Raw genomic sequence first — 60948 nt, 5'->3', positions numbered from 1 at the left:
AGATCCAAAGTGTAATATCCTTTTGTATATTTTTCTTCAATTTTTAAATAAATATTTCTTTACACAAACACAAACAAAATGGCTTCTTGACAGCAACAGTTTTACAATTACAAAACAAAACCCCTACCCACTTACCTCTGTTTTTGGTACCCTTATATCTGTTTTTCTGTTTTTGGTAATATGGTACTCATACGACCTGTATAACCCCATTTGCGCGCCGTGAAAAAATCGGGTTTTCACCACGCGTCAATGCATCAAATGCACCAAAATGCACCAAAAAAGTGGTGAATGGTACCAAAAATCCATCCACCAAATGCACCAAAAATAGCGTAGTAAGTGGGTAGGGGTTATTATGCATTATTCGTCATTTTTTACGATCCCCAAAATCCAAAATTTTTGCCAGAATAAAATAATTAACATTAAAAAAACATTAACATTAACATATTTTCAACAGAAAAAATCAAAACTTCAAAACATAAACAGTCAATATTGTCAAATTTATTTTTCTCAGTTCAGTTGATATTGAGATTTTCATAAGAACAGTTGTGTTGAACGGAGCGATTTGAATTTGTTCTCGAAGAAAATAATTACAAAAAAAAACCTGACGCAAATAATAAATAAACAAAAAATATTTTCTTACTGAATATTGTGGAATATTTATATATTCGTAATACAATTGTATATATACAATATACAACAAAATCAGCGGATACCAAAATAATTGCCGAAAAAGTGAGTGCAAAAAATTTCTTACAAAAACACACAAAAAAAATCATAACTGGGATTGCATTATCGCAAGGCAATATGTCCTTCCTTTTAAATGGTAAACTTTTACGATCTTCACTATCGAAGACAGTTTTAAACTGGACCGGACTTGGAGCTACGCGTGAAAAGCACGTGATGCCCAAGCATTTGGAAAAAATCAATAAAGACAAAGACCCACCATTTGCACACATGGTTGAGTATTATTATCACTCGGCCGCTCAGCTAATGGAGCCGATGATGATAAAGGAGCTGGAAAAGTATCCTTACATGAAGAAGGAACAGCGTGAACAACGTGTTTCCGCCATGCTTAAATTGATGGGCTGCACTACAAATCTATTGGAAGTTACCTTCCCTATAATAAGAAGTGATGGCAATTACGAGCTAATCACCGGCTATCGCGCACACCACACTAGACACAGATTACCACTCAAAGGCGGTGGGTTCAATTATATTATTGGCTATTATTTTTCTAGAAAAGCTGGTATATTCAAAAAATTTCTCAACGAATTTTCTAGAATATATGCATGTAGTTGTGTGTTTCAAGAAAATGTTCTTCCTTTTCAATGCTTCAACTGCTGATGTCTAGCATGATATATATAACTGACTGATCATATCCGTTCCTCTTTTGTAGGCATACGTTTTGCCATGGACGTCGACGCCGATGAGATACGCGCTTTGGCTTATCTGATGGCGTTTAAGACGGCTTGCGTGAATGTACCGTTTGGTGGTTCCAAGGGTGGCATACGTATCGACCCGAAGAAGTATACTGCACAAGAATTGCAAACAATTACGCGTCGCTATACAATGGAGCTATTACGTCGCAATATGATAGGTCCGGGTATAGATGTACCGGCACCAGATGTGAATACCAGCCAACGCGAGATGAGTTGGTTGGTGGATCAATATATTAAAACTTTTGGTAATTTTTTTTTATGAAATATTAGAAAACGTCTTGATAGACAAATAAATTGTTCTTCTAGGCTATAACGATGTAGATGCATTGGCCATCACGACTGGTAAGCCAGTAGAAATAGGCGGTATAAATGGTCGCACCGCCGCCACGGGACGTGGTCTATTTAAGGCGGCTGAATGTTTTATTATGGATAAAGATTGGATGGATTTATTAGGCTGGAAGACTGGTTGGAAAGATAAAACCGTGATCGTACAAGGGTTTGGCAATGTCGGTTCCCATGCATCCGTTTTTGTAGTGGAAGCCGGTGCCAAACTGATCGGTGTTCAAGAATTTGACGTGTCTCTAGTAAATGAGAATGGCATTGATCCAAAGGTATGTGGCGTATTGAAAATAAATATCTCCATGATAATATTTTTTTAATTTTCTTCATATACTTAGGACTTAATGGAGTATTATGCAAAAAATAATAAATCAATCAAGGGCTATACCAAAGCCACCGAAAAAGTGGGCAGTTTGTTGGGTGAAAAATGCGATATACTAATGCCTTGCTCTACGCAAAAGGTTCTCACTGTCGAAAATGCTAACAGTGTACAAGCCAAGATGATTTTAGAAGGCGCTAATGGTCCTTCGACGCCAGCTGCCGATGAAATATTACGTGAAAAGAATGTACTCATTATACCGGATTTGTTTTGCAATGCTGGCGGTGTAACGGTATCCTACTTTGAGTACTTAAAGAATATCAATCATGTATCTTATGGCAAAATGAATGTTAAACGCGAGAAAGCCATAATCAACGAGATCTTTAACTCCATGAATGAGTGCGAGGTAAGTGAACTTTGACCACCGTGCAAATAAGTTAATTTGTTAATATGAATTTTTTTAATTTATTTATTTAGGATAAGTTCAAGCCAAACAAAAAGTTAAAGCTCATAAGAGACTGTACGAAGGAGGCGGATATTGTAGACGCAGGACTACAAACAGTTATGGAAACTGCGGGGGCAGGCATTAAGATTGTGGCCAATGAATTCGGTCTCTGCAATGATTTACGCACCGCTGCCTTTATTTACTCGATTTCTAAGATTTTCCGAGCCTTAGAAATGGAGGGCATTTCTCAACAATAATTACAGAATGCGTCTGAAGTCGCTTGGCGATTATTTATTTTTACAAATTTTACATTTATATATTTATAAGATCCAAAGTGTAATATCCTTTTGTATATTTTTCTTCAATTTTTAAATAAATATTTCTTTACACAAACACAAACAAAATGGCTTCTTGACAGCAACAGTTTTACAATTAAAAAACAAAACCCCTACCCACTTACCTCTGTTTTTGGTACCCTTATATCTGTTTTTCTGTTTTTGGTAATATGGTACTCATACGACCTGTATAACCCCATTTGCGCGCCGTGAAAAAATCGGGTTTTCACCACGCGTCAATGCATCAAATGCACCAAAATGCACCAAAAAAGTGGTGAATGGTACCAAAAATCCATCCACCAAATGCACCAAAAATAGCGTAGTAAGTGGGTAGGGGTTATTATGCATTATTCGTCATTTTTTACGATCCCCAAAATCCAAAATTTTTGCCAGAATAAAATAATTAACATTAAAAAAACATTAACATTAACATATTTTCAACAGAAAAAATCAAAACTTCAAAACATAAACAGTCAATATTGTCAAATTTATTTTTCTCAGTTCAGTTGATATTGAGATTTTCATAAGAACAGTTGTGTTGAACGGAGCGATTTGAATTTGTTCTCGAAGAAAATAATTACAAAAAAAAACCTGACGCAAATAATAAATAAACAAAAAATATTTTCTTACTGAATATTGTGGAATATTTATATATTCGTAATACAATTGTATATATACAATATACAACAAAATCAGCGGATACCAAAATAATTGCCGAAAAAGTGAGTGCAAAAAATTTCTTACAAAAACACACAAAAAAAAAATCATAACTGGGATTGCATTATCGCAAGGCAATATGTCCTTCCTTTTAAATGGTAAACTTTTACGATCTTCACTATCGAAGACAGTTTTAAACTGGACCGGACTTGGGGCTACGCGTGAAAAGCACGTGATGCCCAAGCATTTGGAAAAAATCAATAAAGACAAAGACCCACCATTTGCACACATGGTTGAGTATTATTATCACTCGGCCGCTCAGCTAATGGAGCCGATGATGATAAAGGAGCTGGAAAAGTATCCTTACATGAAGAAGGAACAGCGTGAACAACGTGTTTCCGCCATGCTTAAATTGATGGGCTGCACTACAAATCTATTGGAAGTTACCTTCCCTATAATAAGAAGTGATGGCAATTACGAGCTAATCACCGGCTATCGCGCACACCACACTAGACACAGATTACCACTCAAAGGCGGTGGGTTCAATTATATTATTGGCTATTATTTTTCTAGAAAAGCTGGTATATTCAAAAAATTTCTCAACGAATTTTCTAGAATATATGCATGTAGTTGTGTGTTTCAAGAAAATGTTCTTCCTTTTCAATGCTTCAACTGCTGATGTCTAGCATGATATATATAACTGACTGATCATATCCGTTCCTCTTTTGTAGGCATACGTTTTGCCATGGACGTCGACGCCGATGAGATACGCGCTTTGGCTTATCTGATGGCGTTTAAGACGGCTTGCGTGAATGTACCGTTTGGTGGTTCCAAGGGTGGCATACGTATCGACCCGAAGAAGTATACTGCACAAGAATTGCAAACAATTACGCGTCGCTATACAATGGAGCTATTACGTCGCAATATGATAGGTCCGGGTATAGATGTACCGGCACCAGATGTGAATACCAGCCAACGCGAGATGAGTTGGTTGGTGGATCAATATATTAAAACTTTTGGTAATTTTTTTTTATGAAATATTAGAAAACGTCTTGATAGACAAATAAATTGTTCTTCTAGGCTATAACGATGTAGATGCATTGGCCATCACGACTGGTAAGCCAGTAGAAATAGGCGGTATAAATGGTCGCACCGCCGCCACGGGACGTGGTCTATTTAAGGCGGCTGAATGTTTTATTATGGATAAAGATTGGATGGATTTATTAGGCTGGAAGACTGGTTGGAAAGATAAAACCGTGATCGTACAAGGGTTTGGCAATGTCGGTTCCCATGCATCCGTTTTTGTAGTGGAAGCCGGTGCCAAACTGATCGGTGTTCAAGAATTTGACGTGTCTCTAGTAAATGAGAATGGCATTGATCCAAAGGTATGTGGCGTATTGAAAATAAATATCTCCATGATAATATTTTTTTAATTTTCTTCATATACTTAGGACTTAATGGAGTATTATGCAAAAAATAATAAATCAATCAAGGGCTATACCAAAGCCACCGAAAAAGTGGGCAGTTTGTTGGGTGAAAAATGCGATATACTAATGCCTTGCTCTACGCAAAAGGTTCTCACTGTCGAAAATGCTAACAGTGTACAAGCCAAGATGATTTTAGAAGGCGCTAATGGTCCTTCGACGCCAGCTGCCGATGAAATATTACGTGAAAAGAATGTACTCATTATACCGGATTTGTTTTGCAATGCTGGCGGTGTAACGGTATCCTACTTTGAGTACTTAAAGAATATCAATCATGTATCTTATGGCAAAATGAATGTTAAACGCGAGAAAGCCATAATCAACGAGATCTTTAACTCCATGAATGAGTGCGAGGTAAGTGAACTTTGACCACCGTGCAAATAAGTTAATTTGTTAATATGAATTTTTTTAATTTATTTATTTAGGATAAGTTCAAGCCAAACAAAAAGTTAAAGCTCATAAGAGACTGTACGAAGGAGGCGGATATTGTAGACGCAGGACTACAAACAGTTATGGAAACTGCGGGGGCAGGCATTAAGATTGTGGCCAATGAATTCGGTCTCTGCAATGATTTACGCACCGCTGCCTTTATTTACTCGATTTCTAAGATTTTCCGAGCCTTAGAAATGGAGGGCATTTCTCAACAATAATTACAGAATGCGTCTGAAGTCGCTTGGCGATTATTTATTTTTACAAATTTTACATTTATATATTTATAAGATCCAAAGTGTAATATCCTTTTGTATATTTTTCTTAAATTTTTAAATAAATATTTCTTTACAAAAACACAAACAGAATGGCTTCTTGACAGCAACAGTTTAACAATTAAAAAAAAAACCCCTACCCACTTACTACGCCAATTTTGGTGGCATTCACCACTGCAATGATTTACGCACCGCCGCCTTTATTTACTCGATTTCGAAGATTTTCCGAGCATTAGAATTGGAGGGCATTTCTCAGCAATAATTACAGAATGCGTCTGAAGTCGCTTGGCGATTATTTATTTTTACAAATTTTACATTTATATATTTATAAGATCCAAAGTGTAATATCCTTTTGTATATTTTTCTTCAATTTTTTAAATAAATATTTCTTTACACAAACACAAACAAAATGGCTTCTTGACAGCAACAGTTTTACAATTAAAAAACAAAACCCCTACCCACTTACCTCTGTTTTTGGTACCCTTATATCTGTTTTTCTGTTTTTGGTAATATGGTACTCATACGACCTGTATAATCCCATTTGCGCGCCGTGAAAAAATCGGTTTTTCACCACGCGCCAATGCATCAAATGCACCAAAATGCACCAAAAAAGTGGTGAATGGTACCAAAAATCCATCCACCAAATGCACCAAAAATAGCGTAGTAAGTGGGTAGGGGTTATTATGCATTATTCGTCATTTTTTACGATCCCCAAAATCCAAAATTTTTGCCAGAATAAAATAATTAACATTAAAAAAACATTAACATTAACATATTTTCAACAGAAAAAATCAAAACTTCAAAACATAAACAGTCAATATTGTCAAATTTATTTTTCTCAGTTCAGTTGATATTGAGATTTTCATAAGAACAGTTGTGTTGAACGGAGCGATTTGAATTTGTTCTCGAAGAAAATAATTACAAAAAAAAACCTGACGCAAATAATAAATAAACAAAAAATATTTTCTTACTGAATATTGTGGAATATTTATATATTCGTAATACAATTGTATATATACAATATACAACAAAATCAGCGGATACCAAAATAATTGCCGAAAAAGTGAGTGCAAAAAATTTCTTACAAAAACACACAAAAAAAAATCATAACTGGGATTGCATTATCGCAAGGCAATATGTCCTTCCTTTTAAATGGTAAACTTTTACGATCTTCACTATCGAAGACAGTTTTAAACTGGACCGGACTTGGGGCTACGCGTGAAAAGCACGTGATGCCCAAGCATTTGGAAAAAATCAATAAAGACAAAGACCCACCATTTGCACACATGGTTGAGTATTATTATCACTCGGCCGCTCAGCTAATGGAGCCGATGATGATAAAGGAGCTGGAAAAGTATCCTTACATGAAGAAGGAACAGCGTGAACAACGTGTTTCCGCCATGCTTAAATTGATGGGCTGCACTACAAATCTATTGGAAGTTACCTTCCCTATAATAAGAAGTGATGGCAATTACGAGCTAATCACCGGCTATCGCGCACACCACACTAGACACAGATTACCACTCAAAGGCGGTGGGTTCAATTATATTATTGGCTATTATTTTTCTAGAAAAGCTGGTATATTCAAAAAATTTCTCAACGAATTTTCTAGAATATATGCATGTAGTTGTGTGTTTCAAGAAAATGTTCTTCCTTTTCAATGCTTCAACTGCTGATGTCTAGCATGATATATATAACTGACTGATCATATCCGTTCCTCTTTTGTAGGCATACGTTTTGCCATGGACGTCGACGCCGATGAGATACGCGCTTTGGCTTATCTGATGGCGTTTAAGACGGCTTGCGTGAATGTACCGTTTGGTGGTTCCAAGGGTGGCATACGTATCGACCCGAAGAAGTATACTGCACAAGAATTGCAAACAATTACGCGTCGCTATACAATGGAGCTATTACGTCGCAATATGATAGGTCCGGGTATAGATGTACCGGCACCAGATGTGAATACTAGCCAACGCGAGATGAGTTGGTTGGTGGATCAATATATTAAAACTTTTGGTAATTTTTTTTTATGAAATATTAGAAAACGTCTTGATAGACAAATAAATTGTTCTTCTAGGCTATAACGATGTAGATGCATTGGCCATCACGACTGGTAAGCCAGTAGAAATAGGCGGTATAAATGGTCGCACCGCCGCCACGGGACGTGGTCTATTTAAGGCGGCTGAATGTTTTATTATGGATAAAGATTGGATGGATTTATTAGGCTGGAAGACTGGTTGGAAAGATAAAACCGTGATCGTACAAGGGTTTGGCAATGTCGGTTCCCATGCATCCGTTTTTGTAGTGGAAGCCGGTGCCAAACTGATCGGTGTTCAAGAATTTGACGTGTCTCTAGTAAATGAGAATGGCATTGATCCAAAGGTATGTGGCGTATTGAAAATAAATATCTCCATGATAATATTTTTTTAATTTTCTTCATATACTTAGGACTTAATGGAGTATTATGCAAAAAATAATAAATCAATCAAGGGCTATACCAAAGCCACCGAAAAAGAGGGCAGTTTGTTGGGTGAAAAATGCGATATACTAATGCCTTGCTCTACGCAAAAGGTTCTCACTGTCGAAAATGCTAACAGTGTACAAGCCAAGATGATTTTAGAAGGCGCTAATGGTCCTTCGACGCCAGCTGCCGATGAAATATTACGTGAAAAGAATGTACTCATTATACCGGATTTGTTTTGCAATGCTGGCGGTGTAACGGTATCCTACTTTGAGTACTTAAAGAATATCAATCATGTATCTTATGGCAAAATGAATGTTAAACGCGAGAAAGCCATAATCAACGAGATCTTTAACTCCATTAATGAGTGCGAGGTAAGTGAACTTTGACCACCGTGCAAATAAGTTAATTTGTTAATATGAATTTTTTTAATTTATTTATTTAGGATAAGTTCAAGCCAAACAAAAAGTTAAAGCTCATAAGAGACTGTACGAAGGAGGCGGATATTGTAGACGCAGGACTACAAACAGTTATGGAAACTGCGGGGGCAGGCATTAAGATTGTGGCCAATGAATTCGGTCTCTGCAATGATTTACGCACCGCTGCCTTTATTTACTCGATTTCTAAGATTTTCCGAGCCTTAGAAATGGAGGGCATTTCTCAACAATAATTACAGAATGCGTCTGAAGTCGCTTGGCGATTATTTATTTTTACAAATTTTACATTTATATATTTATAAGATCCAAAGTGTAATATCCTTTTGTATATTTTTCTTCAATTTTTAAATAAATATTTCTTTACACAAACACAAACAAAATGGCTTCTTGACAGCAACAGTTTTACAATTAAAAAACAAAACCCCTACCCACTTACTACGCCAATTTTGGTGGTATTCACCACTGCAATGATTTACGCACCGCCGCCTTTATTTACTCGATTTCGAAGATTTTCCGAGCATTAGAATTGGAGGGCATTTCTCAGCAATAATTGCAGAATGCGTCTGAAGTCGCTGGCGATTGTTTATTTTTACACATTTTACATTTATATATTTATAAGATCCAAAGTGTAATATCCTTTTGTATATTTTTCTTCAATTTTTAAATAAATATTTCTTTACACAAACACAAACAAAATGGCTTCTTGACAGCAACAGTTTTACAATTAAAAAACAAAACCCCTACCCACTTACCTCTGTTTTTGGTACCCTTATATCTGTTTTTCTGTTTTTGGTAATATGGTACTCATACGACCTGTATAACCCCATTTGCGCGCCGTGAAAAAATCGGTTTTTCACCACGCGCCAATGCATCAAATGCACCAAAATGCACCAAAAAAGTGGTGAATGGTACCAAAAATCCATCCACCAAATGCACCAAAAATAGCGTAGTAAGTGGGTAGGGGTTATTATGCATTATTCGTCATTTTTTACGATCCCCAAAATCCAAAATTTTTGCCAGAATAAAATAATTAACATTAAAAAAACATTAACATTAACATATTTTCAACAGAAAAAATCAAAACTTCAAAACATAAACAGTCAATATTGTCAAATTTATTTTTCTCAGTTCAGTTGATATTGAGATTTTCATAAGAACAGTTGTGTTGAACGGAGCGATTTGAATTTGTTCTCGAAGAAAATAATTACAAAAAAAAACCTGACGCAAATAATAAATAAACAAAAAATATTTTCTTACTGAATATTGTGGAATATTTATATATTCGTAATACAATTGTATATATACAATATACAACAAAATCAGCGGATACCAAAATAATTGCCGAAAAAGTGAGTGCAAAAAATTTCTTACAAAAACACACAAAAAAAAATCATAACTGGGATTGCATTATCGCAAGGCAATATGTCCTTCCTTTTAAATGGTAAACTTTTACGATCTTCACTATCGAAGACAGTTTTAAACTGGACCGGACTTGGGGCTACGCGTGAAAAGCACGTGATGCCCAAGCATTTGGAAAAAATCAATAAAGACAAAGACCCACCATTTGCACACATGGTTGAGTATTATTATCACTCGGCCGCTCAGCTAATGGAGCCGATGATGATAAAGGAGCTGGAAAAGTATCCTTACATGAAGAAGGAACAGCGTGAACAACGTGTTTCCGCCATGCTTAAATTGATGGGCTGCACTACAAATTTATTGGAAGTTACCTTCCCTATAATAAGAAGTGATGGCAATTACGAGCTAATCAACGGCTATCGCGCACACCACACTAGACACAGATTACCACTCAAAGGCGGTGGGTTCAATTATATTATTTGCTATTATTTTTCTAGAAAAGCTGGTATATTCAAAAAATTTCTCAACGAATTTTCTAGAATATATGCATGTAGTTGTGTGTTTCAAGAAAATGTTCTTCCTTTTCAATGCTTCAACTGCTGATGTCTAGCATGATATATATAACTGACTGATCATATCCGTTCCTCTTTTGTAGGCATACGTTTTGCCATGGACGTCGACGCCGATGAGATACGCGCTTTGGCTTATCTGATGGCGTTTAAGACGGCTTGCGTGAATGTACCGTTTGGTGGTTCCAAGGGTGGCATACGTATCGACCCGAAGAAGTATACTGCACAAGAATTGCAAACAATTACGCGTCGCTATACAATGGAGCTATTACGTCGCAATATGATAGGTCCGGGTATAGATGTACCGGCACCAGATGTGAATACTAGCCAACGCGAGATGAGTTGGTTGGTGGATCAATATATTAAAACTTTTGGTAATTTTTTTTTTATGAAATATTAGAAAACGTCTTGATAGACAAATAAATTGTTCTTCTAGGCTATAACGATGTAGATGCATTGGCCATCACGACTGGTAAGCCAGTAGAAATAGGCGGTATAAATGGTCGCACCGCCGCCACGGGACGTGGTCTATTTAAGGCGGCTGAATGTTTTATTATGGATAAAGATTGGATGGATTTATTAGGCTGGAAGACTGGTTGGAAAGATAAAACCGTGATCGTACAAGGGTTTGGCAATGTCGGTTCCCATGCATCCGTTTTTGTAGTGGAAGCCGGTGCCAAACTGATTGGTGTTCAAGAATTTGACGTGTCTCTAGTAAATGAGAATGGCATTGATCCAAAGGTATGTGGCGTATTGAAAATAAATATCTCCATGATAATATTTTTTTAATTTTCTTCATATACTTAGGACTTAATGGAGTATTATGCAAAAAATAATAAATCAATCAAGGGCTATACCAAAGCCACCGAAAAAGTGGGCAGTTTGTTGGGTGAAAAATGCGATATACTAATGCCTTGCTCTACGCAAAAGGTTCTCACTGTCGAAAATGCTAACAGTGTACAAGCCAAGATGATTTTAGAAGGCGCTAATGGTCCTTCGACGCCAGCTGCCGATGAAATATTACGTGAAAAGAATGTACTCATTATACCGGATTTGTTTTGCAATGCTGGCGGTGTAACGGTATCCTACTTTGAGTACTTAAAGAATATCAATCATGTATCTTATGGCAAAATGAATGTTAAACGCGAGAAAGCCATAATCAACGAGATCTTTAACTCCATTAATGAGTGCGAGGTAAGTGAACTTTGACCACCGTGCAAATAAGTTAATTTGTTAATATGAATTTTTTTAATTTATTTATTTAGGATAAGTTCAAGCCAAACAAAAAGTTAAAGCTCATAAGAGACTGTACGAAGGAGGCGGATATTGTAGACGCAGGACTACAAACAGTTATGGAAACTGCGGGGGCAGGCATTAAGATTGTGGCCAATGAATTCGGTCTCTGCAATGATTTACGCACCGCTGCCTTTATTTACTCGATTTCTAAGATTTTCCGAGCCTTAGAAATGGAGGGCATTTCTCAACAATAATTACAGAATGCGTCTGAAGTCGCTTGGCGATTATTTATTTTTACAAATTTTACATTTATATATTTATAAGATCCAAAGTGTAATATCCTTTTGTATATTTTTCTTCAATTTTTAAATAAATATTTCTTTACACAAACACAAACAAAATGGCTTCTTGACAGCAACAGTTTTACAATTAAAAAACAAAACCCCTACCCACTTACTACGCCAATTTTGGTGGTATTCACCACTGCAATGATTTACGCACCGCCGCCTTTATTTACTCGATTTCGAAGATTTTCCGAGCATTAGAATTGGAGGGCATTTCTCAGCAATAATTGCAGAATGCGTCTGAAGTCGCTGGCGATTGTTTATTTTTACACATTTTACATTTATATATTTATAAGATCCAAAGTGTAATATCCTTTTGTATATTTTTCTTCAATTTTTAAATAAATATTTCTTTACACAAACACAAACAAAATGGCTTCTTGACAGCAACAGTTTTACAATTAAAAAACAAAACCCCTACCCACTTACCTCTGTTTTTGGTACCCTTATATCTGTTTTTCTGTTTTTGGTAATATGGTACTCATACGACCTGTATAACCCCATTTGCGCGCCGTGAAAAAATCGGTTTTTCACCACGCGCCAATGCATCAAATGCACCAAAATGCACCAAAAAAGTGGTGAATGGTACCAAAAATCCATCCACCAAATGCACCAAAAATAGCGTAGTAAGTGGGTAGGGGTTATTATGCATTATTCGTCATTTTTTACGATCCCCAAAATCCAAAATTTTTGCCAGAATAAAATAATTAACATTAAAAAAACATTAACATTAACATATTTTCAACAGAAAAAATCAAAACTTCAAAACATAAACAGTCAATATTGTCAAATTTATTTTTCTCAGTTCAGTTGATATTGAGATTTTCATAAGAACAGTTGTGTTGAACGGAGCGATTTGAATTTGTTCTCGAAGAAAATAATTACAAAAAAAAACCTGACGCAAATAATAAATAAACAAAAAATATTTTCTTACTGAATATTGTGGAATATTTATATATTCGTAATACAATTGTATATATACAATATACAACAAAATCAGCGGATACCAAAATAATTGCCGAAAAAGTGAGTGCAAAAAATTTCTTACAAAAACACACAAAAAAAAATCATAACTGGGATTGCATTATCGCAAGGCAATATGTCCTTCCTTTTAAATGGTAAACTTTTACGATCTTCACTATCGAAGACAGTTTTAAACTGGACCGGACTTGGGGCTACGCGTGAAAAGCACGTGATGCCCAAGCATTTGGAAAAAATCAATAAAGACAAAGACCCACCATTTGCACACATGGTTGAGTATTATTATCACTCGGCCGCTCAGCTAATGGAGCCGATGATGATAAAGGAGCTGGAAAAGTATCCTTACATGAAGAAGGAACAGCGTGAACAACGTGTTTCCGCCATGCTTAAATTGATGGGCTGCACTACAAATTTATTGGAAGTTACCTTCCCTATAATAAGAAGTGATGGCAATTACGAGCTAATCAACGGCTATCGCGCACACCACACTAGACACAGATTACCACTCAAAGGCGGTGGGTTCAATTATATTATTTGCTATTATTTTTCTAGAAAAGCTGGTATATTCAAAAAATTTCTCAACGAATTTTCTAGAATATATGCATGTAGTTGTGTGTTTCAAGAAAATGTTCTTCCTTTTCAATGCTTCAACTGCTGATGTCTAGCATGATATATATAACTGACTGATCATATCCGTTCCTCTTTTGTAGGCATACGTTTTGCCATGGACGTCGACGCCGATGAGATACGCGCTTTGGCTTATCTGATGGCGTTTAAGACGGCTTGCGTGAATGTACCGTTTGGTGGTTCCAAGGGTGGCATACGTATCGACCCGAAGAAGTATACTGCACAAGAATTGCAAACAATTACGCGTCGCTATACAATGGAGCTATTACGTCGCAATATGATAGGTCCGGGTATAGATGTACCGGCACCAGATGTGAATACTAGCCAACGCGAGATGAGTTGGTTGGTGGATCAATATATTAAAACTTTTGGTAATTTTTTTTTATGAAATATTAGAAAACGTCTTGATAGACAAATAAATTGTTCTTCTAGGCTATAACGATGTAGATGCATTGGCCATCACGACTGGTAAGCCAGTAGAAATAGGCGGTATAAATGGTCGCACCGCCGCCACGGGACGTGGTCTATTTAAGGCGGCTGAATGTTTTATTATGGATAAAGATTGGATGGATTTATTAGGCTGGAAGACTGGTTGGAAAGATAAAACCGTGATCGTACAAGGGTTTGGCAATGTCGGTTCCCATGCATCCGTTTTTGTAGTGGAAGCCGGTGCCAAACTGATTGGTGTTCAAGAATTTGACGTGTCTCTAGTAAATGAGAATGGCATTGATCCAAAGGTATGTGGCGTATTGAAAATAAATATCTCCATGATAATATTTTTTTAATTTTCTTCATATACTTAGGACTTAATGGAGTATTATGCAAAAAATAATAAATCAATCAAGGGCTATACCAAAGCCACCGAAAAAGTGGGCAGTTTGTTGGGTGAAAAATGCGATATACTAATGCCTTGCTCTACGCAAAAGGTTCTCACTGTCGAAAATGCTAACAGTGTACAAGCCAAGATGATTTTAGAAGGCGCTAATGGTCCTTCGACGCCAGCTGCCGATGAAATATTACGTGAAAAGAATGTACTCATTATACCGGATTTGTTTTGCAATGCTGGCGGTGTAACGGTATCCTACTTTGAGTACTTAAAGAATATCAATCATGTATCTTATGGCAAAATGAATGTTAAACGCGAGAAAGCCATAATCAACGAGATCTTTAACTCCATGAATGAGTGCGAGGTAAGTGAACTTTGACCACCGTGCAAATAAGTTAATTTGTTAATATGAATTTTTTTAATTTATTTATTTAGGATAAGTTCAAGCCAAACAAAAAGTTAAAGCTCATAAGAGACTGTACGAAGGAGGCGGATATTGTAGACGCAGGACTACAAACAGTTATGGAAACTGCGGGGGCAGGCATTAAGATTGTGGCCAATGAATTCGGTCTCTGCAATGATTTACGCACCGCTGCCTTTATTTACTCGATTTATAAGATTTTCCGAGCCTTAGAAATGGAGGGCATTTCTCAGCAATAATTGCAGAATGCGTCTGAAGTCGCTAGGCGATTGTTTATTTTTACACATTTTACATTTATATATTTATAAGATCCAAAGTGTAATATCCTTTTGTATATTTTTCTTCAATTTTTAAATAAATATTTCTTTACACAAACACAAACAAAATGGCTTCTTGACAGCAACAGTTTTACAATTAAAAAACAAAACCCCTACCCACTTACCTCTGTTTTTGGTACCCTTATATCTGTTTTTCTGTTTTTGGTAATATGGTACTCATACGACCTGTATAACCCCCTTTGCGCGCCGTGAAAAAATCGGTTTTTCACCACGTGCCAATGCATCAAATGCACCAAAATGCACCAAAAAAGTGGTGAATGGTACCAAAAATCCATCCACCAAATGCACCAAAAATAGCGTAGTAAGTGGGTAGGGGTTATTATGCATTATTCGTCATTTTTTACGATCCCCAAAATCCAAAATTTTTGCCAGAATAAAATAATAAACATTAAAAAAACATTAACATTAACATATTTTCAACAGAAAAAATCAAAACTTCAAAACATAAACAGTCAATATTGTCAAATTTATTTTTCTCAGTTCAGTTGATATTGAGATTTTCATAAGAACAGTTGTGTTGAACGGAGCGATTTGAATTTGTTCTCGAAGAAAATAATTACAAAAAAAAACCTGACGCAAATAATAAATAAACAAAAAATATTTTCTTACTGAATATTGTGGAATATTTATATATTCGTAATACAATTGTATATATACAATATACAACAAAATCAGCGGATACCAAAATAATTGCCGAAAAAGTGAGTGCAAAAAATTTCTTACAAAAACACACAAAAAAAATCATAACTGGGATTGCATTATCGCAAGGCAATATGTCCTTCCTTTTAAATGGTAAACTTTTACGATCTTCACTATCGAAGACAGTTTTAAACTGGACCGGACTTGGGGCTACGCGTGAAAAGCACGTGATGCCCAAGCATTTGGAAAAAATCAATAAAGACAAAGACCCACCATTTGCACACATGGTTGAGTATTATTATCACTCGGCCGCTCAGCTAATGGAGCCGATGATGATAAAGGAGCTGGAAAAGTATCCTTACATGAAGAAGGAACAGCGTGAACAACGTGTTTCCGCCATGCTTAAATTGATGGGCTGCACTACAAATCTATTGGAAGTTACCTTCCCTATAATAAGAAGTGATGGCAATTACGAGCTAATCAACGGCTATCGCGCACACCACACTAGACACAGATTACCACTCAAAGGCGGTGGGTTCAATTATATTATTGGCTATTATTTTTCTAGAAAAGCTGGTATATTCAAAAAATTTCTCAACGAATTTTCTAGAATATATGCATGTAGTTGTGTGTTTCAAGAAAATGTTCTTCCTTTTCAATGCTTCAACTGCTGATGTCTAGCATGATATATATAACTGACTGATCATATCCGTTCCTCTTTTGTAGGCATACGTTTTGCCATGGACGTCGACGCCGATGAGATACGCGCTTTAGCTTATCTGATGGCGTTTAAGACGGCTTGCGTGAATGTACCGTTCGGTGGTTCCAAGGGTGGCATACGTATCGACCCGAAGAAGTATACTGCACAAGAATTGCAAACAATTACGCGTCGCTATACAATGGAGCTATTACGTCGCAATATGATAGGTCCGGGTATAGATGTACCGGCACCAGATGTGAATACCAGCCAACGCGAGATGAGTTGGTTGGTGGATCAATATATTAAAACTTTTGGTAATTTTTTTTTATGAAATATTAGAAAACGTCTTGATAGACAAATAAATTGTTCTTCTAGGCTATAACGATGTAGATGCATTGGCCATCACGACTGGTAAGCCAGTAGAAATAGGCGGTATAAATGGTCGCACCGCCGCCACGGGACGTGGTCTATTTAAGGCGGCTGAATGTTTTATTATGGATAAAGATTGGATGGATTTATTAGGCTGGAAGACTGGTTGGAAAGATAAAACCGTGATCGTACAAGGGTTTGGCAATGTCGGTTCCCATGCATCCGTTTTTGTAGTGGAAGCCGGTGCCAAACTGATCGGTGTTCAAGAATTTGACGTGTCTCTAGTAAATGAGAATGGCATTGATCCAAAGTATGTGGCGTATTGAAAATAAATATCTCCATGATAATATTTTTTTAATTTTCTTCATATACTTAGGACTTAATGGAGTATTATGCAAAAAATAATAAATCAATCAAGGGCTATACCAAAGCCACCGAAAAAGAGGGCAGTTTGTTGGGTGAAAAATGCGATATACTAATGCCTTGCTCTACGCAAAAGGTTCTCACTGTCGAAAATGCTAACAGTGTACAAGCCAAGATGATTTTAGAAGGCGCTAATGGTCCTTCGACGCCAGCTGCCGATGAAATATTACGTAAAAAGAATGTACTCATTATACCGGATTTGTTTTGCAATGCTGGCGGTGTAACGGTATCCTACTTTGAGTACTTAAAGAATATCAATCATGTATCTTATGGCAAAATGAATGTTAAACGCGAGAAAGCCATAATCAACGAGATCTTTAACTCCATGAATGAGTGCGAGGTAAGTGAACTTTGACCACCGTGCAAATAAGTTAATATGAATTTTTTTAATTTATTTATTTAGGATAAGTTCAAGCCAAACAAAAAGTTAAAGCTCATAAAAGACTGTACGAAGGAGGCGGATATTGTAGACGCAGGACTACAAACAGTTATGGAAACTGCGGGGGCAGGCATTAAGATTGTGGCCAATGAATTCGGTCTCTGCAATGATTTACGCACCGCTGCCTTTATTTACTCGATTTCTAAGATTTTCCGAGCCTTAGAAATGGAGGGCATTTCTCAACAATAATTACAGAATGCGTCTGAAGTCGCTTGGCGATTATTTATTTTTACAAATTTTACATTTATATATTTATAAGATCCAAAGTGTAATATCCTTTTGTATATTTTTCTTAAATTTTTAAATAAATATTTCTTTACAAAAACACAAACAGAATGGCTTCTTGACAGCAACAGTTTAACAATTAAAAAACAAAACCCCTACCCACTTACCTCTGTTTTTGGTACCCTTATATCTGTTTTTCTGTTTTTGGTAATATGGTACTCATACGACCTGTATAACCCCATTTGCGCGCCGTGAAAAAATCGGTTTTTCACCACGCGCCAATGCATCAAATGCACCAAAATGCACCAAAAAAGTGGTGAATGGTACCAAAAATCCATCCACCAAATGCACCAAAAATAGCGTAGTAAGTGGGTAGGGGTTATTATGCATTATTCGTCATTTTTTACGATCCCCAAAATCCAAAATTTTTGCCAGAATAAAATAATAAACATTAAAAAAACATTAACATTAACATATTTTCAACAGAAAAAATCAAAACTTCAAAACATAAACAGTCAATATTGTCAAATTTATTTTTCTCAGTTCAGTTGATATTGAGATTTTCATAAGAACAGTTGTGTTGAACGGAGCGATTTGAATTTGTTCTCGAAGAAAATAATTACAAAAAAAACCTGACGCAAATAATAAATAAACAAAAAATATTTTCTTACTGAATATTGTGGAATATTTATATATTCGTAATACAATTGTATATATACAATATACAACAAAATCAGCGGATACCAAAATAATTGCCGAAAAAGTGAGTGCAAAAAATTTCTTACAAAAACACACAAAAAAAATCATAACTGGGATTGCATTATCGCAAGGCAATATGTCCTTCCTTTTAAATGGTAAACTTTTACGATCTTCACTATCGAAGACAGTTTTAAACTGGACCGGACTTGGAGCTACGCGTGAAAAGCACGTGATGCCCAAGCATTTGGAAAAAATCAATAAAGACAAAGACCCACCATTTGCACACATGGTTGAGTATTATTATCACTCGGCCGCTCAGCTAATGGAGCCGATGATGATAAAGGAGCTGGAAAAGTATCCTTACATGAAGAAGGAACAGCGTGAACAACGTGTTTCCGCCATGCTTACATTGATGGGCTGCACTACAAATCTATTGGAAGTTACCTTCCCTATAATAAGAAGTGATGGCAATTACGAGCTAATCACCGGCTATCGCGCACACCACACTAGACACAGATTACCACTCAAAGGCGGTGGGTTCAATTATATTATTGGCTATTATTTTTCTAGAAAAGCTGGTATATTCAAAAAATTTCTCAACGAATTTTCTAGAATATATGCATGTAGTTGTGTGTTTCAAGAAAATGTTCTTCCTTTTCAATGCTTCAACTGCTGATGTCTAGCATGATATATATAACTGACTGATAATATCCGTTCCTCTTTTGTAGGCATACGTTTTGCCATGGACGTCGACGCCGATGAGATACGCGCTTTGGCTTATCTGATGGCGTTTAAGACGGCTTGCGTGAATGTACCGTTTGGTGGTTCCAAGGGTGGCATACGTATCGACCCGAAGAAGTATACTGCACAAGAATTGCAAACAATTACGCGTCGCTATACAATGGAGCTATTACGTCGCAATATGATAGGTCCGGGTATAGATGTACCGGCACCAGATGTGAATACCAGCCAACGCGAGATGAGTTGGTTGGTGGATCAATATATTAAAACTTTTGGTAATTTTTTTTTATGAAATATTAGAAAACGTCTTGATAGACAAATAAATTGTTCTTCTAGGCTATAACGATGTAGATGCATTGGCCATCACGACTGGTAAGCCAGTAGAAATAGGCGGTATAAATGGTCGCACCGCCGCCACGGGACGTGGTCTATTTAAGGCGGCTGAATGTTTTATTATGGATAAAGATTGGATGGATTTATTAGGCTGGAAGACTGGTTGGAAAGATAAAACCGTGATCGTACAAGGGTTTGGCAATGTCGGTTCCCATGCATCCGTTTTTGTAGTGGAAGCCGGTGCCAAACTGATCGGTGTTCAAGAATTTGACGTGTCTCTAGTAAATGAGAATGGCATTGATCCAAAGGTATGTGGCGTATTGAAAATAAATATCTCCATGATAATATTTTTTTTTTTTTGGCAAAATGAATGTTAAACGCGAGAAAGCCATAATCAACGAGATCTTTAACTCCATGAATGAGTGCGAGGTAAGTGAACTTTGACCACCGTGCAAATAAGTTAATTTGTTAATATGAATTTTTTTAATTTATTTATTTAGGATAAGTTCAAGCCAAACAAAAAGTTAAAGCTCATAAGAGACTGTACGAAGGAGGCGGATATTGTAGACGCAGGACTACAAACAGTTATGGAAACTGCGGGGGCAGGCATTAAGATTGTGGCCAATGAATTCGGTCTCTGCAATGATTTACGCACCGCTGCCTTTATTTACTCGATTTCTAAGATTTTCCGAGCCTTAGAAATGGAGGGCATTTCTCAACAATAATTACAGAATGCGTCTGAAGTCGCTTGGCGATTATTTATTTTTACAAATTTTACATTTATATATTTATAAGATCCAAAGTGTAATATCCTTTTGTATATTTTTCTTAAATTTTTAAATAAATATTTCTTTACAAAAACACAAACAGAATGGCTTCTTGACAGCAACAGTTTAACAATTAAAAAAAAAAACCCCTACCCACTTACTACGCCAATTTTGGTGGCATTCACCACTGCAATGATTTACGCACCGCCGCCTTTATTTACTCGATTTCGAAGATTTTCCGAGCATTAGAATTGGAGGGCATTTCTCAGCAATAATTGCAGAATGCGTCTGAAGTCGCTAGGCGATTGTTTATTTTTACACATGTTACATTTATATATTTATAAGATCGAAAGTGTAATATCCTTTTGTATATTTTTATTCAATTTTTAAATAAATATTTCTTTACACAAACACAAACAAAATGGCTTCTTGACAGCAACAGTTTTACAATTAAAAAACAAAACCCCTACCCACTTACCTCTGTTTTTGGTACCCTTATATCTGTTTTTCTGTTTTTGGTAATATGGTACTCATACGACCTGTATAACCCCATTTGCGCGCCGTGAAAAAATCGGTTTTTCACCACGCGCCAATGCATCAAATGCACCAAAATGCACCAAAAAAGTGGTGAATGGTACCAAAAATCCATCCACCAAATGCACCAAAAATAGCGTAGTAAGTGGGTAGGGGTTATTATGCATTATTCGTCATTTTTTACGATCCCCAAAATCCAAAATTTTTGCCAGAATAAAATAATTAACATTAAAAAAACATTAACATTAACATATTTTCAACAGAAAAAATCAAAACTTCAAAACATAAACAGTCAATATTGTCAAATTTATTTTTCTCAGTTCAGTTGATATTGAGATTTTCATAAGAACAGTTGTGTTGAACGGAGCGATTTGAATTTGTTCTCGAAGAAAATAATTACAAAAAAAAACCTGACGCAAATAATAAATAAACAAAAAATATTTTCTTACTGAATATTGTGGAATATTTATATATTCGTAATACAATTGTATATATACAATATACAACAAAATCAGCGGATACCAAAATAATTGCCGAAAAAGTGAGTGCAAAAAATTTCTTACAAAAACACACAAAAAAAATCATAACTGGGATTGCATTATCGCAAGGCAATATGTCCTTCCTTTTAAATGGTAAACTTTTACGATCTTCACTATCGAAGACAGTTTTAAACTGGACCGGACTTGGAGCTACGCGTGAAAAGCACGTGATGCCCAAGCATTTGGAAAAAATCAATAAAGACAAAGACCCACCATTTGCACACATGGTTGAGTATTATTATCACTCGGCCGCTCAGCTAATGGAGCCGATGATGATAAAGGAGCTGGAAAAGTATCCTTACATGAAGAAGGAACAGCGTGAACAACGTGTTTCCGCCATGCTTAAATTGATGGGCTGCACTACAAATCTATTGGAAGTTACCTTCCCTATAATAAGAAGTGATGACAATTACGAGCTAATCACCGGCTATCGCGCACACCACACTAGACACAGATTACCACTCAAAGGCGGTGGGTTCAATTATATTATTGGCTATTATTTTTCTAGAAAAGCTGGTATATTCAAAAAATTTCTCAACGAATTTTCTAGAATATATGCATGTAGTTGTGTGTTTCAAGAAAATGTTCTTCCTTTTCAATGCTTCAACTGCTGATGTCTAGCATGATATATATAACTGACTGATAATATCCGTTCCTCTTTTGTAGGCATACGTTTTGCCATGGACGTCGACGCCGATGAGATACGCGCTTTGGCTTATCTGATGGCGTTTAAGACGGCTTGCGTGAATGTACCGTTTGGTGGTTCCAAGGGTGGCATACGTATCGACCCGAAGAAGTATACTGCACAAGAATTGCAAACAATTACGCGTCGCTATACAATGGAGCTATTACGTCGCAATATGATAGGTCCGGGTATAGATGTACCGGCACCAGATGTGAATACCAGCCAACGCGAGATGAGTTGGTTGGTGGATCAATATATTAAAACTTTTGGTAATTTTTTTTTATGAAATATTAGAAAACGTCTTGATAGACAAATAAATTGTTCTTCTAGGCTATAACGATGTAGATGCATTGGCCATCACGACTGGTAAGCCAGTAGAAATAGGCGGTATAAATGGTCGCACCGCCGCCACGGGACGTGGTCTATTTAAGGCGGCTGAATGTTTTATTATGGATAAAGATTGGATGGATTTATTAGGCTGGAAGACTGGTTGGAAAGATAAAACCGTGATCGTACAAGGGTTTGGCAATGTCGGTTCCCATGCATCCGTTTTTGTAGTGGAAGCCGGTGCCAAACTGATCGGTGTTCAAGAATTTGACGTGTCTCTAGTAAATGAGAATGGCATTGATCCAAAGGTATGTGGCGTATTGAAAATAAATATCTCCATGATAATATTTTTTTAATTTTCTTCATATACTTAGGACTTAATGGAGTATTATGCAAAAAATAATAAATCAATCAAGGGCTATACCAAAGCCACCGAAAAAGAGGGCAGTTTGTTGGGTGAAAAATGCGATATACTAATGCCTTGCTCTACGCAAAAGGTTCTCACTGTCGAAAATGCTAACAGTGTACAAGCCAAGATGATTTTAGAAGGCGCTAATGGTCCTTCGACGCCAGCTGCCGATGAAATATTACGTAAAAAGAATGTACTCATTATACCGGATTTGTTTTGCAATGCTGGCGGTGTAACGGTATCCTACTTTGAGTACTTAAAGAATATCAATCATGTATCTTATGGCAAAATGAATGTTAAACGCGAGAAAGCCATAATCAACGAGATCTTTAACTCCATGAATGAGTGCGAGGTAAGTGAACTTTGACCACCGTGCAAATAAGTTAATTTGTTAATATGAATTTTTTTAATTTATTTATTTAGGATAAGTTCAAGCCAAACAAAAAGTTAAAGCTCATAAGAGACTGTACGAAGGAGGCGGATATTGTAGACGCAGGACTACAAACAGTTATGGAAACTGCGGGGGCAGGCATTAAGATTGTGGCCAATGAATTCGGTCTCTGCAATGATTTACGCACCGCTGCCTTTATTTACTCGATTTCTAAGATTTTCCGAGCCTTAGAAATGAAGGGCATTTCTCAACAATAATTACAGAATGCGTCTGAAGTCGCTTGGCGATTATTTATTTTTACAAATTTTACATTTATATATTTATAAGATCCAAAGTGTAATATCCTTTTGTATATTTTTCTTAAATTTTTAAATAAATATTTCTTTACAAAAACACAAACAGAATGGCTTCTTGACAGCAACAGTTTAACAATTAAAAAAAAAAAACCCCTACCCACTTACTACGCCAATTTTGGTGGCATTCACCACTGCAATGATTTACGCACCGCCGCCTTTATTTACTCGATTTCGAAGATTTCCCGAGCATTAGAATTGGAGGGCATTTCTCAGCAATAATTGCAGAATGCGTCTGAAGTCGCTAGGCGATTGTTTATTTTTACACATTTTACATTTATATATTTATAAGATCGAAAGTGTAATATCCTTTTGTATATTTTTCTTCAATTTTTAAATAAATATTTCTTTACACAAACACAAACAAAATGGCTTCTTGACAGCAACAGTTTTACAATTAAAAAACAAAACCCCTACCCACTTACCTCTGTTTTTGGTACCCTTATATCTGTTTTTCTGTTTTTGGTAATATGGTACTCATACGACCTGTATAACCCCATTTGCGCGCCGTGAAAAAATCGGTTTTTCACCACGCGCCAATGCATCAAATGCACCAAAATGCACCAAAAAAGTGGTGAATGGTACCAAAAATCCATCCACCAAATGCACCAAAAATAGCGTAGTAAGTGGGTAGGGGTTATTATGCATTATTCGTCATTTTTTACGATCCCCAAAATCCAAAATTTTTGCCAGAATAAAATAATTAACATTAAAAAAACATTAACATTAACATATTTTCAACAGAAAAAATTAAAACTTCAAAACATAAACAGTCAATATTTTCAAATTTATTTTTCTCAGTTCAGTTGATATTGAGATTTTCATAAGAACAGTTGTGTTGAACGGAGCGATTTGAATTTGTTCTCGAAGAAAATAATTACAAAAAAAAACCTGACGCAAATAATAAATAAACAAAAAATATTTTCTTACTGAATATTGTGGAATATTTATATATTCGTAATACAATTGTATATATACAATATACAACAAAATCAGCGGATACCAAAATAATTGCCGAAAAAGTGAGTGCAAAAAATTTCTTACAAAAACACACAAAAAAAAATCATAACTGGGATTGCATTATCGCAAGGCAATATGTCCTTCCTTTTAAATGGTAAACTTTTACGATCTTCACTATCGAAGACAGTTTTAAACTGGACCGGACTTGGGGCTACGCGTGAAAAGCACGTGATGCCCAAGCATTTGGAAAAAATCAATAAAGACAAAGACCCACCATTTGCACACATGGTTGAGTATTATTATCACTCGGCCGCTCAGCTAATGGAGCCGATGATGATAAAGGAGCTGGAAAAGTATCCTTACATGAAGAAGGAACAGCGTGAACAACGTGTTTCCGCCATGCTTAAATTGATGGGCTGCACTACAAATCTATTGGAAGTTACCTTCCCTATAATAAGAAGTGGTGGCAATTACGAGCTAATCACCGGCTATCGCGCACACCACACTAGACACAGATTACCACTCAAAGGCGGTGGGTTCAATTATATTATTGGCTATTATTTTTCTAGAAAAGCTGGTATATTCAAAAAATTTCTCAACGAATTTTCTAGAATATATGCATGTAGTTGTGTGTTTCAAGAAAATGTTCTTCCTTTTCAATGCTTCAACTGCTGATGTCTAGCATGATATATATAACTGACTGATCATATCCGTTCCTCTTTTGTAGGCATACGTTTTGCCATGGACGTCGACGCCGATGAGATACGCGCTTTGGCTTATCTGATGGCGTTTAAGACGGCTTGCGTGAATGTACCGTTTGGTGGTTCCAAGGGTGGCATACGTATCGACCCGAAGAAGTATACTGCACAAGAATTGCAAACAATTACGCGTCGCTATACAATGGAGCTATTACGTCGCAATATGATAGGTCCGGGTATAGATGTACCGGCACCAGATGTGAATACCAGCCAACGCGAGATGAGTTGGTTGGTGGATCAATATATTAAAACTTTTGGTAATTTTTTTTTATGAAATATTAGAAAACGTCTTGATAGACAAATAAATTGTTCTTCTAGGCTATAACGATGTAGATGCATTGGCCATCACGACTGGTAAGCCAGTAGAAATAGGCGGTATAAATGGTCGCACCGCCGCCACGGGACGTGGTCTATTTAAGGCGGCTGAATGTTTTATTATGGATAAAGATTGGATGGATTTATTAGGCTGGAAGACTGGTTGGAAAGATAAAACCGTGATCGTACAAGGGTTTGGCAATGTCGGTTCCCATGCATCCGTTTTTGTAGTGGAAGCCGGTGCCAAACTGATCGGTGTTCAAGAATTTGACGTGTCTCTAGTAAATGAGAATGGCATTGATCCAAAGGTATGTGGCGTATTGAAAATAAATATCTCCATGATAATATTTTTTTAATTTTCTTCATATACTTAGGACTTAATGGAGTATTATGCAAAAAATAATAAATCAATCAAGGGCTATACCAAAGCCACCGAAAAAGAGGGCAGTTTGTTGGGTGAAAAATGCGATATACTAATGCCTTGCTCTACGCAAAAGGTTCTCACTGTCGAAAATGCTAACAGTGTACAAGCCAAGATGATTTTAGAAGGCGCTAATGGTCCTTCGACGCCAGCTGCCGATGAAATATTACGTAAAAAGAATGTACTCATTATACCGGATTTGTTTTGCAATGCTGGCGGTGTAACGGTATCCTACTTTGAGTACTTAAAGAATATCAATCATGTATCTTATGGCAAAATGAATGTTAAACGCGAGAAAGCCATAATCAACGAGATCTTTAACTCCATGAATGAGTGCGAGGTAAGTGAACTTTGACCACCGTGCAAATAAGTTAATTTGTTAATATGAATTTTTTTAATTTATTTATTTAGGATAAGTTCAAGCCAAACAAAAAGTTAAAGCTCATAAGAGACTGTACGAAGGAGGCGGATATTGTAGACGCAGGACTACAAACAGTTATGGAAACTGCGGGGGCAGGCATTAAGATTGTGGCCAATGAATTCGGTCTCTGCAATGATTTACGCACCGCTGCCTTTATTTACTCGATTTCTAAGATTTTCCGAGCCTTAGAAATGGAGGGCATTTCTCAACAATAATTACAGAATGCGTCTGAAGTCGCTTGGCGATTATTTATTTTTACAAATTTTACATTTATATATTTATTAGATCCAAAGTGTAATATCCTTTTGTATATTTTTCTTAAATTTTTAAATAAATATTTCTTTACAAAAACACAAACAGAATGGCTTCTTGACAGCAACAGTTTAACAATTAAAAAAAAAAACCCCTACCCACTTACTACGCCAATTTTGGTGGCATTCACCACTGCAATGATTTACGCACCGCCGCCTTTATTTACTCGATTTCGAAGATTTTCCGAGCATTAGAATTGGAGGGCATTTCTCAGCAATAACTGCAGAATGCGTCTGAAGTCGCTAGGCGATTGTTTATTTTTACACATTTTACATTTATATATTTATAAGATCGAAAGTGTAATATCCTTTTGTATATTTTTCTTCAATTTTTAAATAAATATTTCTTTACACAAACACAAACAGAATGGCTTCTTGACAGCAACAGTTTAACAATTAAAAAAAAAAACCCCTACCCACTTACTACGCCAATTTTGGTGGCGCGAGAAAGCCATAATCAACGAGATCTTTAACTCCATGAATGAGTGCGAGGTAAGTGAACTTTGACCACCGTGCAAATAAGTTAATTTGTTAATATGAATTTTTTTAATTTATTTATTTAGGATAAGTTCAAGCCAAACAAAAAGTTAAAGCTCATAAGAGACTGTACGAAGGAGGCGGATATTGTAGACGCAGGACTACAAACAGTTATGGAAACTGCGGGGGCAGGCATTAAGATTGTGGCCAATGAATTCGGTCTCTGCAATGATTTACGCACCGCCGCCTTTATTTACTCGATTTCGAAGATTTTCCGAGCATTAGAATTGGAGGGCATTTCTCAGCAATAATTGCAGAATGCGTCTGAAGTCGCTAGGCGATTGTTTATTTTTACACATTTTACATTTATATATTTATAAGATCGAAAGTGTAATATCCTTTTGTATATTTTTCTTCAATTTTTAAATAAATATTTCTTTACACAAACACAAACAAAATGGCTTCTTGACAGCAACAGTTTTACAATTAAAAAACAAAACCCCTACCCACTTACCTCTGTTTTTGGTACCCTTATATCTGTTTTTCTGTTTTTGGTAATATGGTACTCATACGACCTGTATAACCCCATTTGCGCGCCGTGAAAAAATCGGTTTTTCACCACGCGCCAATGCATCAAATGCACCAAAATGCACCAAAAAAGTGGTGAATGGTACCAAAAATCCATCCACCAAATGCACCAAAAATAGCGTAGTAAGTGGGTAGGGGTTATTATGCATTATTCGTCATTTTTTACGATCCCCAAAATCCAAAATTTTTGCCAGAATAAAATAATTAACATTAAAAAAACATTAACATTAACATATTTTCAACAGAAAAAATTAAAACTTCAAAACATAAACAGTCAATATTGTCAAATTTATTTTTCTCAGTTCAGTTGATATTGAGATTTTCATAAGAACAGTTGTGTTGAACGGAGCGATTTGAATTTGTTCTCGAAGAAAATAATTACAAAAAAAAACCTGACGCAAATAATAAATAAACAAAAAATATTTTCTTACTGAATATTGTGGAATATTTATATATTCGTAATACAATTGTATATATACAATATACAACAAAATCAGCGGATACCAAAATAATTGCCGAAAAAGTGAGTGCAAAAAATTTCTTACAAAAACACACAAAAAAAATCATAACTGGGATTGCATTATCGCAAGGCAGTATGTCCTTCCTTTTAAATGGTAAACTTTTACGATCTTCACTATCGAAGACAGTTTTAAACTGGACCGGACTTGGAGCTACGCGTGAAAAGCACGTGATGCCCAAGCATTTGGAAAAAATCAATAAAGACAAAGACCCACCATTTGCACACATGGTTGAGTATTATTATCACTCGGCCGCTCAGCTAATGGAGCCGATGATGATAAAGGAGCTGGAAAAGTATCCTTACATGAAGAAGGAACAGCGTGAACAACGTGTTTCCGCCATGCTTAAATTGATGGGCTGCACTACAAATCTATTGGAAGTTACCTTCCCTATAATAAGAAGTGATGGCAATTACGAGCTAATCACCGGCTATCGCGCACACCACACTAGACACAGATTACCACTCAAAGGCGGTGGGTTCAATTATATTATTGGCTATTATTTTTCTAGAAAAGCTGGTATATTCAAAAAATTTCTCAACGAATTTTCTAGAATATATGCATGTAGTTGTGTGTTTCAAGAAAATGTTCTTCCTTTTCAATGCTTCAACTGCTGATGTCTAGCATGATATATATAACTGACTGATAATATCCGTTCCTCTTTTGTAAGCATACGTTTTGCCATGGATGTCGACGCCGATGAGATACGCGCTTTGGCTTATCTGATGGCGTTTAAGACGGCTTGCGTGAATGTACCGTTTGGTGGTTCCAAGGGTGGCATACGTATCGACCCGAAGAAGTATACTGCACAAGAATTGCAAACAATTACGCGTCGCTATACAATGGAGCTATTACGTCGCAATATGATAGGTCCGGGTATAGATGTACCGGCACCAGATGTGAATACCAGCCAACGCGAGATGAGTTGGTTGGTGGATCAATATATTAAAACTTTTGGTAATTTTTTTTTATGAAATATTAGAAAACGTCTTGATAGACAAATAAATTGTTCTTCTAGGCTATAACGATGTAGATGCATTGGCCATCACGACTGGTAAGCCAGTAGAAATAGGCGGTATAAATGGTCGCACCGCCGCCACGGGACGTGGTCTATTTAAGGCGGCTGAATGTTTTATTATGGATAAAGATTGGATGGATTTATTAGGCTGGAAGACTGGTTGGAAAGATAAAACCGTGATCGTACAAGGGTTTGGCAATGTCGGTTCCCATGCATCCGTTTTTGTAGTGGAAGCCGGTGCCAAACTGATCGGTGTTCAAGAATTTGACGTGTCTCTAGTAAATGAGAATGGCATTGATCCAAAGGTATGTGGCGTATTGAAAATAAATATCTCCATGATAATATTTTTTTAATTTTCTTCATATACTTAGGACTTAATGGAGTATTATGCAAAAAATAATAAATCAATCAAGGGCTATACCAAAGCCACCGAAAAAGAGGGCAGTTTGTTGGGTGAAAAATGCGATATACTAATGCCTTGCTCTACGCAAAAGGTTCTCACTGTCGAAAATGCTAACAGTGTACAAGCCAAGATGATTTTAGAAGGCGCTAATGGTCCTTCGACGCCAGCTGCCGATGAAATATTACGTAAAAAGAATGTACTCATTATACCGGATTTGTTTTGCAATGCTGGCGGTGTAACGGTATCCTACTTTGAGTACTTAAAGAATATCAATCATGTATCTTATGGCAAAATGAATGTTAAACGCGAGAAAGCCATAATCAACGAGATCTTTAACTCCATGAATGAGTGCGAGGTAAGTGAACTTTGACCACCGTGCAAATAAGTTAATTTGTTAATATGAATTTTTTTAATTTATTTATTTAGGATAAGTTCAAGCCAAACAAAAAGTTAAAGCTCATAAGAGACTGTACGAAGGAGGCGGATATTGTAGACGCAGGACTACAAACAGTTATGGAAACTGCGGGGGCAGGCATTAAGATTGTGGCCAATGAATTCGGTCTCTGCAATGATTTACGCACCGCTGCCTTTATTTACTCGATTTCTAAGATTTTCCGAGCCTTAGAAATGGAGGGCATTTCTCAACAATAATTACAGAATGCGTCTGAAGTCGCTTGGCGATTATTTATTTTTACAAATTTTACATTTATATATTTATAAGATCCAAAGTGTAATATCCTTTTGTATATTTTTCTTAAATTTTTAAATAAATATTTCTTTACAAAAACACAAACAGAATGGCTTCTTGACAGCAACAGTTTAACAATTAAAAAAAAAAAAAACCCTACCCACTTACTACGCCAATTTTGGTGGCATTCACCACTGCAATGATTTACGCACCGCCGCCTTTATTTACTCGATTTCGAAGATTTTCCGAGCATTAGAATTGGAGGGCATTTCTCAGCAATAATTGCAGAATGCGTCTGAAGTCGCTAGGCGATTGTTTATTTTTACACATTTTACATTTATATATTTATAAGATCGAAAGTGTAATATCCTTTTGTATATTTTTCTTCAATTTTTAAATAAATATTTCTTTACACAAACACAAACAAAATGGCTTCTTGACAGCAACAGTTTTACAATTAAAAAACAAAACCCCTACCCACTTACCTCTGTTTTTGGTACCCTTATATCTGTTTTTCTGTTTTTGGTAATATGGTACTCATACGACCTGTATAACCCCATTTGCGCGCCGTGAAAAAATCGGTTTTTCACCACGCGCCAATGCATCAAATGCACCAAAATGCACCAAAAAAGTGGTGAATGGTACCAAAAATCCATCCACCAAATGCACCAAAAATAGCGTAGTAAGTGGGTAGGGGTTATTATGCATTATTCGTCATTTTTTACGATCCCCAAAATCCAAAATTTTTGCCAGAATAAAATAATTAACATTAAAAAAACATTAACATTAACATATTTTCAACAGAAAAAATTAAAACTTCAAAACATAAACAGTCAATATTGTCAAATTTATTTTTCTCAGTTCAGTTGATATTGAGATTTTCATAAGAACAGTTGTGTTGAACGGAGCGATTTGAATTTGTTCTCGAAGAAAATAATTACAAAAAAAAACCTGACGCAAATAATAAATAAACAAAAAATATTTTCTTACTGAATATTGTGGAATATTTATATATTCGTAATACAATTGTATATAAACAATATACAACAAAATCAGCGGATACCAAAATAATTGCCGAAAAAGTGAGTGCAAAAAATTTCTTACAAAAACACACAAAAAAAATCATAACTGGGATTGCATTATCGCAAGGCAATATGTCCTTCCTTTTAAATGGTAAACTTTTACGATCTTCACTATCGAAGACAGTTTTAAACTGGACCGGACTTGGAGCTACGCGTGAAAAGCACGTGATGCCCAAGCATTTGGAAAAAATCAATAAAGACAAAGACCCACCATTTGCACACATGGTTGAGTATTATTATCACTCGGCCGCTCAGCTAATGGAGCCGATGATGATAAAGGAGCTGGAAAAGTATCCTTACATGAAGAAGGAACAGCGTGAACAACGTGTTTCCGCCATGCTTAAATTGATGGGCTGCACTACAAATCTATTGGAAGTTACCTTCCCTATAATAAGAAGTGATGGCAATTACGAGCTAATCACCGGCTATCGCGCACACCACACTAGACACAGATTACCACTCAAAGGCGGTGGGTTCAATTATATTATTGGCTATTATTTTTCTAGAAAAGCTGGTATATTCAAAAAATTTCTCAACGAATTTTCTAGAATATATGCATGTAGTTGTGTGTTTCAAGAAAATGTTCTTCCTTTTCAATGCTTCAACTGCTGATGTCTAGCATGATATATATAACTGACTGATAATATCCGTTCCTCTTTTGTAGGCATACGTTTTGCCATGGATGTCGACGCCGATGAGATACGCGCTTTGGCTTATCTGATGGCGTTTAAGACGGCTTGCGTGAATGTACCGTTTGGTGGTTCCAAGGGTGGCATACGTATCGACCCGAAGAAGTATACTGCACAAGAATTGCAAACAATTACGCGTCGCTATACAATGGAGCTATTACGTCGCAATATGATAGGTCCGGGTATAGATGTACCGGCACCAGATGTGAATACCAGCCAACGCGAGATGAGTTGGTTGGTGGATCAATATATTAAAACTTTTGGTAATTTTTTTTTATGAAATATTAGAAAACGTCTTGATAGACAAATAAATTGTTCTTCTAGGCTATAACGATGTAGATGCATTGGCCATCACGACTGGTAAGCCAGTAGAAATAGGCGGTATAAATGGTCGCACCGCCGCCACGGGACGTGGTCTATTTAAGGCGGCTGAATGTTTTATTATGGATAAAGATTGGATGGATTTATTAGGCTGGAAGACTGGTTGGAAAGATAAAACCGTGATCGTACAAGGGTTTGGCAATGTCGGTTCCCATGCATCCGTTTTTGTAGTGGAAGCCGGTGCCAAACTGATCGGTGTTCAAGAATTTGACGTGTCTCTAGTAAATGAGAATGGCATTGATCCAAAGGTATGTGGCGTATTGAAAATAAATATCTCCATGATAATATTTTTTTAATTTTCTTCATATACTTAGGACTTAATGGAGTATTATGCAAAAAATAATAAATCAATCAAGGGCTATACCAAAGCCACCGAAAAAGAGGGCAGTTTGTTGGGTGAAAAATGCGATATACTAATGCCTTGCTCTACGCAAAAGGTTCTCACTGTCGAAAATGCTAACAGTGTACAAGCCAAGATGATTTTAGAAGGCGCTAATGGTCCTTCGACGCCAGCTGCCGATGAAATATTACGTAAAAAGAATGTACTCATTATACCGGATTTGTTTTGCAATGCTGGCGGTGTAACGGTATCCTACTTTGAGTACTTAAAGAATATCAATCATGTATCTTATGGCAAAATGAATGTTAAACGCGAGAAAGCCATAATCAACGAGATCTTTAACTCCATGAATGAGTGCGAGGTAAGTGAACTTTGACCACCGTGCAAATAAGTTAATTTGTTAATATGAATTTTTTTAATTTATTTATTTAGGATAAGTTCAAGCCAAACAAAAAGTTAAAGCTCATAAGAGACTGTACGAAGGAGGCGGATATTGTAGACGCAGGACTACAAACAGTTATGGAAACTGCGGGGGCAGGCATTAAGATTGTGGCCAATGAATTCGGTCTCTGCAATGATTTACGCACCGCTGCCTTTATTTACTCGATTTCTAAGATTTTCCGAGCCTTAGAAATGGAGGGCATTTCTCAACAATAATTACAGAATGCGTCTGAAGTCGCTTGGCGATTATTTATTTTTACAAATTTTACATTTATATATTTATAAGATCCAAAGTGTAATATCCTTTTGTATATTTTTCTTAAATTTTTAAATAAATATTTCTTTACAAAAACACAAACAGAATGGCTTCTTGACAGCAACAGTTTAACAATTAAAAAAAAAAAAACCCCTACCCACTTACTACGCCAATTTTGGTGGCATTCACCACTGCAATGATTTACGCACCGCCGCCTTTATTTACTCGATTTCGAAGATTTTCCGAGCATTAGAATTGGAGGGCATTTCTCAGCAATAATTGCAGAATGCGTCTGAAGTCGCTAGGCGATTGTTTATTTTTACACATTTTACATTTATATATTTATAAGATCGAAAGTGTAATATCCTTTTGTATATTTTTCTTCAATTTTTAAATAAATATTTCTTTACACAAACACAAACAAAATGGCTTCTTGACAGCAACAGTTTTACAATTAAAAAACAAAACCCCTACCCACTTACCTCTGTTTTTGGTACCCTTATATCTGTTTTTCTGTTTTTGGTAATATGGTACTCATACGACCTGTATAACCCCATTTGCGCGCCGTGAAAAAATCGGTTTTTCACCACGCGCCAATGCATCAAATGCACCAAAATGCACCAAAAAAGTGGTGAATGGTACCAAAAATCCATCCACCAAATGCACCAAAAATAGCGTAGTAAGTGGGTAGGGGTTATTATGCATTATTCGTCATTTTTTACGATCCCCAAAATCCAAAATTTTTGCCAGAATAAAATAATTAACATTAAAAAAACATTAACATTAACATATTTTCAACAGAAAAAATTAAAACTTCAAAACATAAACAGTCAATATTGTCAAATTTATTTTTCTCAGTTCAGTTGATATTGAGATTTTCATAAGAACAGTTGTGTTGAACGGAGCGATTTGAATTTGTTCTCGAAGAAAATAATTACAAAAAAAAACCTGACGCAAATAATAAATAAACAAAAAATATTTTCTTACTGAATATTGTGGAATATTTATATATTCGTAATACAATTGTATATAAACAATATACAACAAAATCAGCGGATACCAAAATAATTGCCGAAAAAGTGAGTGCAAAAAATTTCTTACAAAAACACACAAAAAAAATCATAACTGGGATTGCATTATCGCAAGGCAATATGTCCTTCCTTTTAAATGGTAAACTTTTACGATCTTCACTATCGAAGACAGTTTTAAACTGGACCGGACTTGGAGCTACGCGTGAAAAGCACGTGATGCCCAAGCATTTGGAAAAAATCAATAAAGACAAAGACCCACCATTTGCACACATGGTTGAGTATTATTATCACTCGGCCGCTCAGCTAATGGAGCCGATGATGATAAAGGAGCTGGAAAAGTATCCTTACATGAAGAAGGAACAGCGTGAACAACGTGTTTCCGCCATGCTTAAATTGATGGGCTGCACTACAAATCTATTGGAAGTTACCTTCCCTATAATAAGAAGTGATGGCAATTACGAGCTAATCACCGGCTATCGCGCACACCACACTAGACACAGATTACCACTCAAAGGCGGTGGGTTCAATTATATTATTGGCTATTATTTTTCTAGAAAAGCTGGTATATTCAAAAAATTTCTCAACGAATTTTCTAGAATATATGCATGTAGTTGTGTGTTTCAAGAAAATGTTCTTCCTTTTCAATGCTTCAACTGCTGATGTCTAGCATGATATATATAACTGACTGATAATATCCGTTCCTCTTTTGTAGGCATACGTTTTGCCATGGATGTCGACGCCGATGAGATACGCGCTTTGGCTTATCTGATGGCGTTTAAGACGGCTTGCGTGAATGTACCGTTTGGTGGTTCCAAGGGTGGCATACGTATCGACCCGAAGAAGTATACTGCACAAGAATTGCAAACAATTACGCGTCGCTATACAATGGAGCTATTACGTCGCAATATGATAGGTCCGGGTATAGATGTACCGGCACCAGATGTGAATACCAGCCAACGCGAGATGAGTTGGTTGGTGGATCAATATATTAAAACTTTTGGTAATTTTTTTTTATGAAATATTAGAAAACGTCTTGATAGACAAATAAATTGTTCTTCTAGGCTATAACGATGTAGATGCATTGGCCATCACGACTGGTAAGCCAGTAGAAATAGGCGGTATAAATGGTCGCACCGCCGCCACGGGACGTGGTCTATTTAAGGCGGCTGAATGTTTTATTATGGCTAAAGATTGGATGGATTTATTAGGCTGGAAGACTGGTTGGAAAGATAAAACCGTGATCGTACAAGGGTTTGGCAATGTCGGTTCCCATGCATCCGTTTTTGTAGTGGAAGCCGGTGCCAAACTGATCGGTGTTCAAGAATTTGACGTGTCTCTAGTAAATGAGAATGGCATTGATCCAAAGGTATGTGGCGTATTGAAAATAAATATCTCCATGATAATATTTTTTTAATTTTCTTCATATACTTAGGACTTAATGGAGTATTATGCAAAAAATAATAAATCAATCAAGGGCTATACCAAAGCCACCGAAAAAGAGGGCAGTTTGTTGGGTGAAAAATGCGATATACTAATGCCTTGCTCTACGCAAAAGGTTCTCACTGTCGAAAATGCTAACAGTGTACAAGCCAAGATGATTTTAGAAGGCGCAAATGGTCCTTCGACGCCAGCTGCCGATGAAATATTACGTAAAAAGAATGTACTCATTATACCGGATTTGTTTTGCAATGCTGGCGGTGTAACGGTATCCTACTTTGAGTACTTAAAGAATATCAATCATGTATCTTATGGCAAAATGAATGTTAAACGCGAGAAAGCCATAATCAACGAGATCTTTAACTCCATGAATGAGTGCGAGGTAAGTGAACTTTGACCACCGTGCAAATAAGTTAATTTGTTAATATGAATTTTTTTAATTTATTTATTTAGGATAAGTTCAAGCCAAACAAAAAGTTAAAGCTCATAAGAGACTGTACGAAGGAGGCGGATATTGTAGACGCAGGACTACAAACAGTTATGGAAACTGCGGGGGCAGGCATTAAGATTGTGGCCAATGAATTCGGTCTCTGCAATGATTTACGCACCGCTGCCTTTATTTACTCGATGTCTAAGATTTTCCGAGCCTTAGAAATGGAGGGCATTTCTCAACAATAATTACAGAATGCGTCTGAAGTCGCTTGGCGATTATTTATTTTTACAAATTTTACATTTATATATTTATAAGATCCAAAGTGTAATATCCTTTTGTATATTTTTCTTAAATTTTTAAATAAATATTTCTTTACAAAAACACAAACAGAATGGCTTCTTGACAGCAACAGTTTAACAATTAAAAAAAAAACCCCTACCCACTTACTACGCCAATTTTGGTGGCATTCACCACTGCAATGATTTACGCACCGCCGCCTTTATTTACTCGATTTCGAAGATTTTCCGAGCATTAGAATTGGAGGGCATTTCTCAGCAATAATTGCAGAATGCGTCTGAAGTCGCTAGGCGATTGTTTATTTTTACACATTTTACATTTATATATTTATAAGATCCAAAGTGTAATATCCTTTTGTATATTTTTCTTCAATTTTTAAATAAATATTTCTTTACACAAACACAAACAAAATGGCTTCTTGACAGCAACAGTTTTACAATTAAAAAACAAAACCCCTACCCACTTACCTCTGTTTTTGGTACCCTTATATCTGTTTTTCTGTTTTTGGTAATATGGTACTCATACGACCTGTATAACCCCATTTGCGCGCCGTGAAAAAATCGGTTTTTCACCACGCGCCAATGCATCAAATGCACCAAAATGCACCAAAAAAGTGGTGAATGGTACCAAAAATCCATCCACCAAATGCACCAAAAATAGCGTAGTAAGTGGGTAGGGGTTATTATGCATTATTCGTCATTTTTTACGATCCCCAAAATCCAAAATTTTTGCCAGAATAAAATAATTAACATTAAAAAAACATTAACATTAACATATTTTCAACAGAAAAAATCAAAACTTCAAAACATAAACAGTCAATATTGTCAAATTTATTTTTCTCAGTTCAGTTGATATTGAGATTTTCATAAGAACAGTTGTGTTGAACGGAGCGATTTGAATTTGTTCTCGAAGAAAATAATTACAAAAAAAAACCTGACGCAAATAATAAATAAACAAAAAATATTTTCTTACTGAATATTGTGGAATATTTATATATTCGTAATACAATTGTATATATACAATATACAACAAAATCAGCGGATACCAAAATAATTGCCGAAAAAGTGAGTGCAAAAAATTTCTTACAAAAACACACAAAAAAAATCATAACTGGGATTGCATATCGCAAGGCAATATGTCCTTCCTTTTAAATGGTAAACTTTTACGATCTTCACTATCGAAGACAGTTTTAAACTGGACCGGACTTGGAGCTACGCGTGAAAAGCACGTGATGCCCAAGCATTTGGAAAAAATCAATAAAGACAAAGACCCACCATTTGCACACATGGTTGAGTATTATTATCACTCGGCCGCTCAGCTAATGGAGCCGATGATGATAAAGGAGCTGGAAAAGTATCCTTACATGAAGAAGGAACAGCGTGAACAACGTGTTTCCGCCATGCTTAAATTGATGGGCTGCACTACAAATCTATTGGAAGTTACCTTCCCTATAATAAGAAGTGATGGCAATTACGAGCTAATCACCGGCTATCGCGCACACCACACTAGACACAGATTACCACTCAAAGGCGGTGGGTTCAATTATATTATTGGCTATTATTTTTCTAGAAAAGCTGGTATATTCAAAAAATTTCTCAACGAATTTTCTAGAATATATGCATGTAGTTGTGTGTTTCAAGAAAATGTTCTTCCTTTTCAATGCTTCAACTGCTGATGTCTAGCATGATATATATAACTGACTGATAATATCCGTTCCTCTTTTGTAGGCATACGTTTTGCCATGGACGTCGACGCCGATGAGATACGCGCTTTGGCTTATCTGATGGCGTTTAAGACGGCTTGCGTGAATGTACCGTTTGGTGGTTCCAAGGGTGGCATACGTATCGACCCGAAGAAGTATACTGCACAAGAATTGCAAACAATTACGCGTCGCTATACAATGGAGCTATTACGTCGCAATATGATAGGTCCGGGTATAGATGTACCGGCACCAGATGTGAATACCAGCCAACGCGAGATGAGTTGGTTGGTGGATCAATATATTAAAACTTTTGGTAATTTTTTTTTATGAAATATTAGAAAACGTCTTGATAGACAAATAAATTGTTCTTCTAGGCTATAACGATGTAGATGCATTGGCCATCACGACTGGTAAGCCAGTAGAAATAGGCGGTATAAATGGTCGCACCGCCGCCACGGGACGTGGTCTATTTAAGGCGGCTGAATGTTTTATTATGGCTAAAGATTGGATGGATTTATTAGGCTGGAAGACTGGTTGGAAAGATAAAACCGTGATCGTACAAGGGTTTGGCAATGTCGGTTCCCATGCATCCGTTTTTGTAGTGGAAGCCGGTGCCAAACTGATCGGTGTTCAAGAATTTGACGTGTCTCTAGTAAATGAGAATGGCATTGATCCAAAGGTATGTGGCGTATTGAAAATAAATATCTCCATGATAATATTTTTTTAATTTTCTTCATATACTTAGGACTTAATGGAGTATTATGCAAAAAATAATAAATCAATCAAGGGCTATACCAAAGCCACCGAAAAAGAGGGCAGTTTGTTGGGTGAAAAATGCGATATACTAATGCCTTGCTCTACGCAAAAGGTTCTCACTGTCGAAAATGCTAACAGTGTACAAGCCAAGATGATTTTAGAAGGCGCTAATGGTCCTTCGACGCCAGCTGCCGATGAAATATTACGTAAAAAGAATGTACTCATTATACCGGATTTGTTTTGCAATGCTGGCGGTGTAACGGTATCCTACTTTGAGTACTTAAAGAATATCAATCATGTATCTTATGGCAAAATGAATGTTAAACGCGAGAAAGCCATAATCAACGAGATCTTTAACTCCATGAATGAGTGCGAGGTAAGTGAACTTTGACCACCGTGCAAATAAGTTAATTTATTAATATGAATTTTTTTAATTTATTTATTTAGGATAAGTTCAAGCCAAACAAAAAGTTAAAGCTCATAAGAGACTGTACGAAGGAGGCGGATATTGTAGACGCAGGACTACAAACAGTTATGGAAACTGCGGGGGCAGGCATTAAGATTGTGGCCAATGAATTCGGTCTCTGCAATGATTTACGCACCGCTGCCTTTATTTACTCGATGTCTAAGATTTTCCGAGCCTTAGAAATGGAGGGCATTTCTCAACAATAATTACAGAATGCGTCTGAAGTCGCTTGGCGATTATTTATTTTTACAAATTTTACATTTATATATTTATAAGATCCAAAGTGTAATATCCTTTTGTATATTTTTCTTAAATTTTTAAATAAATATTTCTTTACAAAAACACAAACAGAATGGCTTCTTGACAGCAACAGTTTAACAATTAAAAAAAAAACCCCTACCCACTTACTACGCCAATTTTGGTGGCATTCACCACTGCAATGATTTACGCACCGCCGCCTTTATTTACTCGATTTCGAAGATTTTCCGAGCATTAGAATTGGAGGGCATTTCTCAGCAATAATTGCAGAATGCGTCTGAAGTCGCTAGGCGATTGTTTATTTTTACACATTTTACATTTATATATTTATAAGATCGAAAGTGTAATATCCTTTTGTATATTTTTCTTCAATTTTTAAATAAATATTTCTTTACACAAACACAAACAAAATGGCTTCTTGACAGCAACAGTTTTACAATTAAAAAACAAAACCCCTACCCACTTACCTCTGTTTTTGGTACCCTTATATCTGTTTTTCTGTTTTTGGTAATATGGTACTCATACGACCTGTATAACCCCATTTGCGCGCCGTGAAAAAATCGGTTTTTCACCACGCGCCAATGCATCAAATGCACCAAAATGCACCAAAAAAGTGGTGAATGGTACCAAAAATCCATCCACCAAATGCACCAAAAATAGCGTAGTAAGTGGGTAGGGGTTATTATGCATTATTCGTCATTTTTTACGATCCCCAAAATCCAAAATTTTTGCCAGAATAAAATAATTAACATTAAAAAAACATTAACATTAACATATTTTCAACAGAAAAAATCAAAACTTCAAAACATAAACAGTCAATATTGTCAAATTTATTTTTCTCAGTTCAGTTGATATTGAGATTTTCATAAGAACAGTTGTGTTGAACGGAGCGATTTGAATTTGTTCTCGAAGAAAATAATTACAAAAAAAAACCTGACGCAAATAATAAATAAACAAAAAATATTTTCTTACTGAATATTGTGGAATATTTATATATTCGTAATACAATTGTATATATACAATATACAACAAAATCAGCGGATACCAAAATAATTGCCGAAAAAGTGAGTGCAAAAAATTTCTTACAAAAACACACAAAAAAAATCATAACTGGGATTGCATTATCGCAAGGCAATATGTCCTTCCTTTTAAATGGTAAACTTTTACGATCTTCACTATCGAAGACAGTTTTAAACTGGACCGGACTTGGAGCTACGCGTGAAAAGCACGTGATGCCCAAGCATTTGGAAAAAATCAATAAAGACAAAGACCCACCATTTGCACACATGGTTGAGTATTATTATCACTCGGCCGCTCAGCTAATGGAGCCGATGATGATAAAGGAGCTGGAAAAGTATCCTTACATGAAGAAGGAACAGCGTGAACAACGTGTTTCCGCCATGCTTAAATTGATGGGCTGCACTACAAATCTATTGGAAGTTACCTTCCCTATAATAAGAAGTGATGGCAATTACGAGCTAATCACCGGCTATCGCGCACACCACACTAGACACAGATTACCACTCAAAGGCGGTGGGTTCAATTATATTATTGGCTATTATTTTTCTAGAAAAGCTGGTATATTCAAAAAATTTCTCAACGAATTTTCTAGAATATATGCATGTAGTTGTGTGTTTCAAGAAAATGTTCTTCCTTTTCAATGCTTCAACTGCTGATGGCTAGCATGATATATATAACTGACTGATAATATCCGTTCCTCTTTTGTAGGCATACGTTTTGCCATGGACGTCGACGCCGATGAGATACGCGCTTTGGCTTATCTGATGGCGTTTAAGACGGCTTGCGTGAATGTACCGTTTGGTGGTTCCAAGGGTGGCATACGTATCGACCCGAAGAAGTATACTGCACAAGAATTGCAAACAATTACGCGTCGCTATACAATGGAGCTATTACGTCGCAATATGATAGGTCCGGGTATAGATGTACCGGCACCAGATGTGAATACCAATAATATATATTAAAACTTTTGGTAATTTTTTTTTATGAAATATTAGAAAACGTCTTGATAGACAAATAAATTGTTCTTCTAGGCTATAACGATGTAGATGCATTGGCCATCACGACTGGTAAGCCAGTAGAAATAGGCGGTATAAATGGTCGCACCGCCGCCACGGGACGTGGTCTATTTAAGGCGGCTGAATGTTTTATTATGGATAAAGATTGGATGGATTTATTAGGCTGGAAGACTGGTTGGAAAGATAAAACCGTGATCGTACAAGGGTTTGGCAATGTCGGTTCCCATGCATCCGTTTTTGTAGTGGAAGCCGGTGCCAAACTGATCGGTGTTCAAGAATTTGACGTGTCTCTAGTAAATGAGAATGGCATTGATCCAAAGGTATGTGGCGTATTGAAAATAAATATCTCCATGATAATATTTTTTTAATTTTCTTCATATACTTAGGACTTAATGGAGTAGTATGCAAAAAATAATAAATCAATCAAGGGCTATACCAAAGCCACCGAAAAAGAGGGCAGTTTGTTGGGTGAAAAATGCGATATACTAATGCCTTGCTCTACGCAAAAGGTTCTCACTGTCGAAAATGCTAACAGTGTACAAGCCAAGATGATTTTAGAAGGCGCTAATGGTCCTTCGACGCCAGCTGCCGATGAAATATTACGTAAAAAGAATGTACTCATTATACCGGATTTGTTTTGCAATGCTGGCGGTGTAACGGTATCCTACTTTGAGTACTTAAAGAATATCAATCATGTATCTTATGGCAAAATGAATGTTAAACGCGAGAAAGCCATAATCAACGAGATCTTTAACTCCATGAATGAGTGCGAGGTAAGTGAACTTTGACCACCGTGCAAATAAGTTAATTTGTTAATATGAATTTTTTTAATTTATTTATTTAGGATAAGTTCAAGCCAAACAAAAAGTTAAAGCTCATAAGAGACTGTACGAAGGAGGCGGATATTGTAGACGCAGGACTACAAACAGTTATGGAAACTGCGGGGGCAGGCATTAAGATTGTGGCCAATGAATTCGGTCTCTGCAATGATTTACGCACCGCTGCCTTTATTTACTCGATTTCTAAGATTTTCCGAGCCTTAGAAATGGAGGGCATTTCTCAACAATAATTACAGAATGCGTCTGAAGTCGCTTGGCGATTATTTATTTTTACAAATTTTACATTTATATATTTATAAGATCCAAAGTGTAATATCCTTTTGTATATTTTTCTTCAATTTTTAAATAAATATTTCTTTACACAAACACAAACAAAATGGCTTCTTGACAGCAACAGTTTTACAATTAAAAAACAAAACCCCTACCCACTTACCTCTGTTTTTGGTACCCTTATATCTGTTTTTCTGTTTTTGGTAATATGGTACTCATACGACCTGTATAATCCCATTTGCGCGCCGTGAAAAAATCGGTTTTTCACCACGCGCCAATGCATCAAATGCACCAAAATGCACCAAAAAAGTGGTGAATGGTACCAAAAACCCATCCACCAAATGCACCAAAAATAGCGTAGTAAGTGGGTAGGGGTTATTATGCATTATTCGTCATTTTTTACGATCCCCAAAATCCAAAATTTTTGCCAGAATAAAATAATTAACATTAAAAAAACATTAACATTAACATATTTTCAACAGAAAAAATCAAAACTTCAAAACATAAACAGTCAATTTTGTCAAATTTATTTTTCTCAGTTCAGTTGATATTGAGATTTTCATAAGAACAGTTGTGTTGAACGGAGCGATTTGAATTTGTTCTCGAAGAAAATAATTACAAAAAAAAACCTGACGCAAATAATAAATAAACAAAAAATATTTTCTTACTGAATATTGTGGAATATTTATATATTCGTAATACAATTGTATATATACAATATACAACAAAATCAGCGGATACCAAAATAATTGCCGAAAAAGTGAGTGCAAAAAATTTCTTACAAAAACACACAAAAAAAATCATAACTGGGATTGCATTATCGCAAGGCAATATGTCCTTCCTTTTAAATGGTAAACTTTTACGATCTTCACTATCGAAGACAGTTTTAAACTGGACCGGACTTGGGGCTACGCGTGAAAAGCACGTGATGCCCAAGCATTTGGAAAAAATCAATAAAGACAAAGACCCACCATTTGCACACATGGTTGAGTATTATTATCACTCGGCCGCTCAGCTAATGGAGCCGATGATGATAAAGGAGCTGGAAAAGTATCCTTACATGAAGAAGGAACAGCGTGAACAACGTGTTTCCGCCATGCTTAAATTGATGGGCTGCACTACAAATCTATTGGAAGTTACCTTCCCTATAATAAGAAGTGATGGCAATTACGAGCTAATCACCGGCTATCGCGCACACCACACTAGACACAGATTACCACTCAAAGGCGGTGGGTTCAATTATATTATTGGCTATTATTTTTCTAGAAAAGCTGGTATATTCAAAAAATTTCTCAACGAATTTTCTAGAATATATGCATGTAGTTGTGTGTTTCAAGAAAATGTTCTTCCTTTTCAATGCTTCAACTGCTGATGTCTAGCATGATATATATAACTGACTGATCATATCCGTTCCTCTTTTGTAGGCATACGTTTTGCCATGGACGTCGACGCCGATGAGATACGCGCTTTGGCTTATCTGATGGCGTTTAAGACGGCTTGCGTGAATGTACCGTTTGGTGGTTCCAAGGGTGGCATACGTATCGACCCGAAGAAGTATACTGCACAAGAATTGCAAACAATTACGCGTCGCTATACAATGGAGCTATTACGTCGCAATATGATAGGTCCGGGTATAGATGTACCGGCACCAGATGTGAATACCAGCCAACGCGAGATGAGTTGGTTGGTGGATCAATATATTAAAACTTTTGGTAATTTTTTTTTATGAAATATTAGAAAACGTCTTGATAGACAAATAAATTGTTCTTCTAGGCTATAACGATGTAGATGCATTGGCCATCACGACTGGTAAGCCAGTAGAAATAGGCGGTATAAATGGTCGCACCGCCGCCACGGGACGTGGTCTATTTAAGGCGGCTGAATGTTTTATTATGGATAAAGATTGGATGGATTTATTAGGCTGGAAGACTGGTTGGAAAGATAAAACCGTGATCGTACAAGGGTTTGGCAATGTCGGTTCCCATGCATCCGTTTTTGTAGTGGAAGCCGGTGCCAAACTGATCGGTGTTCAAGAATTTGACGTGTCTCTAGTAAATGAGAATGGCATTGATCCAAAGGTATGTGGCGTATTGAAAATAAATATCTCCATGATAATATTTTTTTAATTTTCTTCATATACTTAGGACTTAATGGAGTATTATGCAAAAAATAATAAATCAATCAAGGGCTATACCAAAGCCACCGAAAAAGAGGGCAGTTTGTTGGGTGAAAAATGCGATATACTAATGCCTTGCTCTACGCAAAAGGTTCTCACTGTCGAAAATGCTAACAGTGTACAAGCCAAGATGATTTTAGAAGGCGCTAATGGTCCTTCGACGCCAGCTGCCGATGAAATATTACGTAAAAAGAATGTACTCATTATACCGGATTTGTTTTGCAATGCTGGCGGTGTAACGGTATCCTACTTTGAGTACTTAAAGAATATCAATCATGTATCTTATGGCAAAATGAATGTTAAACGCGAGAAAGCCATAATCAACGAGATCTTTAACTCCATGAATAAGTGCGAGGTAAGTGAACTTTGACCACCGTGCAAATAAGTTAATTTGTTAATATGAATTTTTTTAATTTATTTATTTAGGATAAGTTCAAGCCAAACAAAAAGTTATAGCTCATAAGAGACTGTACGAAGGAGGCGGATATTGTAGACGCAGGACTACAAACAGTTATGGAAACTGCGGGGGCAGGCATTAAGATTGTGGCCAATGAATTCGGTCTCTGCAATGATTTACGCACCGCTGCCTTTGTTTACTCGATTTCGAAGATTTTCCGAGCATTAGAATTGGAGGGCATTTCTCAGCAATAATTGCAGAATGCGTCTGAAGTCGCTAGGCGATTGTTTATTTTTACACATTTTACATTTATATATTTATAAGATCCAAAGTGTAATATCCTTTTGTATATTTTTCTTAAATTTTTAAATAAATATTTCTTTACAAAAACACAAACAGAATGGCTTCTTGACAGCAACAGTTTAACAATTAAAAAAAAAACCCCTACCCACTTACTACGCCAATTTTGGTGGCATTCACCACTGCAATGATTTACGCACCGCCGCCTTTATTTACTCGATTTCGAAGATTTTCCGAGCATTAGAATTGGAGGGCATTTCTCAGCAATAATTGCAGAATGCGTCTGAAGTCGCTAGGCGATTGTTTATTTTTACACATTTTACATTTATATATTTATAAGATCCAAAGTGTAATATCCTTTTGTATATTTTTCTTAAATTTTTAAATAAATATTTCTTTACAAAAACACAAACAGAATGGCTTCTTGACAGCAACAGTTTAACAATTAAAAAAAAAACCCCTACCCACTTACTACGCCAATTTTGGTGGCATTCACCACTGCAATGATTTACGCACCGCCGCCTTTATTTACTCGATTTCGAAGATTTTCCGAGCATTAGAATTGGAGGGCATTTCTCAGCAATAATTGCAGAATGCGTCTGAAGTCGCTAGGCGATTGTTTATTTTTACACATTTTACATTTATATATTTATAAGATCGAAAGTGTAATATCCTTTTGTATATTTTTCTTCAATTTTTAAATAAATATTTCTTTACACAAACACAAACAAAATGGCTTCTTGACAGCAACAGTTTTACAATTAAAAAACAAAACCCCTACCCACTTACCTCTGTTTTTGGTACCCTTATATCTGTTTTTCTGTTTTTGGTAATATGGTACTCATACGACCTGTATAACCCCATTTGCGCGCCGTGAAAAAATCGGGTTTTCACCACGCGCCAATGCATCAAATGCACCAAAATGCACCAAAAAAGTGGTGAATGGTACCAAAAATCCATCCACCAAATGCACCAAAAATAGCGTAGTAAGTGGGTAGGGGTTATTATGCATTATTCGTCATTTTTTACGATCCCCAAAATCCAAAATTTTTGCCAGAATAAAATAATTAACATTAAAAAAACATTAACATTAACATATTTTCAACAGAAAAAATCAAAACTTCAAAACATAAACAGTCAATATTGTCAAATTTATTTTTCTCAGTTCAGTTGATATTGAGATTTTCATAAGAACAGTTGTGTTGAACGGAGCGATTTGAATTTGTTCTCGAAGAAAATAATTACAAAAAAAACCTGACGCAAATAATAAATAAACAAAAAATATTTTCTTACTGAATATTGTGGAATATTTATATATTCGTAATACAATTGTATATATACAATATACAACAAAATCAGCGGATACCAAAATAATTGCCGAAAAAGTGAGTGCAAAAAATTTCTTACAAAAACACACAAAAAAAAATCATAATTGGGATTGCATTATCGCAAGGCAATATGTCCTTCCTTTTAAATGGTAAACTTTTACTATCTTCACTATCGAAGACAGTTTTAAACTGGACCGGACTTGGGGCTACGCGTGAAAAGCACGTGATGCCCAAGCATTTGGAAAAAATCAATAAAGACAAAGACCCACCATTTGCACACATGGTTGAGTATTATTATCACTCGGCCGCTCAGCTAATGGAGCCGATGATGATAAAGGAGCTGGAAAAGTATCCTTACATGAAGAAGGAACAGCGTGAACAACGTGTTTCCGCCATGCTTAAATTGATGGGCTGCACTACAAATCTATTGGAAGTTACCTTCCCTATAATAAGAAGTGATGGCAATTACGAGCTAATCACCGGCTATCGCGCACACCACACTAGACACAGATTACCACTCAAAGGCGGTGGGTTCAATTATATTATTGGCTATTATTTTTCTAGAAAAGCTGGTATATTCAAAAAATTTCTCAACGAATTTTCTAGAATATATGCATGTAGTTGTGTGTTTCAAGAAAATGTTCTTCCTTTTCAATGCTTCAACTGCTGATGTCTAGCATGATATATATAACTGACTGATCATATCCGTTCCTCTTTTGTAGGCATACGTTTTGCCATGGACGTCGACGCCGATGAGATACGCGCTTTGGCTTATCTGATGGCGTTTAAGACGGCTTGCGTGAATGTACCGTTTGGTGGTTCCAAGGGTGGCATACGTATCGACCCGAAGAAGTATACTGCACAAGAATTGCAAACAATTACGCGTCGCTATACAATGGAGCTATTACGTCGCAATATGATAGGTCCGGGTATAGATGTACCGGCACCAGATGTGAATACCAGCCAACGCGAGATGAGTTGGTTGGTGGATCTATATATTAAAACTTTTGGTAATTTTTTTTTATGAAATATTAGAAAACGTCTTGATAGACAAATAAATTGTTCTTCTAGGCTATAACGATGTAGATGCATTGGCCATCACGACTGGTAAGCCAGTAGAAATAGGCGGTATAAATGGTCGCACCGCCGCCACGGGACGTGGTCTATTTAAGGCGGCTGAATGTTTTATTATGGATAAAGATTGGATGGATTTATTAGGCTGGAAGACTGGTTGGAAAGATAAAACCGTGATCGTACAAGGGTTTGGCAATGTCGGTTCCCATGCATCCGTTTTTGTAGTGGAAGCCGGTGCCAAACTGATCGGTGTTCAAGAATTTGACGTGTCTCTAGTAAATGAGAATGGCATTGATCCAAAGGTATGTGGCGTATTGAAAATAAATATCTCCATGATAATATTTTTTTAATTTTCTTCATATACTTAGGACTTAATGGAGTATTATGCAAAAAATAATAAATCAATCAAGGGCTATACCAAAGCCACCGAAAAAGTGGGCAGTTTGTTGGGTGAAAAATGCGATATACTAATGCCTTGCTCTACGCAAAAGGTTCTCACTGTCGAAAATGCTAACAGTGTACAAGCCAAGATGATTTTAGAAGGCGCTAATGGTCCTTCGACGCCAGCTGCCGATGAAATATTACGTGAAAAGAATGTACTCATTATACCGGATTTGTTTTGCAATGCTGGCGGTGTAACGGTATCCTACTTTGAGTACTTAAAGAATATCAATCATGTATCTTATGGCAAAATGAATGTTAAACGCGAGAAAGCCATAATCAACGAGATCTTTAACTCCATGAATGAGTGCGAGGTAAGTGAACTTTGACCACCGTGCAAATAAGTTAATTTGTTAATATGAATTTTTTTAATTTATTTATTTAGGATAAGTTCAAGCCAAACAAAAAGTTAAAGCTCATAAGAGACTGTACGAAGGAGGCGGATAGTGTAGACGCAGGACTACAAACAGTTATGGAAACTGCGGGGGCAGGCATTAAGATTGTGGCCAATGAATTCGGTCTCTGCAATGATTTACGCACCGCTGCCTTTATTTACTCGATTTCTAAGATTTTCCGAGCCTTAGAAATGGAGGGCATTTCTCAACAATAATTACAGAATGCGTCTGAAGTCGCTTGGCGATTATTTATTTTTACAAATTTTACATTTATATATTTATAAGATCCAAAGTGTAATATCCTTTTGTATATTTTTCTTAAATTTTTAAATAAATATTTCTTTACAAAAACACAAACAGAATGGCTTCTTGACAGCAACAGTTTAACAATTAAAAAAAAACCCCTACCCACTTACTACGCCAATTTTGGTGGCATTCACCACTGCAATGATTTACGCACCGCCGCCTTTATTTACTCGATTTCGAAGATTTTCCGAGCATTAGAATTGGAGGGCATTTCTCAACAATAATTACAGAATGCGTCTGAAGTCGCTTGGCGATTATTTATTTTTACAAATTTTACATTTATATATTTATAAGATCCAAAGTGTAATATCCTTTTGTATATTTTTCTTCAATTTTTAAATAAATATTTCTTTACACAAACACAAACAAAATGGCTTCTTGACAGCAACAGTTTTACAATTAAAAAACAAAACCCCTACCCACTTACCTCTGTTTTTGGTACCCTTATATCTGTTTTTCTGTTTTTGGTAATATGGTACTCATACGACCTGTATAATCCCATTTGCGCGCCGTGAAAAAATCGGTTTTTCACCACGCGCCAATGCATCAAATGCACCAAAATGCACCAAAAAAGTGGTGAATGGTACCAAAAATCCATCCACCAAATGCACCAAAAATAGCGTAGTAAGTGGGTAGGGGTTATTATGCATTATTCGTCATTTTTTACGATCCCCAAAATCCAAAATTTTTGCCAGAATAAAATAATTAACATTAAAAAAACATTAACATTAACATATTTTCAACAGAAAAAATCAAAACTTCAAAACATAAACAGTCAATATTGTCAAATTTATTTTTCTCAGTTCAGTTGATATTGAGATTTTCATAAGAACAGTTGTGTTGAACGGAGCGATTTGAATTTGTTCTCGAAGAAAATAATTACAAAAAAAAACCTGACGCAAATAATAAATAAACAAAAAATATTTTCTTACTGAATATTGTGGAATATTTATATATTCGTAATACAATTGTATATATACAATATACAACAAAATCAGCGGATACCAAAATAATTGCCGAAAAAGTGAGTGCAAAAAATTTCTTACAAAAACACACAAAAAAAAATCATAACTGGGATTGCATTATCGCAAGGCAATATGTCCTTCCTTTTAAATGGTAAACTTTTACGATATTCACTATCGAAGACAGTTTTAAACTGGACCGGACTTGGGGCTACGCGTGAAAAGCACGTGATGCCCAAGCATTTGGAAAAAATCAATAAAGACAAAGACCCACCATTTGCACACATGGTTGAGTATTATTATCACTCGGCCGCTCAGCTAATGGAGCCGATGATGATAAAGGAGCTGGAAAAGTATCCTTACATGAAGAAGGAACAGCGTGAACAACGTGTTTCCGCCATGCTTAAATTGATGGGCTGCACTACAAATCTATTGGAAGTTACCTTCCCTATAATAAGAAGTGATGGCAATTACGAGCTAATCACCGGCTATCGCGCACACCACACTAGACACAGATTACCACTCAAAGGCGGTGGGTTCAATTATATTATTGGCTATTATTTTTCTAGAAAAGCTGGTATATTCAAAAAATTTCTCAACGAATTTTCTAGAATATATGCATGTAGTTGTGTGTTTCAAGAAAATGTTCTTCCTTTTCAATGCTTCAACTGCTGATGTCTAGCATGATATATATAACTGACTGATCATATCCGTTCCTCTTTTGTAGGCATACGTTTTGCCATGGACGTCGACGCCGATGAGATACGCGCTTTGGCTTATCTGATGGCGTTTAAGACGGCTTGCGTGAATGTACCGTTTGGTGGTTCCAAGGGTGGCATACGTATCGACCCGAAGAAGTATACTGCACAAGAATTGCAAACAATTACGCGTCGCTATACAATGGAGCTATTACGTCGCAATATGATAGGTCCGGGTATAGATGTACCGGCACCAGATGTGAATACCAGCCAACGCGAGATGAGTTGGTTGGTGGATCAATATATTAAAACTTTTGGTAATTTTTTTTTATGAAATATTAGAAAACGTCTTGATAGACAAATAAATTGTTCTTCTAGGCTATAACGATGTAGATGCATTGGCCATCACGACTGGTAAGCCAGTAGAAATAGGCGGTATAAATGGTCGCACCGCCGCCACGGGACGTGGTCTATTTAAGGCGGCTGAATGTTTTATTATGGATAAAGATTGGATGGATTTATTAGGCTGGAAGACTGGTTGGAAAGATAAAACCGTGATCGTACAAGGGTTTGGCAATGTCGGTTCCCATGCATCCGTTTTTGTAGTGGAAGCCGGTGCCAAACTGATCGGTGTTCAAGAATTTGACGTGTCTCTAGTAAATGAGAATGGCATTGATCCAAAGGTATGTGGCGTATTGAAAATAAATATCTCCATGATAATATTTTTTTAATTTTCTTCATATACTTAGGACTTAATGGAGTATTATGCAAAAAATAATAAATCAATCAAGGGCTATACCAAAGCCACCGAAAAAGTGGGCAGTTTGTTGGGTGAAAAATGCGATATACTAATGCCTTGCTCTACGCAAAAGGTTCTCACTGTCGAAAATGCTAACAGTGTACAAGCCAAGATGATTTTAGAAGGCGCTAATGGTCCTTCGACGCCAGCTGCCGATGAAATATTACGTGAAAAGAATGTACTCATTATACCGGATTTGTTTTGCAATGCTGGCGGTGTAACGGTATCCTACTTTGAGTACTTAAAGAATATCAATCATGTATCTTATGGCAAAATGCATGTTAAACGCGAGAAAGCCATAATCAACGAGATCTTTAACTCCATGAATGAGTGCGAGGTAAGTGAACTTTGACCACCGTGCAAATAAGTTAATTTGTTAATATGAATTTTTTTAATTTATTTATTTAGGATAAGTTCAAGCCAAACAAAAAGTTAAAGCTCATAAGAGACTGTACGAAGGAGGCGGATATTGTAGACGCAGGACTACAAACAGTTATGGAAACTGCGGGGGCAGGCATTAAGATTGTGGCCAATGAATTCGGTCTCTGCAATGATTTACGCACCGCTGCCTTTATTTACTCGATTTCTAAGATTTTCCGAGCCTTAGAAATGGAGGGCATTTCTCAACAATAATTACAGAATGTGTCTGAAGTCGCTTGGCGATTATTTATTTTTACAAATTTTACATTTATATATTTATAAGATCCAAAGTGTAATATCCTTTTGTATATTTTTCTTAAATTTTTAAATAAATATTTCTTTACAAAAACACAAACAGAATGGCTTCTTGACAGCAACAGTTTAACAATTAAAAAAAAAAACCCTACCCACTTACTACGCCAATTTTGGTGGCATTCACCACTGCAATGATTTACGCACCGCCGCCTTTATTTACTCGATTTCGAAGATTTTCCGAGCATTAGAATTGGAGGGCATTTCTCAGCAATAATTGCAGAATGCGTCTGAAGTCGCTAGGCGATTGTTTATTTTTACACATTTTACATTTATATATTTATAAGATCCAAAGTGTAATATCCTTTTGTATATTTTTCTTCAATTTTTAAATAAATATTTCTTTACACAAACACAAACAAAATGGCTTCTTGACAGCAACAGTTTTACAATTAAAAAACAAAACCCCTACCCACTTACCTCTGTTTTTGGTACCCTTATATCTGTTTTTCTGTTTTTGGTAATATGGTACTCATACGACCTGTATAACCCCATTTGCGCGCCGTGAAAAAATCGGGTTTTCACCACGCGTCAATGCATCAAATGCACCAAAATGCACCAAAAAAGGGGTCGGCTTTAGTATAGTATCCCCCGATTTCAGAGTTAAAATGGGTATGGTTGGAAAGAGGACGATCTCCAGATTACGAATATATATAATAGTTGCCGCAGGAGACTTACAGTTTTCGAGATATTCGCATTTAAAGTTGAAAATTTCACAAATTTTATGTGGCGATATTTCGATTATTACTTAACTTTTAATTTTTATAATACGCTTATTATACACTAACACTTCTAAACTAACTAAATTGTTTCCACATACTTATTTTATATCAATTGGTTTAATATTTGCTTTAAATAAGCATTTTAATTTTTAAACAATTTTGTTTATATGCACAATAACCATGTTGACAGATATCAAGTGTTGCCAAATCTACATATTTTACAAACGAATAAAAGTTAATAAAAAAATTACATGATTTATAATACATTTATTCCTGTTTCTTGAAAAACCATGATATTGGGTGGACCAGAGTTATTTTTCAAAAGCGCGGCCGAAGGGCGCAATTGCAGAAAAAAGCAATACGCGAAAGATTATTATTTTTATTTTCATTTGTTTGGTTATGGCAATACTTGATATCTGTCAACCTGGTTATTGTGCATATAAACAAAATTGTTTAAAAATTAAAATACTTATTTAAAGCAAATATTAAACCAATTGATATAAAATAAGCATGTGGAAACAATTTAGTGAAGTGTTAGTGTATAATAAGCGTATTATATAAATTAAAAGTTAAGTAATAATCGAAATATCGCCACACAAAATTTGTGAAATTTTCAACTTTAAATGCGAATATCTCGAAAACTATAAGTCCCCAGCGGCAACTATTATATATATTCGTAATCTGGAGATCGTCCTCTTTCCAACCATACCTATTTTAACCCCGAAATCGGGGGATACTATACTAAAGTTTCCCCCAAAAAAGTGGTGAATGGTACCAAAAATCCATCCACCAAATGCACCAAAAATAGCGTAGTAAGTGGGTAGGGGTTATTATGCATTATTCGTCATTTTTTACGATCCCCAAAATCCAAAATTTTTGCCAGAATAAAATAATTAACATTAAAAAAACATTAACATTAACATATTTTCAACAGAAAAAATCAAAACTTCAAAACATAAACAGTCAATATTGTCAAATTTATTTTTCTCAGTTCAGTTGATATTGAGATTTTCATAAGAACAGTTGTGTTGAACGGAGCGATTTGAATTTGTTCTCGAAGAAAATAATTACAAAAAAAAACCTGACGCAAATAATAAATAAACAAAAAATATTTTCTTACTGAATATTGTGGAATATTTATATATTCGTAATACAATTGTATATATACAATATACAACAAAATCAGCGGATACCAAAATAATTGCCGAAAAAGTGAGTGCAAACAATTTCTTACAAAAACACACAAAAAAAAATCATAACTGGGATTGCATTATCGTAAGGCAATATGTCCTTCCTTTTAAATGGTAAACTTTTACGATCTTCACTATCGAAGACAGTTTTAAACTGGACCGGACTTGGGGCTACGCGTGAAAAGCACGTGATGCCCAAGCATTTGGAAAAAATCAATAAAGACAAAGACCCACCATTTGCACACATGGTTGAGTATTATTATCACTCGGCCGCTCAGCTAATGGAGCCGATGATGATAAAGGAGCTGGAAAAGTATCCTTACATGAAGAAGGAACAGCGTGAACAACGTGAACAACGTGTTTCCGCCATGCTTAAATTGATGGGCTGCACTACAAATCTATTGGAAGTTACCTTCCCTATAATAAGAAGTGATGGCAATTACGAGCTAATCACCGGCTATCGCGCACACCACACTAGACACAGATTACCACTCAAAGGCGGTGGGTTCAATTATATTATTGGCTATTATTTTTCTAGAAAAGCTGGTATATTCAAAAAATTTCTCAACGAATTTTCTAGAATATATGCATGTAGTTGTGTGTTTCAAGAAAATGTTCTTCCTTTTCAATGCTTCAACTGCTGATGTCTAGCATGATATATATAACTGACTGATCATATCCGTTCCTCTTTTGTAGGCATACGTTTTGCCATGGACGTCGACGCCGATGAGATACGCGCTTTAGCTTATCTGATGGCGTTTAAGACGGCTTGCGTGAATGTACCGTTTGGTGGTTCCAAGGGTGGCATACGTATCGACCCGAAGAAGTATACTGCACAAGAATTGCAAACAATTACGCGTCGCTATACAATGGAGCTATTACGTCGCAATATGATAGGTCCGGGTATAGATATACCGGCACCAGATGTGAATACCAGCCAACGCGAGATGAGTTGGTTGGTGGATCAATATATTAAAACTTTTGGTAATTTTTTTTATGAAATATTAGAAAACGTCTTGATAGACAAATAAATTGTTCTTCTAGGCTATAACGATGTAGATGCATTGGCCATCACGACTGGTAAGCCAGTAGAAATAGGCGGTATAAATGGTCGCACCGCCGCCACGGGACGTGGTCTATTTAAGGCGGCTGAATGTTTTACTATGGATAAAGATTGGATGGATTTATTAGGCTGGAAGACTGGTTGGAAAGATAAAACCGTGATCGTACAAGGGTTTGGCAATGTCGGTTCCCATGCATCCGTTTTTGTAGTGGAAGCCGGTGCCAAACTGATCGGTGTTCAAGAATTTGACGTGTCTCTAGTAAATGAGAATGGCATTGATCTAAAGGTATGTGGCGTATTGAAAATAAATATCTCCATGATAATATTTTTTTAATTTTCTTCATATACTTAGGACTTAATGGAGTATTATGCAAAAAATAATAAATCAATCAAGGGCTATACCAAAGCCACCGAAAAAGAGGGCAGTTTGTTGGGTGAAAAATGCGATATACTAATGCCTTGCTCTACGCAAAAGGTTCTCACTGTCGAAAATGCTAACAGTGTACAAGCCAAGATGATTTTAGAAGGCGCTAATGGTCCATCGACGCCAGCTGCCGATGAAATATTACGTAAAAAGAATGTACTCATTATACCGGATTTGTTTTGCAATGCTGGCGGTGTAACGGTATCCTACTTTGAGTACTTAAAGAATATCAATCATGTATCTTATGGCAAAATGAATGTTAAACGCGAGAAAGCCATAATCAACGAGATCTTTAACTCCATGAATGAGTGCGAGGTAAGTGAACTTTGACCACCGTGCAAATAAGTTAATTTGTTAATATGAATTTTTTTAATTTATTTATTTAGGATAAGTTCAAGCCAAACAAAAAGTTAAAGCTCATAAGAGACTGTACGAAGGAGGCGGATATTGTAGACGCAGGACTACAAACAGTTATGGAAACTGCGGGGGCAGGCATTAAGATTGTGGCCAATGAATTCGGTCTCTGCAATGATTTACGCACCGCTGCCTTTATTTACTCGATTTCTAAGATTTTCCGAGCCTTAGAAATGGAGGACATTTCTCAACAATAATTACAGAATGCGTCTGAAGTCGCTTGGCGATTATTTATTTTTACAAATTTTACATTTATATATTTATAAGATCCAAAGTGTAATATCCTTTTGTATATTTTTCTTAAATTTTTAAATAAATATTTCTTTACAAAAACACAAACAAAATGGCTTCTTGACAGCAACAGTTTTACAATTAAAAAACAAAACCCCTACCCACTTACCTCTGTTTTTGGTACCCTTATATCTGTTTTTCTGTTTTTGGTAATATGGTACTCATACGACCTGTATAACCCCATTTGCGCGCCGTGAAAAAATCGGGTTTTCACCACGCGTCAATGCATCAAATGCACCAAAATGCACCAAAAAAGTGGTGAATGGTACCAAAAATCCATCCACCAAATGCACCAAAAATAGCGTAGTAAGTGGGTAGGGGTTATTATGCATTATTCGTCATTTTTTACGATCCCCAAAATCCAAAATTTTTGCCAGAATAAAATAATTAACATTAAAAAAACATTAACATTAACATATTTTCAACAGAAAAAATCAAAACTTCAAAACATAAACAGTCAATATTGTCAAATTTATTTTTCTCAGTTCAGTTGATATTGAGATTTTCATAAGAACAGTTGTGTTGAACGGAGCGATTTGAATTTGTTCTCGAAGAAAATAATTACAAAAAAAAACCTGACGCAAATAATAAATAAACAAAAAATATTTTCTTACTGAATATTGTGGAATATTTATATATTCGTAATACAATTGTATATATACAATATACAACAAAATCAGCGGATACCAAAATAATTGCCGAAAAAGTGAGTGCAAAAAATTTCTTACAAAAACACACAAAAAAAAATCATAACTGGGATTGCATTATCGCAAGGCAATATGTCCTTCCTTTTAAATGGTAAACTTTTACGATCTTCACTATCGAAGACAGTTTTAAACTGGACCGGACTTGGGGCTACGCGTGAAAAGCACGTGATGCCCAAGCATTTGGAAAAAATCAATAAAGACAAAGACCCACCATTTGCACACATGGTTGAGTATTATTATCACTCGGCCGCTCAGCTAATGGAGCCGATGATGATAAAGGAGCTGGAAAAGTATCCTTACATGAAGAAGGAACAGCGTGAACAACGTGTTTCCGCCATGCTTAAATTGATGGGCTGCACTACAAATCTATTGGAAGTTACCTTCCCTATAATAAGAAGTGATGGCAATTACGAGCTAATCACCGGCTATCGCGCACACCACACTAGACACAGATTACCACTCAAAGGCGGTGGGTTCAATTATATTATTGGCTATTATTTTTCTAGAAAAGCTGGTATATTCAAAAAATTTCTCAACGAATTTTCTAGAATATATGCATGTAGTTGTGTGTTTCAAGAAAATGTTCTTCCTTTTCAATGCTTCAACTGCTGATGTCTAGCATGATATATATAACTGACTGATCATATCCGTTCCTCTTTTGTAGGCATACGTTTTGCCATGGACGTCGACGCCGATGAGATACGCGCTTTGGCTTATCTGATGGCGTTTAAGACGGCTTGCGTGAATGTACCGTTTGGTGGTTCCAAGGGTGGCATACGTATCGACCCGAAGAAGTATACTGCACAAGAATTGCAAACAATTACGCGTCGCTATACAATGGAGCTATTACGTCGCAATATGATAGGTCCGGGTATAGATGTACCGGCACCAGATGTGAATACCAGCCAACGCGAGATGAGTTGGTTGGTGGATCAATATATTAAAACTTTTGGTAATTTTTTTTTATGAAATATTAGAAAACGTCTTGATAGACAAATAAATTGTTCTTCTAGGCTATAACGATGTAGATGCATTGGCCATCACGACTGGTAAGCCAGTAGAAATAGGCGGTATAAATGGTCGCACCGCCGCCACGGGACGTGGTCTATTTAAGGCGGCTGAATGTTTTATTATGGATAAAGATTGGATGGATTTATTAGGCTGGAAGACTGGTTGGAAAGATAAAACCGTGATCGTACAAGGGTTTGGCAATGTCGGTTCCCATGCATCCGTTTTTGTAGTGGAAGCCGGTGCCAAACTGATCGGTGTTCAAGAATTTGACGTGTCTCTAGTAAATGAGAATGGCATTGATCCAAAGGTATGTGGCGTATTGAAAATAAATATCTCCATGATAATATTTTTTTAATTTTCTTCATATACTTAGGACTTAATGGAGTATTATGCAAAAAATAATAAATCAATCAAGGGCTATACCAAAGCCACCGAAAAAGAGGGCAGTTTGTTGGGTGAAAAATGCGATATACTAATGCCTTGCTCTACGCAAAAGGTTCTCACTGTCGAAAATGCTAACAGTGTACAAGCCAAGATGATTTTAGAAGGCGCTAATGGTCCTTCGACGCCAGCTGCCGATGAAATATTACGTGAAAAGAATGTACTCATTATACCGGATTTGTTTTGCAATGCTGGCGGTGTAACGGTATCCTACTTTGAGTACTTAAAGAATATCAATCATGTATCTTATGGCAAAATGAATGTTAAACGCGAGAAAGCCATAATCAACGAGATCTTTAACTCCATGAATGAGTGCGAGGTAAGTGAACTTTGACCACCGTGCAAATAAGTTAATTTGTTAATATGAATTTTTTTAATTTATTTATTTAGGATAAGTTCAAGCCAAACAAAAAGTTAAAGCTCATAAGAGACTGTACGAAGGAGGCGGATATTGTAGACGCAGGACTACAAACAGTTATGGAAACTGCGGGGGCAGGCATTAAGATTGTGGCCAATGAATTCGGTCTCTGCAATGATTTACGCACCGCTGCCTTTATTTACTCGATTTCTAAGATTTTCCGAGCCTTAGAAATGGAGGGCATTTCTCAACAATAATTACAGAATGCTTCTGAAGTCGCTTGGCGATTATTTATTTTTACAAATTTTACATTTATATATTTATAAGATCCAAAGTGTAATATCCTTTTGTATATTTTTCTTAAATTTTTAAATAAATATTTCTTTACAAAAACACAAACAGAATGGCTTCTTGACAGCAACAGTTTAACAATTAAAAAAAAAACCCCTACCCACTTACTACGCCAATTTTGGTGGCATTCACCACTGCAATGATTTACGCACCGCCGCCTTTATTTACTCGATTTCGAAGATTTTCCGAGCATTAGAATTGGAGGGCATTTCTCAGCAATAATTACAGAATGCGTCTGAAGTCGCTTGGCGATTATTTATTTTTACAAATTTTACATTTATATATTTATAAGATCCAAAGTGTAATATCCTTTTGTATATTTTTCTTCAATTTTTTAAATAAATATTTCTTTACACAAACACAAACAAAATGGCTTCTTGACAGCAACAGTTTTACAATTAAAAAACAAAACCCCTACCCACTTACCTCTGTTTTTGGTACCCTTATATCTGTTTTTCTGTTTTTGGTAATATGGTACTCATACGACCTGTATAACCCCATTTGCGCGCCGTGAAAAAATCGGTTTTTCACCACGCGCCAATGCATCAAATGCACCAAAATGCACCAAAAAAGTGGTGAATGGTACCAAAAATCCATCCACCAAATGCACCAAAAATAGCGTAGTAAGTGGGTAGGGGTTATTATGCATTATTCGTCATTTTTTACGATCCCCAAAATCCAAAATTTTTGCCAGAATAAAATAATTAACATTAAAAAAACATTAACATTAACATATTTTCAACAGAAAAAATCAAAACTTCAAAACATAAACAGTCAATATTGTCAAATTTATTTTTCTCAGTTCAGTTGATATTGAGATTTTCATAAGAACAGTTGTGTTGAACGGAGCGATTTGAATTTGTTCTCGAAGAAAATAATTAC

At 36.1% G+C, this 60948-nt stretch overlaps 7 protein-coding genes across 7 annotated transcripts; all 7 read left to right on the top strand.

Annotated features, from left to right (window-relative positions):
* The first annotated feature begins 6954 nt into the window (after positions 1-6954).
* On the top strand, positions 6955-8853 carry LOC128920451 (glutamate dehydrogenase, mitochondrial-like). Its single transcript, XM_054227718.1, is given in 5 exon segments — positions 6955-7255; positions 7451-7738; positions 7800-8104; positions 8171-8587; positions 8641-8853. Coding segments are annotated over 5 exon segments (1524 nt in total).
* Positions 8854-10138: 1285 nt separating this feature from the next.
* On the top strand, positions 10139-12053 carry LOC128920405 (glutamate dehydrogenase, mitochondrial-like). The gene is given in 5 exon segments (XM_054227613.1): positions 10139-10439; positions 10635-10922; positions 10985-11289; positions 11356-11772; positions 11826-12053. Coding segments are annotated over 5 exon segments (1524 nt in total). The 3' UTR covers positions 12039-12053.
* Positions 12054-13323: 1270 nt separating this feature from the next.
* Positions 13324-15342, top strand: LOC128920407 (glutamate dehydrogenase, mitochondrial-like). The gene is given in 5 exon segments (XM_054227614.1): positions 13324-13624; positions 13820-14107; positions 14169-14473; positions 14540-14956; positions 15010-15342. Coding segments are annotated over 5 exon segments (1524 nt in total). The 3' UTR covers positions 15223-15342.
* A 7578-nt stretch (positions 15343-22920) lies between these two features.
* LOC128920171 (glutamate dehydrogenase, mitochondrial-like) lies at positions 22921-23409 on the top strand (the record flags this gene model as incomplete). The annotated part of the gene is made up of 2 exons (XM_054226761.1): positions 22921-23049; positions 23116-23409. Coding segments are annotated over 2 exons (423 nt in total), but the record flags the coding sequence as incomplete, so codon positions are not given.
* A 2697-nt stretch (positions 23410-26106) lies between these two features.
* LOC128920165 (glutamate dehydrogenase, mitochondrial-like) lies at positions 26107-26595 on the top strand (the record flags this gene model as incomplete). The annotated part of the gene is made up of 2 exons (XM_054226755.1): positions 26107-26235; positions 26302-26595. Coding segments are annotated over 2 exons (423 nt in total), but the record flags the coding sequence as incomplete, so codon positions are not given.
* A 3262-nt stretch (positions 26596-29857) lies between these two features.
* On the top strand, positions 29858-30346 carry LOC128920169 (glutamate dehydrogenase, mitochondrial-like; the record flags this gene model as incomplete). Its single annotated transcript, XM_054226759.1, has 2 exons — positions 29858-29986; positions 30053-30346. Coding segments are annotated over 2 exons (423 nt in total), but the record flags the coding sequence as incomplete, so codon positions are not given.
* A 2697-nt stretch (positions 30347-33043) lies between these two features.
* LOC128920166 (glutamate dehydrogenase, mitochondrial-like) lies at positions 33044-33532 on the top strand (the record flags this gene model as incomplete). Its single annotated transcript, XM_054226756.1, has 2 exons — positions 33044-33172; positions 33239-33532. Coding segments are annotated over 2 exons (423 nt in total), but the record flags the coding sequence as incomplete, so codon positions are not given.
* Positions 33533-60948: the final 27416 nt, after the last annotated feature.

The sequence above is a fragment of the Zeugodacus cucurbitae genome, chromosome 3, assembly GCF_028554725.1.
Source record: "Zeugodacus cucurbitae isolate PBARC_wt_2022May chromosome 3, idZeuCucr1.2, whole genome shotgun sequence".
Taxonomy (NCBI): Eukaryota; Metazoa; Arthropoda; class Insecta; order Diptera; family Tephritidae; genus Zeugodacus; species Zeugodacus cucurbitae.
This window is presented reverse-complemented; position numbering and strand designations above follow the sequence as displayed.